Here is a 58,953-nt window from a genome sequence, read left to right as displayed (position 1 = left end):
TACCACCTTAATTTAAACTTCACGCCGACCTCTTGCCGATCACAATGCCTCCAAAAGCGAAACCAACTATACAACCACAGCGGCCTACTTCCTATGCCACATCTCCGCCTCGTGCTGATTTCCATACGGTTAGTGGGAATTCCTGAGGATTTTGCTACCTCTTCTACTGCTACAGCTATGTCATCTCTCCTCAAGGAGGACTTTAAACTTGAGAAGGAGCCTCTCGTTGACCGTGCTCATCGTACCCTTCAGCCGAAGCCAAAACTCGGAGAGCGCCCTCGGCCCATAATTGCTCGTCTACATTATCATACAGACTGTGTGGACAAATTGCGCCGTGCCAGGGCCCAGCAACGGATCAAACTTGGAGACGTGAGTTTCTCTGTCTTCCCCAACCATACTCCGAAGACGGCTCGTGCCCGATCCGCCTTTAATGATGTCCGATGCCAGCTCCTTCACACGTAGGCCTACATCACTGAAAATTTATGTAAGACCAGAAAACCTGTATGCTGCTGAAGTTGTTTTTGTATGTTTATTGAGTGTCCTGTTTGTTTGAATTTATACATTGGGGTGCGGGAATTGTCAGATTTTTGATCCTTCTTCTTGTTGTAATTGTTCTCCTTGCTGTTTTGTGTGCCTGTCACAGAGTGGAGATGTGCTGCACAAGAGCTGCCGGTGTGGTGACGCAGGCCCCTAAATTTTCGACTCGGGATGCAGGTACTTCTGCTCTTGATGCACAGGTTGACCCTCCTGAGCTGTTTGGGGACTGGATGCAGCTTTACTGTAGCTATGTATGACGATGAGGCTGCTGATGGCACCGAGGTACGCTCTGACACTCTGATTTAGGCATGGCAGGAGAGAGCAGCAGTAACAAAGTTATCAGAATGAATTTACTTATTTGATACACTACATATACTATATTCTCATTTAATTACACTTAAGTTCAAATCATTATAAAGTAAAAGAGTAGTTCAAATTATTTATACTTTCTTCTCATTAGAATCAGAATCAGCTTTAATGGCCAAGTATGTACACATACAAGGAATTTGACTCCGGCAACTTTTGGACAAATATCCTTGCGATCGTTACAATGTGTGTTGTTATTGTTTTTTCAAGTCCTCATCACTCATTGAGGTAATAAATCATTGATACATGTGTGTACTTGACATAAGAGGAGAAGTTGAAGATCAAAGAGATGGATTCCATACCACCATGCATCGTATGTGCTAGTAACCTCTCCATGGTGGTGGCCCTCTACTGTGCACTCAGCACATGGGTTGAAGATCATTCGTAGGTCTGACTCCATGGTTAGAATAGTTAGCGCAGGGGTCTTTTTATCTCATCTCGTTGGGGGGGGGGGGTTGGCTTCCTATAAGTAGGCTATAGTGGCTGTGATTTCCAATGTCAGCCCTTCTAACACTTGTTCATGGGTTCTTTACCCCATTGAGGGTTAGGGTTAGGGTCCTTGTTGACGTGAAGGTGGGATTCATGAGTCACATTATAACGAGCTAAAAAAAATAAATAAATAATAATATTTTTTTGCGATCCCCAGAAAGTGGCACATACCGAAGTGTGAGGTGTTTTTTTTCTCCTTTTGGAGTTCCAAGAAGTTCTGCTGGCAACAACTATCTATTGGTTTTTGTCGACTACTACTCCCCCCTAAACATTAGACGTCTGATGGACGGGCAGAGCATGTCTACATTGCGTCCGTTGGTCCATGACCAATTCTGGACGTCTACATGACGGGGTGGGGGGAGGTGGCTTCCTGTAAGTAGGCTCATGTGGCTGTGATTTCCAACATGAGCCCTTCTAACACTTGTTCAGGGGTTCTTTACCCCATTGAGGGTTAGGGTTAGGGTCCTTGTTGACGTGAAGGTGGGATTCATGAGTCACATTATAACGAGCTAAAAAATAAAATAAAAATAAAAATAAAATAAAAAACATTTTGCGATGACGTGTAACAATAGGATTGTTTATTTAAGTACTGTTGTACGGGGGACTGATTTAGAGGTTACACCGCGCATGCGGACCAGTTCAGATAACGTTACCTAGTCAGAGGGTTGTGAGTTGAGTTGATGACTGCACACAATAAAGTTCAAGTAAGGAGGGGGGGGGGTTGGCTTCCTGTAAGTAGGCTCATGTGGCTGTGATTTCCAACGTGAGCCCTTCTAACACTTGTTCAGGGGTTCTTTACCCCATTGAGGGTTAGGGTTAGGGTCCTTGTTGACGTGAAGGTGGGATTCATGAGTCACATTATAACGGGCTAAAAAAAAAGAATTTTTGCGATCACCAGAAAGTGGCACATACCGAAGTGTGAGGTGTTTTTTTTCTCCTTTTGGAGTTCCAAGAAGTTCTGCTGGCAACAACTATCTGTTGGTTTTTGTCGACTACTACTCCCCCCTAAACATTAGACGTCTGATGGACGGGCAGATCATGTCTATATTGCGTCCGTTGGTCCATGACCAATTCTGGACGTCTACATGACGGGGGGGGGGAGGTGGCTTCCTGTAAGTAGGCTCATGTGGCTGTGATTTCCAACGTGAGCCCTTCTAACACTTGTTCAGGGGTTCTTTACCCCATTGAGGGTTAGGGTTAGGGTCCTTGTTGACGTGAAGGTGGGATTCATGAGTCACATTATAACGAGCTAAAAAAAATAAATAAATAAATTAAAAAAAAAAAAAACATTTTGCGATGACGTGTAACAATAGGATTGTTTATTTAAGTACTGTTGTACGGGGGACTGATTTAGAGGTTGCACCGCGCATGCGGACCAGTTCAGATAACGTTACCTAGTCAGAGGGTTGTGAGTTGAGTTGATGACTGCACACAATAAAGTTCAAGTAAGGGGGGGGGTTGGCTTCCTGTAAGTAGGCTCATGTGGATGTGATTTCCAACGTGAGCCCTTCTAACACTTGTTCAGGGGTTCTTTACCCCATTGAGGGTTAGGGTTAGGGTCCTTGTTGACGTGAAGGTGGGATTCATGAGTCACATAACGAGCTAAAAAATAAAAAAATAAATAAAAAAAAATTTGCGATCCCCAGAAAGTGGCACATACCGAAGTGTGAGGTGTTTTTTTTCTCCTTTTGGAGTTCCAAGAAGTTCTGCTGGCAACAACTATCTATTGGTTTTTGTCGACTACTACTCCCCCCTAAACATTAGACGTCTGATGGACGGGCAGATTATGTCTATATTGCGTCCGTTGGTCCATGACCAATTCTGGACGTCTACATGACGGGGGGGGGGGGGGGGGTTGGCTTCCTGTAAGTAGGCTCATGTGGCTGTGATTTCCAACTTGAGCCCTTCTAACACTTGTTCAGGGGTTCTTTACCCCATTGAGGGTTAGGGTTAGGGTCCTTGTTGACGTGAAGGTGGGATTCATGAGTCACATTATAACGAGCTAAAAAATAAAAAAAAAAATAAAAAAAAAAACATTTTGCGATGACGTGTAACAATAGGATTGTTTATTTAAGTACTGTTGTACGGGGGACTGATTTAGAGGTTAACCGCGCATGCGGACCAGTTCAGATAACGTTACCTAGTCAGAGGGTTGTGAGTTGAGTTGATGACTGCACACAATAAAGTTCAAGTGGGGGGGGGGGTTGGCTTCCTGTAAGTAGGCTCATGTGGCTGTGATTTCCAACGTGAGCCCTTCTAACACTTGTTCAGGGGTTCTTTACCCCATTGAGGGTTAGGGTTAGGGTCCTTGTTGACGTGAAGGTGGGATTCATGAGTCACATTATAACGAGCTAAAAAAATAAAAATAAAAAAAAAAAATTTTTGCGATACTCAGAAAGTGGCACATACCGAAGTGTGAGGTGTTTTTTTTCTCCTTTTGGAGTTCCAAGAAGTTCTGCTGGCAACAACTATCTATTGGTTTTTGTCAACTACTACTCCCCCCTAAACATTAGACGTCTGATGGACGGGCAGAGCATGTCTACATTGCGTCCGTTGGTCCATGACCAATTCTGGACGTCTACATGAGGGGGGGGAGGTGGCTTCCTGTAAGTAGGCTCATGTGGCTGTGATTTCCAACATGAGCCCTTCTAACACTTGTTCAGGGGTTCTTTACCCCATTGAGGGTTAGGGTTAGGGTCCTTGTTGACGTGAAGGTGGGATTCATGAGTCACATTATAACGAGCTAAAAAAAAAATAAAAATAAAAATGAAAAAAAAAACATTTTGCGATGACGTGTAACAATAGGATTGTTTAGTTAAGTACTGTTGTATGGGGGACTGATTTAGAGGTTACACCGCGCATGCGGACCAGTTCAGATAACGTTACCTAGTCAGAGGGTTGTGAGTTGAGTTGATGACTGCACACAATAAAGTTCAAGTAAGCAAGACTGCTTTAATCGTCCATTATGTATAGTCCAGATAGAGACAGAACGTAATGAAACATGACGGACTGGCAGAGCGACGTTAAAGTTCGGCGTTGTAGTCCGCAAACTGCGGCAGCATAGAAAATCGTTAAAAATAGAGGTAGTTAATCCCTCGTTTCTTTATTTTTTTTTTTCTTCGCGATCGTCTGTTTAAGGGAAGTGAATCGGAACCGGACCACAGGTTCACCGGCAAGTTCGCTGAAGTTGTGGATGATTTACGGGGGGCAAGGGTGAGCTGGATTACCAGTATATATATATATATATATATATATATATATATATATATATATATATATATATATATATATATATTTTTTTTTTTTTCTTTTTCTCTTTTTGTTTTTTGATTGACGGGTTTTGGAGGATTATTTTTTTTTTCCCGTTTTGGGTGTGGAAAATAAAACACTAAAGACTAACTGATTTTGCATTGGGAAAACCACTCGAGGAATAATTGTTTTGTGTTTTGTGAGAGACTGAATTAAACTTGAAAAGTGGACATTGTTTTGTTTTGTTTTTTGTTTTGTTGTGTAGGCCTAACTACATTTAAAAGAAAAAGACAAAGTGGTGTTTTGGTTTGTGTTAATTTTATTTAAGGTTGTATGAGTTGGTGTTGAATTTATGCATTCTTTGTGTTGGTTTGACTAAGAAAAAAAACAACAACTTATATTTAAATTGTCAGGCTGAGTCCTGACTGGCACCCCAAAAAGAAAATAAATAGAATAAGTTGCCCTAAAAAACCGTTACAACATGTTAGATAAGCTGATATGCTATATAAGAGGGGTGTGAATATTACATCATGATATTATTTGACTCGTGATTCTGTTTATTAATTGTTTATTACATTTTACATTTGATCTCACTGGATTCTTGTACTGCGTGATGGTCTTTGATTCTGATGGCTTGGCATTAACTCACCCTTAAGGTGCTAAATATTGATCTTATGATCAATAAGATGGGATTGCTAGAGAATAATTTCTCTTCCCTATGGATAGTTTGTGTAGTTAATGTTAGATTACTGCTGGCGTCTCTCTGAGGAATATGCCAAGGCTATGGTCCCTCTTTGGTGTCTTCAATCTCACTCTCTGGAGGACACTTTGCATTACAGACATAGCTGTAGAGTTAGATGACACTTTGTATTTCCTAGCTGGGGTGAATGCTTATCTTCATGTTTATGTACTATAGTCAATTGGATGTTAACACATCTCCCCTTTGCTGCCTCGGCCTTGCTTGCTGGTATAAGAATCTGAGCTTCACTGTTTGTCCCTTAGAATTGAGGTGGACTCATGCACTTGTGTTGTGATGACAAATCTTCTGTTCTCCTCGATCGAGCCTGAATAAACTCCTTCAGCATAAGACATACAGGACTCTGGTACTTCTTCTTCATCGGCCTCACCACAAATTCCTCCCTAGCAACCACGACCCACTTCAGAAGTCACTCATTTCTAAAGTTTACAGTGAAATTCTGTCTTTTGATTGCTCACCAGTTACTAAAGTCAAGGCTGCATGGGAACAAGAACTAGGTCTGAATTTGGAAGATGACTGGTGGGGCACTGCTCTTAAGAAAATGCCTGCCTAAGCTCAGCCTGTGCTCGCCTCACACTTATACAGTTTAAAGTACTGTTTAGAGTCCATTTTTCTAAAACTCGACTGTCACAAATCTATCCCAGTGTTACAGACTGTTGCGGCGAATGTCATGCCTCACTCTGTAATTTAACCCATATGTTCTATTCTTGCTTGCTACTTTTTCGCCTTTGGCAGAATTATTTTGATACCATGTCAAAAATACATTCAATAGACATAAAAGTTTTTTATTTATTTGTTTGTTTTTCTCTCTTTCTTCTGTCTTTTGGTTATTTATTCATTTATTATTCTTTTTCAAATGGTGTATTGTCTATTGTTCCTGAGGGCTGCAAACTACAAAAAAATAAAATAAAAATGTCTTAGGAGGTAGATTTTTTCCCTCCTCTTCATTCGTCAGGATGCACAATATTTCTGTGGTATCAATATGTCTATACATTTTTTGTGATACAGATGTGATGTGATACTCAATGTAAATTTGACATCAGTTCATGTTCTGATATGCCTTACCTCCTAATAAACATATTAATAAAAACAAACAAAAAAAAAAACAGCAGTGCACATTAAAGATCAGGCAGAAAGCACCGTGACGAAGATCAAGGACAGTAGAGCCACATTAGATGATGAGCTGATGTATAAAGAGATGCTCAGTGGAGACTCTGGACACTTTAGGAGCTGTGGAGTCGTGGTTAGAGGCGCAGCTTGGGACCGAGGGGTCAAATGGATGGGTCAAACAGCAGGAACTGAAAAACTGAAATTTTCCTGTTGCGGGACAATTAACCACTTGAAAGTTTCCCAGTGATTTCACAGAAGACATATTTGGATTAAACCATTAGGAGGCTAATCAACGTAAGAGAGCTTAGTATGCAGTGTTAGCAGCAGACGCGGAGCAAAACGGCTGGAGGGTTTATCTCCGCCCGGTAGAAGTGGGCTGCCGTGGATTTGTGGCAAAATCGGCGATTGCTCTTCTGAGCGAGCTGGGCATACGGGGAAAAAGCCAGAGGACTGCGGTATCTAGCATGTCTCGGGCAGCAGAGAGAGCGAGTGAGTTGCTCTGGACACGTAGGAATCATGCTAGCTGGAGAGCTAGCTAAAGGTAAGGGTGGCTGCGTGACTTCAGTGTGTTTACAAATTATTATAGATATTTACAAATCATTATAGATGTCGATTGGGTCGTGGTTCAGCCCGCATTAACGGGGCGAAACGCGATTGTTTGTTGGTTGCGTGGTTCAGTCCGCTGTTTGGTCCGGTGTTGTCAGTTGTCTAATATTAATGGTGAGAATAGTGAGGAAAACAGGGTTGTGCAGTGGCAGCGTGGAGGGGAGTGACTCCAGGACGCTGGAATTCACTGTTAAGACTTCTCGAGGTGTTGTGGGCCTAACTTAACGAAACATCGGTGAAGGGAGGTGCCCACTTGAAAACCCCAATGACATGCTGCATACTGCTGTTGTTTAGGCCAGGTTCCTGATGTCTTCATGTTGCTTGGGAGCTATGGTTAGCTGCTGAGCGGGCCATACAAGCCAGCAGCGTTAGATTAGCTCATATTTCACAAGGTACGAACTATCCTCTGCTGCTCTGTGGGCCTACAAGCCAGCAGCATTTACTTAGTTTATTTAGATTGTAGGCTAAGCTAGCCAGCAGCATTTGGTTAGCTTATTTTTCACAAGGTTTGAGTTGGCGTCTGCTGCTGAGCGGGCCATACAAGCCAGCAGCATTTACTTAGTTTATTTAGATTGTAGGTTAAGCTTCATATCACATGACTGTACTGTAGGTTTATTAGAGTTTCTCAGTTGGACAGGGCCTCTAAATGTGTTTTGCCTTGGATTTTGGCACAAGGGATTGTAACATCTAATCCTGTGTATTAATGAATATGGTCTGTACTTAATCCCCAAAATATTATTACTTTATATTATATATAAAAATCATTTTGATTCAGTTTAATTAGTAATTTCAACAGTATAAAGTATTTTGCACATATTTCAAAATAAGGTAATAATAAAATATAATGAATAATACTGTATGTACAAAATGATGTGATTTTAGATGTACATTTATTTTATTTTATCCTAAATGTTTATATTATTAATAAAATTATTTCATTTAATTTCATTTTATGCAACTTATTTTTATCACCTTTAGTACCTTTCTTTCTATTAATAACTAAAGAAGCATCAGATAAACATTGGATTGAAAAGACACAAAGAAGTGGAACATGATCGATCCAGAACAGGTTAAAGAAGTTTATTGTGTCAAATGTGAAACGAATATTCGTCTGGTGAAGGTTAAACAGAGTCTGCTGTTTAGCACTGAGTTTAAAAACTGATTGCATTTTTTTTTTCACTTCCCCTTCTTCCACATAAAAAGCCTGACTAAGCTTTGTCCTTGGAATGAATCAGGAAGCAAAGTTATTAGTCTAGTGAGACGACAGACACTCGGCAAGTGGGAGACGACGGTCTCAACTTTCAGACCAAATTCTCTGACTTTCCTTTGAAGAAGGACTCAAACGTTACCGCAGGGAATACTGTTGGGAATGCTGCTGGTGGTAAAGTACTGTAGCTGCTGTTGATGGTAGAAATAAGAGCTTAAGAAGAAAAAACTGAAGTGAAAGTATCTGAGTTTAGAGAGGAAGTAAACATGGCTACCGAACAAGAGGAAAATCTCTGCTGTACTCTCTGTGAAAACATTTTTAAAGATCCAGTCCTCCTCTCGTGCAGCCACAGCTTCTGTAACGAATGTCTGAAGAAACACTGGACAGAAAGAGAAACACATGAGTGTCCACTCTGTAAGAGAAGATCCTCAAAGGAACTACCTCATCCTGACTTTGAACTTAAAAGCCGATGTGATGCCTTTTTAAAGGAGGAAGCCTCTGTTCCAGTCTGCACTGTGCACTCTGAGAAACTCAGCTTCTTCTGTCTGGACGACCAGCAGCTGGTGTGCAGCGTCTGCAGAGATTCAGAAACCCACAGCAACCACAGAGTCAAAGCTACTGAGGAAGCAGCTGAGGAACGTAAGAAAGAAGTTGAGGATTCCTTAAAACCTTTAAAAACTAAACTGAGGCTCATTCATCAAGTGAAGGGAGACTGTGATCAAACAGCAGAGAACATTAAAGATCAGGCAGAAAGCACCATGTGGAAGATCAAGGAGGAGTTCAGGAAACTTCGTCAGTTTCTAGACAAGGAAGAGGAGGCCAGGATGGCTGCACTGAAGGAGGAGGAGGAGCAGAAGAGTGAGATGATGAAGGAGAAGATTAAGGCTCTGAGCAGAGAGATTACTGCTCTTTCCAGCACAATCAAAGCCACAGAGAAGGAGCTGAGAGCTGGAGACGTCTGGTTCCTTCAGAACTACAAGGCTGCAGAGGAAAGAGTCCAGCAGCAACCTCTGCCTGAAGATCCAGAGCTGCCCTCAGGAGCCCTGATAGACGTGGCCAAACATCTGGGCAACCTGAGCTTCAACATCTGGACCAAGATGAAGGAGATGGTGTCTTACAGTCCTGTGATTCTGGATCCAAACACTGCTCATCCACAAGTCGTCCTGTCTGACGATCTGACCAGTCTGAGGAAGGTAGAGATGAAGCAGCAGCTTCCTGACAACCCAGAGAGGGTGGACCGCTTCTTCTCAGTCGTGGGCTCTGAGGGTTTTGACTCAGGCTGCCACAGCTGGGAGGTGGAGGTTGGAGACAACAAGGCCTTCGTCCTGGGCGTGGTTACAGAGTCAGACCCGAGGAAAGGAGTCATATCAGACAATCTGTGGAGGCTGAGGTTTGACAAAGGTGAATACAAATCCCTTTCACCGTTTGACACAGGATCTGATGTGACGGTCGCAACAAACCCGAAGAAGATCAGAGTGAAGCTGGACCAAGATGGAGGACGACTGACGTTCTCTGATTCTGACACAGACGAACACATACACACCTTCACACACACCTTCACTGACAGACTGTTTCCATACATCAGCACCTGGGATGACGTCCCGATAAAGATCGTACCTCTGCAGGTCTCTGTAACAGTAGAGCCACATTAGATGATGTGTAAAAAAAGATTGTTTACTGTTGCATCATTTTAATTGCTGAGATATTTGAACATGTAACTAAAATGAAAACCTACATCTAAGTCTATATTAATGCTGTTCTGCCTAAACACTATAATCATGTACTGTATGTGTAATAATGAAAGTATAACATCCTGGGTGAGTCCCAGGTTGACACTGTGGAGTCCTTCCTCTTTCTGAGAGCCACTCTGACCCAGGACCTTAAGTTGTGTATTGTTCACTCTGCTGAGAGGGCGATTGGCTGTAATCTACCCTGTCTTCAGGACCTCTACGCCACCGGGACACTGAGGCGGGCAGGAAAGATTGCAGCCGACCCCTCTCAGCCTGGACACAAACTTTTTGAGCCGCTCCCCTCTGGCAGGAAACTGGGGTCCATCAGGACCTGAACCACCCATCACGTCACAAGAACAGTTTCTTTCCATCTGGAACTGAACTTGTAAATAAAAACATACATTAACTTTCTTAATCCAAAATATGTAAATTTCATCCTCAATTTATACTTTGCATTCATTAATTTATTAATTTTATTCAGTTTAAGGACAGCATGCACTGACATTAATCATTTCAAAGAAAAAAGATAAGATGAGAGATGTATATTTACTGACTGGATTTTCCTGACTTATGTTTATATTTGATGGACTAACCTCCACAACAAATCCCTTGTATGTGTGAACTTATGTGATATTAAAGATAATTCTGATTCTGATTCTGATATAATACTGTTCGTACATAAGGGACCAATTAGAAGTAATTTTATGTTTTTTTAAATGTTATTTCTGTTTTAACATTCTGAGCTATTTTATGTTATTTAGTTATTTCTTTTGTGCCTCTTAAGTTTGCCTTACGTTACGCTAAGATAACATTTCATTTTTTTCATGTAACTTTAACATTAAAATCTCTATTTTTTTCTCATTTTGACGAGTAATGATGAGTTGAATTAAGCTGAATACATTTTTTTTAAAGGAAAATATGTTTAAACTGAACCACTGTCTTATCACCCTGTGAATAAAGCTGAATTAATTTATTTATTTTATAGAGATTAAATAATATGAGCCAGATCATGATGAGAGATATACAATTGCTTATAAAATTATATATGGAAGTAAGTTGTAGTAGTATTCTGTGAGTGTAATTAAAGAAACAGTTGTTTGTTCATATTAATGTTTTTTCATGATTTATGTAATCATTTAATGTAAACTAATGAAAACTAGACTCTGACCTACATATATTGGTTCACTGAGATTTAATTAATAATGTGCTTTATGTGTAACAGTGAAAATACAGAATTGGGTTTGTGTATAAATATTTTGTTGCTGCAGTTGAAAAATAAAAATCATACTTATTGTGTTTAAAAGTTTCCCAGTGATTTCACAGAAGACATATTTGGATTAAACCATTAGGAAGCTAATGAACGTAAGAGAGCTAAGTATGCAGAGTTAGCAGCAGACGTGGAGCAAAGCAGCTGGAGGGCTTTTCTCCGCCCGGCAGAAGTGGGCTGCCGTGGATTTGTGGCAAAATTGGCGATTGCCCTTCTGAGCGAGCTTGGCATACGGGGAAAAAGCCAGAGGACTGCGGTATCTAACATGTCTCGGGCAGCAGAGAGAGCGAGTGAGTGGCTCTGGACACGTAGAAAGCATGCTAGCTGGGGAGTTAGCTAAAGGTAAGGGTGGCTGCGTGACTTTAGTGTGTTTACAAATTATTATAGATGTCGATTGGGTCGTGGTTCAGCCCACATTAACGGGGCGAAACGCAATTGTTTGTTGGTTGCATGGTTCAGTCCGAGGTTTGGTCCGCTGTTGTCTGTTTCCTAATATTAATGCTGAGAATGGTGAGGAAAACAGGGTTGTGCAGTGACAGCGTGGAGGGGGGTGACTCCAGGACGCTGGAATTCACTGTTAAGCCTTCTCAAGGTGTTGTGGGCGTAACTTAAGAAACATCGGTGAAGGGAGGTGCCCACTTGAAAACCCCAATGACATGCTGCATACTGCTGTTGTTTAGGCCAGGCTCCTGATGTCTTCATGTTGCTTGGTAGCTATGGTTAGCTGCTGAGCGGGCCATACAAGCCAGCAGCGTTTAGTTAGCTCATATTTCACAAGGTTCGAACTATCCTCTGCTGCTGAGCGGGTCATACAAGCCAGCAGCATTTACTTAGTTGATTTAGATTGTAGGTTAAGCTAGCCAGCAGCATTTGGTTAGCTTATTTTTCACAAGGTTTGAGTTAGCGTCTTCTGCTGAGCGGGCCATACAAGCCAGCAGCATTTACTTAGTTCATTTAGATTGTAGGTTAAGCTTCATATCACATGACTGTAGGTTTATTAGAGTTTCTCAGTTGGACAGGGCCTCTAAATGTGTTTTGCCTGGGATTTTGGCACAAGGGATTATAACATCTAATCCTGTGTATTAATGAATATGGTCTGTACTTAATCCCCAAAATATTATTACTTTATATTATATATAAAAATAATTTTTATTCAGTTTAATTAGTAATTTCATCAGTATAAAGTATTTTGCACATGTTTCAAAATAAGGTTATAACAAAATATAATGAATAATACTGTATGTACAAAATTATGTGATTTTAGATGTACATTTATTTTATCCTAAATTTTTTATTTATATTATTTATAAAATTATTTCATTTCATGTTATTCTACTTATTTTTGTTGGGATCTGAAGCTGGTGGTGAGCTATGGAAGCTCACCATGCATAATCAAGTTAACCACATGGCTGTCTTTGTCTTGGAGACAAAGGGAAGCCCTGGAAACTATAAGTCCCACAATCCTCCAGGTGTGAAAAACTGACCAAGCAGTTCACTGGCTGACAGTGGCATGTGACCTCTGAGGTCATCAGGTCATATAAAATGCACCGTTTGGCCTTTGTTCTCTCTCTTATTCTCTTATCCTCTTACCCTCTACAACTCCACACCTCCACGTGGAGACCCCCATCCGCTCGGCTGCAGCTGGGTGCCAGGCCTGTTCTCCCTACAGCAGCGAAGCGAGATCCTGCTGAGGAATCTACACCAGGTCTTTTAGCCAACAAACAGAAGGTTTGCAGGCTAAACTCCCAAACAACAGGAGCCACACGGCTAGTTAGCACCGAGCTGCTAACAAGCCACTTCAAAGGACTCAAGGAGCGGCCAGTTTCCCTCCAACGTCTGCCATCAGGAAAACACAGCAAGGACTACAACTTTTCCCAGTTTGGCCTTCCATCAGGAACTGCCAGCTAAAGGAGCAACACACCAGAAATTGACTTTTCACCACATCTGGTAGTATGACCTGGGCCTAGTTAAGCTAAGCAAAGCATAGAACTTAAACTTTGATTGAATGTGATATTTGTTTATATTGAGTTGTTTATAGTATAGTGGTTTGATGTTAGTTTAAATTATGCTACACATAGACTCAGGGTCTTGCATGCTTAACTAACCACTCTTCCTCTAACCTGGCACCTCATAAAACCCTTATCACATTCCACATATCTACTGGCCAGCACATGGTCTGAGTGTCCCCACTCAGCAGCCATTGTTTCCTTTGTGTTCAAGACCTCAAGGCCCAGCGGCCATCTTGGCACACCCACAACCAGCGGCCATTTTGGCTCACACACACACACACACACACACACACCTGTATTGAGTACACTGTAGTTAGCTTGTATGTTTAATTTTATTCTTGTTAATAAATGTCTTTAAAACATACCTGTCTGTTTAATGTTGCACAAGAGTGAATATTGCCAACCTCTACACTGCCAAGAACTCCAAATTCCTTCAACTTTAACTAGGTGTTAACGTGGTAATTTTGGTTATAGTTATTAAGTTAATTATTAATCCGAACTCCAAATTGACAATTTAGTATAATTTATGAGACTGTTTTGATTAATTGGCTATCTTTTCCCTACCTAGAAAGGTGGTGCCCCGAGGTGATCTAGTAATTCAGATCCAATTATTTAATAATAAATAATTATTTTTGATAATTATTAATTATTCATGATAGCCAAACCCCAATACTGAGTGCCTTAGTACCAGGCCCAACATTTTTATCACCTTTAGTACCTTTCTTTCTTTTAATAACTAAAGAAGCATCAGATAAACATTGGATTGAAAAGACACAAAGAAGTGGAACATGATCGATCCAGAACGGGTTAAAGAAGTTTGTGTCAAATGTGAAACGAATATTCGTCTGGTGAAGGTTAAACAGAGTCTGCTGTTTAGCACTGAGTTTCAAAAGTGATTGCATTTTTTTTTTTCACTTCCCCTTCTTCCACATAAAAAGCCTGACTAAGCTTTGCCCTTGGAATGAATCAGGAAGCAAAGTTATTAGTCGAGTGAGACGACAGACACTCGGCAAGTGGGATACGACAGTCTCAACTTTCAGACCAAATTCTCGGACTTTCCTTCGAAGAAGGACTCAAACGTTACTGCAGGGAATACTGTTGGGAATGCTGCTGGTGGTAAAGTACTGTAGCTGCTGTTGATGGTAGAAATAAGAGCTTAAGAAGAAAAAACTGAAGTGAAAGTATCTGAGTTTAGAGAGGACTTTGTAAACTTTGTAAACCCTGTTTTTAAACCCTGTTTTTAAAAGTGCTATATAAATAAAGTTATTATTATTATTATTATTATTAACATGGCGACCAGATTAGAGGAAGATCTCTGCTGTACTCTCTGTGAAAACATTTTTAAAGATCCAGTCATTCTGTCGTGCAGTCACAGCTTCTGTAAAGAATGTCTGAAGAAACACTGGAAAGAGAAACGCGTGAGTGTCCAATCTGTAAGAGAAGATCCTCAATGGAAGAACCTCCTCCTTACTTTGAGCTGAAGATCCGATGCGAGGCCTTTTTAAAGGAGGAAGCCTCTGTTCCAGTCTGCAGTGTGCACTCTGAGAAACTCAGCTTCTTCTGTCTGGACGACCAGCAGCTGGTGTGCTGCGTCTGCAGAGATTCAGAAACCCACAGCAACCACAGAGTCAAAGCTACTGAAGAAGCAGCTGAGGAACGTAAGAAAGAACTTGAGGATTCCTTAAAACCTTTAAAAACTAAACTGAGGCTCATTCATCAAGTGAAGGGAGACTGTGATCAAACAGCAGAGAACATTAAAGATCAGGCAGAAAGCACAATGTGGAAGATCAGGCAGGAGTTCAGGAAGATTCGTCAGTTTCTAGATGAGGAAGAGGAGGCCAGGATGGCTGCACTGAAGGAGGAGGAGGAGCAGAAGAGTCAGATGATGAAGGAGAAGATTGAGGCTCTGAGCAGAGAGATTACTGCTCTTTCCAGCACAATCAAAGCCACAGAAAAGGAGCTGAGAGCTGGAGACGCCTCCTTCCTGCAGAACTACAAGGCTGCAGAGGAAAGAGTCCAGCAGCAACCTCTGCCTGAAGATCCAGAGCTGCCCTCAGGAGCGCTGATAGACGTGGCCAAACATCTGGGCAACCTGAGCTTCAACATCTGGACCAAGATGAAGGAGATGGTGTCTTACAGTCCTGTGATTCTGGATCCAAACACTGCTCATCCACAAGTCGTCCTGTCTGACGATCTGACCAGTCTGAGGAAGGTGAAGGAAGAGATGAAGCAGCAGCTTCCTGACAACCCAGAGAGGATGGACCACTTCTTTGGAATCGTGGGCTCTGAGGGTTTTGACTCATGCTGTCACAGCTGGGACGTGGAGGTTGGAGACAACAAGGGCTTTGACATGGGTGTGATAACAAAGTCAAAGCCGCGGAAAGGAGTCATATCGGACAGTCCGTGGAGGCTGATATTCGAAAATGGCGAATACAAATCCCTTTCACCGTCTGATACAGGATCTGACGTGAAAGTGGCGACGAACCCAAAGAAGATCAGAGTGAAGCTGGACCAGGACGGAGGACGACTGACGTTCTCTGATTCTGACACAGACGAACACCTTCACACCATCACACACACCTTCACCGACAGACTGTTTCCGTACATCAGCACCTGGGATGACGTCCCGATAAAGATCGTACCTCTGCAGGTCTCTGTAACAGTAGAGCCACATTAGATGATGAGCTGATGTAGAAAGTAGGGGTAGGACTTTAATGCGTAATTAATTCTGTTTAATTAAGTCCAAAAACATGAATGTGTCAAAAGATTTTACGCATTTAATGTTTGCATTCCAAAGAACGTAGAACATTTGTCAGAGCACAATTTCCTGGTATACTGATTACACTGATGCATACGTTAGTGCTCGAAAGTGCGTTGCTAGGACTGATGGAAGGCAAATTTGATTTTAAAAAATTACCTGATGGAAGCCTTGATGAAAGCGGGGTTTTGTGCGAATTGTGCAAAAAAAAGAGTTTGCATACATGCATTTAAAGTCAATACTGTTCAGAAAAAATACTTAAAGTACTTACAGTGGCACTTTCACTTAAGGTCTGTTCAGTTTTGGCCTGGGATATTTTCTTTCTTTTTCTACTGTTTTCAGTTGAAATGGAATTAAATGCATTTTTCCAGACTTTAGAAGAGCTTGAGTTTACAATATTCATGTCTGTGTCTATTATTTGATTCAGTCGTCCGATAAAATCCATATGAATTAAAAAATGTTGCTTTTTGGGTCAAATATTGTTATGTGACTAAAATGTGATTAATCGAGATTAATTAATTACACAGGCTGTAATTAATTAGATTTTTTTTTTTTTTTTTTAATCAGTCCCACCCCAAGTATAAAGAGATGCTCATTATATACAGTCGTATGAAAAAGTTTGGGCACCCCTTAGGAAAATCATTGCATCAGTTTGTCACTTGCTGAGCTTTTGAAGCAGCAACTTTATTTTAACATATGTTATACCTTATGGAAACAGAAACATCTCAGTAGTGAAATAATTTTCATTGGTCCAACAGAAACATTTTTATGTGTATTTAAACAAAAATAGGCATGTGCATAAATTTGGGTACCCCAAAGAAATAATTCCATTAATATTTAGTAGAGCCTCCTTTTGCTGCAAGAACAGCCTTTAGACGCCTCCTATAGCCACAGACAAGTCCCTGAAGTCTGGCAGGTGGTAGTTTGGCCCATTCTTCCATACAAAACACCTCCAGTTCAGTCAGGTTTTTTGGCTTCCGTGCGTAAACAGCCTGCTTCAAATCAATCCATACATTTTCAATGATGTTAAGGTCTGGGGACTGGGATGGCCATTCCAGAAGATTGTACTTGTGCTTCTGCATGAATTCCTTGGTGGATTTTGAACAGTGCTTAGGATCATTGTCCTGCTGAAGATTCCAACCCCGGCGTAGCTTCAACTTTGTGACAGATTCTTGAACATTCTTGTCAAGAATCTGCTGATACTGAGAGGAATTCATGTGGCCCTCAGCTTTAACAAGGTTTCCAGTCCCTGTACTAGCCACACAGCCCCATAACATGATGGACCCTCCACCAAATTTCATAGTAGGCACTAAGTTCTTCTCATGGAATTCAGTGTGTTTTTTTTGCCATGCATACCTCCTCTTGTTCTGACCAAATAACTCCATCTTAGACCACAGTATTTTTTTCCAAAATGCTTCTGGCTTGTCCAGAAGTGCTTTTGCATACGTCATGGGGCTCTTGTTGTGACGAACACTCAGGAAAGGCTTTTTGCGCATCAGTATTCCAAAGAGCTTTCCCTGGTGCAAGGTACGCTGGATTGTGGAACAATGAACAACTACACCATCAGTAGCCAGATGTTCTTGTAGTTCTCTGGAGGTGGTCTGTGGCTTATCTGTGACCATTCTAACCATCCTTCACCTGTGCCTTTCCAGTATTTTTTTTGGCCAACCACATCTTTCCTTCACAAGTACTGTTCTTGTGGCCTTCCATTTCTGCACCACATTTCTGACTGTGGAGACAGACAGTCCAAACCTTCTTGATAATTTCTTGTACCCTTCTCCTAATTCATGATAATGAATTATCTTAGTTTTTTGGTCAGTGGAGGGTTGTTTTGATGCCCCCATGTTGCCACACTCTAAAAAAGAACCTAGGACAAGCACAGCCAGCAATTGCCTCTGTTAAATAGCCTTTTTCATGATTGGTTCCACCTGTTTTTGTAATTGAAGGTCTCACAAGCTAGTCAAAGCAATTTTGTGCTGCAACCTGCCAGCTATAAATCCCTACAGGTCTTGAAATCAATGTGATTAAAAGGGTGCCCAAACTTTTGCACGTACCATTTTTTCCATTTTAATTCATCAAAATAAAACTATGTAATGCTACTCTGAGAATTTTGGTCTGGAAAACACTCAAACGTCTACATCTCAGTAGGAAATCAAATCTTGTTGCTGTGATCTTCTTTTATAAAGTTAGAGCAAATTATCTTGAAATCTTAGAGGGGTGCCCAAACTTTTTCATACGACTGTAATATAAAGGAATCTCTGAAACTCTGACACTGATTCATTCACTGAGATTTGATTAATAATTAATTTACTTTATGTGTAACAGTGGAAAAAGTAAGATTTGGGTTGATTTAAAAATATTTTGTCGCTGCAGGTGAAAAATAAAAATCATACTTATTGTGTTTAAAAGTTTCTCAATAATTTCACAAATTTCTCCACAGAAGACATATTTGAATTAAACCATTTTATATGGTCTGCAAGCGCTGAGGATTTAGATATAAAATTATTGTATTTTATTTCATTTTATTCTACTTATTTTTATTACCTTTAGTACAAAGTATTTTGCTCATATTTCAAGTTACAGGTGTTTTTGTTGTATTTGTCTTACGTCTCTTACGTTTATCTTACGTTACGCTACGTGTCATTTACGTCACCATACCCGGAAGCGACAGTCCGGAAGCATTGACTGTGACTGTGTCTCAAATGGCGTACTTTCGTCAGTACACTTCGATATCATGCACTATGAGCACTATGCACTTACGTCCGTAGAGCGTAATTTTCAAAAAGGTAGTATCGTCTCAAATCGGGTACTACGCCTATACTTACCGGAAATGACGAATGACTAACGCCGTATTTTGATTTTGACCGCGAGCGTATATCGGGCAGCAATTTAATAGTACTACGTGTAAAACAGCAATATAGATCATTTTCATTAAATGTCATATTGTAACTTACATCTGTATGGACCTGTAAAACTGCTCCACCACCGCTTCCAAATCACTGCCGCCGATATCAGCCGCCACTATCGCAAGTTTGAATTGGGTTGATAGTCCCTCCCCTTCCGCTACGTAGCCAATATGGCTACCGTTAAGGGTGGAAAGTGTGCAGCGTTCCACACTCAGCTTTTTGACCGTCATGAGTACACCATCCGGGTACTTGCAGTGCACTTCGTCGCGTTGGAATTTTCAGTGTGAACGCCCTCACGTACTCAAATTAGGTATTGTAAGTGCAGAAGTACGCGATTTGAGACACAGCCTGTATGTCCGGAAGGTGAAGCCAGAGAATGTCTATTAAGGGGAGAAGTTCCACTCTCAGTGAACTTCCGGCTTCTGAACTGGTTGCAGTTCCACTCTGGTTCCATATGAGGGCGCTCTCAGGACGAGTGCAGAATGAATGGAGGTCTATGGAGCAATACCCCTCAAAATCCACTTTTCTCAGGATATAATTTTTTGTGCAGTAATTTGAATATTGTATTTGAAAGGAGATGCAAAGAAATTACACATTGCTGGGTGTTAGATTTTTTTAGAGTCACTTATTTGCTTTAAAAAGTATTTTAAAATGTCAATGACGTCATACACATCGTACGACCAGAGATACTGCTTTACGGCAATCCTTCAGTCACTGCTTTGGTGCTTTCGCGCTCTGCACTTTCTTTTCTCTTGAGGCATGGACAACACAGCTGACACAGGTAAATAAATATCACAGTACATAGATAACCATAGGCAGATAAAAGTGCCAGCAACCAAAAAAAAAGTTGTTACGTTGAAAAATAAAAACTTGGGCGAAAAAGTCCGCCTTAACATTCTGGTCCCGCTTCGGATGCCACGATGCCGTCAAACGGTATCTCTGGTCGTAATCAGTCCTTCACTGACCAATCAGTGTTCATTAGCACAATGCTAGCGTGTTATGGGCAACAACAACTCAACCTGTAAGAAAACGAAAGGACATAAGTTCTCGTTCATTCAACTTTTGACCTATAACCCATGCTGAACTTGCAAAACCTACAATCAAATCTGAGATTTCTCAACGACAATCGGGTGAAAGAGACACATTTAGCCATTTAGCTCCATAGAGTCCCATTCATGTTGCACTCATGGCGATCGCCCCCAGTGGAAATCTGGTGGAACTGCAACCAAAATTCGTTACGATGGGACTTAATAGAGAGTGGGAAGGCTCTCCGTAGACGGGCTCTGGGATAAACAAACCACAACATGGCTCGTAGTTTCCTCTGCAGAGGTGTTACAGGTGTATTTCAGCTCAGCAGGAGAACAACTCTTCTGTCCGGGACTCGTTTTTACTCTCAGACCGAAGCGGAGCCGCTGACAGTGAAACAACAAAACAACGGAATAAGGTGCAGAGTTCAAACACGTCCGCCTTCTCAGTAACTGACATTCGCACGAAGCCTCGTGTAGAAAAGGCATATTTATAGAGAAAATAAAGACTTTTACGACAGCAGCAGGTAACAGTGATAAATATAGTCATTTAATGTATATGGTAGCGTCTTATGGTTAATTCGGCATACATATTAACCCTGTGAAAGCACGTGTTGGGAATAAAATGAACTTTTCTCGGGTCCGTATGGAAAACTAGTCGCATATTAACTGCATGACAATAAATCTGTGTGAAATATGTTTAACTGAACAAGTTACTCAAGTACTGTATTATTTCCATTTCATTCCGCTTCATATGATATAACATTTTTCAAATAAACCCTAGTCTGGAAGTTAATAATATGAATTCATAATTTTTTTCTGCATATTAAGTACTTTTACATGTTCATACTCAAGATAATGAATTAAGGTTTTACTTCAGTGGAGCATTTTTACATTGTGGTATTGCAGTTTTTACGTATTTAAAGATTCTTGGATTATTTATGAGTTTATTTGTTGATTGAAAATGAGAAATGGTATGTACTGTAACAAAAACTGACAAGAATGCAGTGTTCCAAAATAAAACTACTCAAGTGTTCACTATAAAATATTTGTATAAAAGTTATACACGTTGATCCCAAGAGAAAAAGCTAAAGACAAATCTGAATTATTTTAGTCTTAATTTACACAACATGTGTGTCGCTTATACTTTGAATAGTGGATGAAATCTGATTCAGACACAGCTGCCTGGTGACAGGAAGTCTTTTATGAAAAGCCCCTTGTGACCCCACGGACACTGCCTTCCAGGTTACACACGCACAGGTCCTGAAGGCTCTGAAGAAGGTGAACCCCCACAAGGCGGTGGGACCCGATGGAGTGCCGCCCAGAGTCCTGAAGGCCTGTGGGGAACAGCTAGCCGGTGTGTATGCTGACATCTTCAACATGTCATTATCCCAGGCTGTAGTCCCCCGTATCTTCAAAACCTCCACCATCATACCGGTCCCCAAAAGACCAGACACACCCACCCTAAACGACTTCAGGCCAGTGGCACTCACACCAGTCGCCATGAAGTGCCTAGAAAAAATAGTCCTCACCCACATCAATGACACGGTCCCGGACACGGTCGACCCCCTCCAGTTTGCATACCGCCCCAATCAATCAGTGGACGACGCGGTAGCAATAGCCCTTCACCACACCCTGCAACACCTGGAGAGCAGCAGAACGTAGTCCAGGATGCGCCTCCTGGACTACAGTTCTGCATTCAACACCATCCGCCCAGGCAGACTGATCATGAAGCTGACAGACCTCGGAGTCCCCACTCCAACCTGCAACTGGATCTTGGATTTCCTGACCGAAAGACCACAGGTGGTGAAGATGGGAGGACGGGTGTCTGCTGAGCTCAGGGTCAGCACAGGATCACCACAGGGCTGCTGCCTCAGCCCCAAACTCTTCACCCTGTACACACATGACTGCGTCTCCACCCAGGACGGCACCATCATCATCAAATATGCTGATGACACCACCATCCTGGGGCTCATCAAGGGGGGAGACGAGTCAGGATACAGGGCCCTGGTCAACAATATCCTTGTCTACGGAGAGGAGAACGACCTCATCCTCAACACAGACAAGACCAAGGAAATCATTCTGGACTTCAGGAAGAATCCTCCCCCTCTACAGCCTCTTTTCATCAGAGGGACTGAGGTGGAGAGGGCAGACAGCTACAGATTCCTGGGACTGCAGGTCACATCTGACCTGAGCTGGACTCTCAACACCACAGTCACAGTGAAAAAAGCCCAGCAAAGGCTCTATTTCATCAGGCTGCTCAGGAAAGCTGGTCTGAACCACCGCCCCCTCACCTAGGCCTACAGAGGGCTGATAGAGAGCATCCTCACCGCAGGCATCATTGTCTGGTACGGCAACACCACACAGGCAGAGAGGAAGGCTCTGCAAAGAGTCATAAAGACCACGGAGAAGATTATAGGGACAGAACTTCCTTCCATGGACTGTATGTACGTGCAGCGCTGTAGGAAACAAGCAGAGGGAATCATCAGAGACTCACTCCACCCAGCTCACTCTCTGCTCAGACACAAACACTGAACGTACAACCTGAGACACAGCAGAGCAGACGGTATCATCACTGCCACAGTCAGACTGATGGAAAACCAAAACAAAACAATAACTACTGAACTTGTGCAAAAAATAACCAAACACTACCTCACTTTAATTACATGTGCAATAGTTGACTTGATATTATTTCTGTACAATGTGCAATCTGTTCTGTAGTTCCCTGATAAATGTGCAATAGTCCATCAGTGCAATATTCCCAATGCTTTCTCTCTCCCCCTCTCTCCCCCTCACCCCCACCTCACGTTCCTAGAACCAGTCTAACCAGTTTATCTATTTACTATTATTTATTACTCTGTCACCAACATTGCCCTCTCACCTTCATGCTTTTTTATTGTAATATTACAGTTGCATAGTGCTTCTACATTTTGTATTTATATTTTTTGTTGTATAGTGATTTATATATTTATACTTCTCTTTTTAACTAAACTGTTGACTCTGTGAGAGCCCTGCACAAGAATTCCAATGTGCCTGGACTGGTTTATGCACAAATGGCCTAATAAAGAACCTTGAACCTTGAAAGGCTTTAGCTTGTACTGTTACTGTTGAATGTGAGTTAGCTGCTAAATGTTCTAAGATGAAAGACATCTTTATAGCTGTGATTACATTAAAGTTATGTTTTAGCTGTCGTACACTGTAAAACATATGGGAGTTTAGTTGAATCAAGTGATAACTTTTCTTTTTTTCATGTTACTTTAACTTTAAAATCTCTATTTTTTTTTTATTATTATTACTTTAATAATGAGCTGAATTAATGATGTATTGTTTGAGCATTAACACTTTAACACATATGAAGTCCTGGTGGATTGTTTTTAATAATGAAAACTATTCAAAAACTAACTTTGAATGTTTTACGTAACATAAGCGAACGTTTTAATGCAATATATGTTTAAACTGGACCACTTTAAAGCTACACTATTGAACATGTATTTGGCGACAAGTTCTACAATGTAAATACTGTACACTTTTAAAAATGTAATAACTGCACATTCACTTTATGCATGTTTTCATGTATTTATAAGTTTAGCACTTTAAGTATTAAGACTTCTTATATTGTGTTTAACTTACCTTTTTACGGGGATCAAATAATATGAACAAAATAACAGTGAAGGAACTAAAATAGTTGTAGCCAATTTGAATGTTTTTTTTTTTTTTTTTTTTTATTGAAATGTATTAAGTACTGTAATTTGTGAGGTTGCTATGACTACCAAGGTGTAGGCGGGGTTCAGTCAGGAAATCACAGGTTACTTCAGGGTGACTGGGGGCACAGGTGTGCAGGGTTGGCAATCACCAGGGAAGCCACACAGTTTTTCAACCGTGAGGTGGTTTTTGTTTGAGCACAGTCATTTGCGTTATTTATTGTTTATTTTCAGCCACTTTAGTATTTTGAGTAACAGCTAATTACCTGGCCTTTGTTAGGCACCCTGCAAAGTAAAATAAACATTTTAAAACGTACTCAAGGACCTGTTTGCTTTCAACTCTACTACACCACGCGTATGGAAAGAGCTTCACTGCCACATCCTTCACAGGCAAGTTTTTCGGAGGTTCGATTGCCTTTACATCAAGTTGAAAAACTACGCTTCCAAGCATCGATGTGGACACAGGACAACGCATCGTTCAAGACCTGGTCCTGGACTCCTGACTGCCTCGTCACGTCATGGCCCAGTCCGCAGTGGGACGCAGACCAAGCAACATCAAAGTCACGGTCACGGTAGGACTATATTGTGAACGAATGAAAGTTGCAGAAGAGAGTAGCCTTCACGCAACGGGATACAGGGAAATCCCACACATCAATATAGCCTCCTTGAAACGCTAAATGAATGGACATGAGTGAAGAGGAAAATTAGGAAATGGATGAAAAAATGAATGATGCTGTCACGGACAATGAAATGGACAATGAGCCTGGTAAACGGCCGTCTAAACTCACGTTTAAAGCAATGGAAGCCAAAATACTGTTAATGCAAAAGGAGAGGAATTCTGGAGTAAGGCAACTACTGAAAATGGCAAAGGAAATTGAACAAATGATGATTTCAAATGAAAGTGTTTCTGATGTGCAAATCAAACATGAAGTGATGTGGAAAATGTATGGGGAAACTGTAAAGTTGCAAGAGTCAATAAAATTATTGGTGCCTGAGGATGAAATGTTAAATCAAAATGAATGGTTTACAAATCAAATGTACAAAGTGAATGGAGTGATAAGCAAAATGGAAAAATGGATGCTTGCAAGCAAGGAGCAAGACAAAACAAAGGAGCATGATGATGAAACCGGTGTTGATGTTTCAAATGATGCAAATGAGGTTCTGAAAAATAATGGTTCAAATGACATGACAAATGGAAATGAGGATGTGGATAACATTGGCCCAAATGACAGTGTTTCTAATACTGGTGGCAGAACAAATGTGTCACGTGGGAGCTCAAGGGCTTCAAGGTCCACTACAGCTTCTGCCCGGATTCAGGCTGAGGCCGAAAGAGCTGCACTTCTAGCCATGGAGGCTGCTCTCAAGGAAAAACATGAGCTAGAGGCTGAAGAGGAACAAGCAAAGGCTCAACAAGAACGAATAAGGAAAAGAAAGGAACTGCTTGAACTACAGAGTCGGATTGCTGCTCAGACAGCTAAGGTTTCAGTGCTCAGAAACAGAGGGTCTGACATAGGAAGCACAGTCTCAAATGCAATGAAATCATATGTGTCAAGACAAAGGTCTGCTCTCAAACCCTCTGCTGTGCCATTTGTTCCACAAACATCAAGTTGTCATGTCACTCATCCACCAGCAGGAGGCATCAACCCACCAACAGGACCTGTCAGATTTGCAATGCCATCACAGCCTCAGCAGTTAAAGGAACAAGACAACCAATTCAGACCTACAGCAACTATGTCGGACAGAACAGGAACAAAGGCTAAGGAAATCAATTCACAAGGAACCAGACCAAAACTTTGTGCTTCAAATCCTAACCCAAGCATGCCCCAAAGAACTGTGCAGTCATATCCCATTGCATATAGGCCACAGCAATGGCAGCAAGTGAATGAGGAGGGCCAAGGCAGCATGTCACAACAGTCTCATCACTCATACCCCACTGCACAACCAGCACAACAATCCAATCAATATGGCCCAGGTAATATTTTCACCATCATGCAAAAGCAAAACGACATCACAGCATTATTGGTGCAACAGCAGTCGTCACTTTCACTACCCCCAAGAAACATACCAACTTTTGATGGAAACCCTCTCGAATATGTCACCTTTATCAGAGCTTTTGAACACGGAGTTGAAGCTAAGGCTGACAGTGCTGTTGATTGCTTATACTACCTGGAGCAGTACACCAAAGGGCAACCTCAAGAACTGGTCAAGAGCTGTCAACACATGCCACCTGACAGGGGGTACCAAAGAGCAAGGATGCTTTTGCAGGAACGCTTTGGCAATGAGCAAAAAATGGCCACTGCGTACATGGAGAAAGCCCTTGGATGGGCAACACTGAAATCTGAGGATATTAAAGCTTTACAAGCATTCTCATTATTCCTGCGCATATGCTGTAATGCTATGGAGAATATAAGTTACATGTCAGAGATGAATATGCCCTCAAATATCCGTGCAATAATCATGAAGTTGCCATACAAACTGAGGGAGAAATGGAGAAATGTTGCTTTTGAGCATCAGGAGAGACGTCATCATCAACCAGTTTTCGGTGATGTGGTCAATTTCATTGAGAGACAAGTGTCTATTGCCTCTGATCCACTGTATGGAGACATTCAAGATACAGCTGTCTCATTTTCCAAGTTAAAGGTTGAAAATAAACTGTCACAGGGACGCACAAAGGAAAAGGGAAGCAGCTTCGCTACATCTGTTGCACCTGTTAATTCTGAAAATGAAAAAGATAAATACTCACCTGGCAAACTTACCAGGGCATCTTGTCTGCTGTGTGAAGAGGGCCACAAACTGGAAGTGTGCCCTAAGATGGAGAAGAAGCACCACAGAGACAAAATTGACTTTCTAAAAAAGAAAGGTGCTTGTTTTGGATGTTTATCTGTAGGACATATGAGTAAAGAGTGTCACAGTCGGCTGTCCTGCAAGGTGTGTAACCTGAAACATCCTAGTATCCTCCACATTAATGACAAAGAATGGAAAGAAATTAAATCAAAAGGCTCACAGCAAGAAACAACAGGGGTGAGTGAAGCCACCACTTCCAAGACTTGTGGCCATATAGGGGCCGGAGCGCAGGACTGCGTTTTGTCAATTGTGCCTGTAAAGGTCAAAGCAAAGAAAGGCAGCACTATTCTGACAACCTATGCTTTTCTAGACCCCGGCAGCTCATCCACTTTCTGCTCTGAGCAACTAATGAGGAAGCTGAAAGTGACAGGAAGGAACACTAAATTCCTAATGAAAACAATGAATAAAGAAAGCTTTGTAAACAGTCACGTCATCTCAGGACTTGAGGTAGCCGCATTCAATGACAACAACTATGTTGAGCTGCCTGATGTGTACACCCAATTCAAGATGCCTGTGACACGTGATAACATCCCACGACAGGAAGACCTGCATGCTTGGCCATACTTAAACTCTGTTGAAATCCCTGTTATTGATGCAGACGTGGAGCTGTTAATAGGAACTAACGCCCCAGAAGTAATGGAGCCATGGGAAGTGATACACAGCAGAGGAAAAGGACCTTATGCTGTTAAAACACTATTGGGCTGGGTTGTCAATGGACCATTGAGAGGAGGCAATGACAGTGGGGGCAGCTGCCCCACAATGACAGCCAACCGCATCTCCATTGCTCACATAGAGGAACTGCTGGTGAAGCAGTACAACCATGACTTCACTGAGAAATCAACAGAGGACAAGCCAGAGATGTCTATAGAGGATCTGAAATTCATGAACATTGTCAACACATCAGCTGAAATACAAGATGGACACTACTGCTTGAAGTTACCTTTCAGAGAGGACAATGTTGTCATGCCCAATAACCGACATCTTGCTGAGCAAAGGGTCCTCTGCCTGAAAAGGAAATTGGAGAGAAATCCTACGTTCAAGGAGGAATATTCAAACTTCCTCAGTGATGTCATAAACAATGGCTATGCAGAGTGTGTGCCAAAGCATCAATTGGAAGGAAAAGAAGGAAAAAAGTGGTACATCCCACATCATGGGGTGCACCATCCTAAAAAGAGAACCCTGAGAGTCGTTTTTGACTGTGCAGCAAGCTACAAAGGCGTGTCACTCAACACCAAGTTACTCCAGGGACCTGACTTGACAAATTCCTTGCTCGGAGTTCTCATAAGGTTTCGTATGAATTCTGTTGCAGTTATGGCTGACATAAAAGCTATGTACCATCAGGTCAGAGTGGCAAAGCAGGATGTGGACTTTCTGCGCTTCTTATGGTGGCCAGGAGGAGACCTGACACAGCCACTCACTGAGTACAGGATGACTGTTCATCTGTTTGGTGCAATATCATCGCCCAGCTGTGCCAGTTTTGCCCTTAGGAAGACAGCTGAAGACCACAGAGCAGACTTCCCAGTCCATGTCACTGATACCATCATGCACAACTTTTATGTGGATGACTGCTTGAAGTCTGTGTCTTCAGAGGAGGAAGCCATGTCTTTGGTAACAGACCTGACTGCTCTGTGTCAATTAGGAGGATTCCAGTTGCTTAAATGGATGAGCAACAGCAGGTCGGTGTTGGAAGCCATTGATGTGGAGAAAAGAGCCAAAGAAGTGAAAGAGCTGGACTTCGAAAGAGACAGCCTTTCTGTCGAAAGAACCCTGGGCCTGCAGTGGTGTGTAGAAACTGACACTTTCAGGTTCAGGATGTCAGTCCAAGAAAGACCATTCACAAGACGAGGCATTTTGTCTGTAGTGAGCTCGGTCTATGACCCGATTGGATTTTTAGCACCCTTTACCTTACCTGTTAAAACACTGCTGCAAAACCTTTGCAAGATGAGCTACAGTTGGGATGAGGACATTCCCCCAAACTACCAGCTGCAGTGGGTGGGGTGGCTAGAAGACTTAAAAAGACTCTGCACTTTCAGTGTGCCAAGATGCTTTAAACCCAAAGGCTTTGGACAGCTCGTAAGTGCACAACTCCACCACTTCTCTGATGCCAGCGAGAACGGCTATGGCACAGTTTCTTATTTGAGGCTGCAGAGTGAGGATGAGAAAATCCATCTAGCTTTTGTGCTAGGAAAAGCACGAGTTGCTCCTTTAAAGAATGTCACAATCCCAAGAATGGAACTAACAGCTGCTGTGCTGGCGGTGAGAGTTGACAGACTCCTGAAAGCAGAGTTAAAACTAGAGCTGGAAAACTCACTCTTCTGGACAGACAGCACAACAGTGTTAAGGTACATCAAGAACGAAACAAAGCGTTTCCACACCTTTGTTGCCAACAGGGTCTCTGCTATAAGAGAAGCCACAAGTGTCTCACAGTGGAGGTATGTTGACACAAAACGGAACCCAGCTGACGAGGCCTCTCGTGGGGTGAAAGTTGACTACCTTCTCACTAGCAGCAGATGGATCCATGGCCCAGACTTTCTGTCCAAGAGTGAAGAGGAGTGGCCTCCTAATATGCTGGATTCAACCTCCATCAGCAGTGATGACCCAGAGGTCAAAGGAGAGGTGTCAGTGAATGCTGTCATCATCACAGACCAACCAAATGCAGTAAACAAACTGATAACCTACTTCTCCTCCTGGAAAAGGCTGAAGACCTCTGTGGCATGGTTTCTTCAGCTAAGAAAGATGTTGAAGTTGCTGAGTCTAAAGAGAAAAGAAATTCAAGCTTCTCTGCCCAGCAGCGGCCTAGACCCAACTCAACAAAAGAAAAAGGTGGAAGAGGACATGAATAGATTCAGAGCCACGTTGAGTGGTCACATACTATGTCCTGAAGATCTCAACATGGCTGAAAGAGTCATCATTCAGTACAGTCAAATGGACAAGTTCAGTGATGAAATTGCTGCTTTGAAAAAAGGAACAGCTGGAGTGACGAAAAGCAGTCACATTTACAAGCTTGATCCAGTGCTGAAGGAAGGACTCTTGAGAGTCGGTGGTAGGCTCAGCAAACGAGCGATGCCTGATGACACAAAACCACCTGTCATTCTTGCAAAGGACCAACATATCTCCACTCTCATCTTACGCCACATACACGAACAGAACGGACACTGTGGAAGAAATCACCTACTTTCCATACTTCGTCGACAATATTGGATCACCAAAGCAAATGCTGCTGCCAGAAACATCCTGTCATCCTGTGTTGCCTGCCGACGATACAGAGGAAAGCTGGGTGAACAAAAAATGGCAGATTTGCCTAAAGAAAGACTGCAAGCAGATCTCCCACCATTCACAAATGTGGGCATTGACTATTTTGGACCATTCGAGGTGAAAAGAGGCCGCAGCCTCATTAAACGCTATGGAGTTATTTTCACCTGCATGGCCAGTCGAGCAGTTCACCTGGAAATGGCCTATTCATTGGACACCAGTTCATGCATAAATGCAATACGGAGGTTTATTTCAAGACGAGGCCAAGTATCCCACATCAAATCTGACAATGGAACGAACTTTATTGGAGCAGAACGTGAGCTAAGAGAAGCTCTCTCTGAACTGAACCATGAGAAAATCCAAAATGCTCTACTTCATTCTGGAGTGACATGGACCTTTAACACTCCAGCCGCATCACATCACGGAGGAGTATGGGAGAGAGTCATTCGCATGATCAGGAAAGTATTGACTTCTGTTCTTCATCAGCAACATCTGGATGATGAAGGGTTACAAACACTCCTGTGCGAAGTGGAGGCCATATTGAATGACCGACCCATTACAAAAGCTTCAGAGGATCCAAATGATCTCGAACCACTGACTCCAAATCACATTCTCCTGTTGAAAAGCAAACCTTCACTACCACCTGGCCTTTTCAACAAAACTGACTCTTATTCCAAACGACGATGGAAACAAGTTCAATTCCTCGCCAATCTCTTCTGGCATAGATGGCTGAGGGAGTACGTCCACTGCTGCAGGAAAGACAGCGGTGGCCACAGGACAAGAGGAACTTTGTCGCAGGAGACGTCGTCATTGTAGCGGACTTTAATGCCCCTCGAGGATCGTGGCTGTTGGGCAGGGTACTGCAGACCTTTCCTGACAGGCAGGGCCTTGTGCGCTCTGTTAAAGTCCGGACCAAGTACAACGTCCTGGAGCGACCGATCACCAAGATTTGTCTTCTATTGGAAGCTGACTAAAGACTGAACCCAACTTCTATTATTGGGGTTACCTAACCCTATTGGATACCTACATGACCTATGAACATTGCGGTATGAGAAACTGCTATGGACAATGCACTTATTTGGCTACAGTATTGAATGTTGTTTGAATTGTTATGTTTTTATACAGTAACAATTAGGGGCCGGAGTGTTGTAGCCAATTTGAATGTTTTTTTTTTTTTTTTTTTTTATTGAAATGTATTAAGTACTGTAATTTGTGAGGTTGCTATGACTACCAAGGTGTAGGCGGGGTTCAGTCAGGAAATCACAGGTTACTTCAGGGTGACTGGGGGCACAGGTGTGCAGGGTTGGCAATCACCAGGGAAGCCACACAGTTTTTCAACCGTGAGGTGGTTTTTGTTTGAGCACAGTCATTTGCGTTATTTATTGTTTATTTTCAGCCACTTTAGTATTTTGAGTAACAGCTAATTACCTGGCCTTTGTTAGGCACCCTGCAAAGTAAAATAAACATTTTAAAACGTACTCAAGGACCTGTTTGCTTTCAACTCTACTACACCACGCGTATGGAAAGAGCTTCACTGCCACATCCTTCACAGGCAAGTTTTTTGGAGGTTCGATTGCCTTTACAATAGTTATTAATCCACGCATTTAAACATATGTGAAATATTGTAATTTAAGAATCAAGGATTATTATATTTTTTGTAAGACTCATGTTCTGTTGAATTTCTGGGATCATAAATACAGCTGCTGCTCATCCTCCATTGTGTCTAATGATGTAATTTAAAGGAATGAAAACCTGTTGTCGCCAACTCTAAAATCTTTGATTCACTGATATTTTATTGATAATGTTGTTCTGATTAAACTCTGTCATCATGTGCTGTATGTGTAACAGTGGAAAAGGTAGAGTTGGGTTGGTGTAAAACTATTTTGTTTCTGCAGGTAAAAAATAAAAAATCATATTTCTGATGTTTGAAAGTTTCCCAGTAATTTCACAAAGGTTGCCTGCATTTCTCCATGGTGCATGATATGAAGAGGAATTAACAGATTAGAAATGAAGCAAAAACTCAGAGGAAAACATTATTATTCTGCAAATTCTCTGCAGCAGACGGTTCAGTTCATATCTGCAAACGGCACGTTGCTCCTGAGACAAAAAGCTGCAGACAAATCTGAATTATTTTAATCTTAATTTACAAAAGATGTGTGTCGCTTATACTTTGAATAGTGGATGAAATCTCTGAGTCAGACACAGCTGCCTGGTGACAGGAAGTCTTTATGAAGTGCGCAATAACAGCACTGGACCTAAGCTCCACCCCTGTAATGAATCAGGAAGCAAGCGTGTTGCAGTGAAAGCAAACACTCTGCAAGAGGGAGACGACAGTCTCAACTTTTAAACCAAATTCTCGGACTTTCCTTTGAAGAAGGACTCAAACGTTACCGCAGGGAATACTGGTGGGAATGCTGCTGGTGGTAAAGTACTGTAGCTGCTGTTGATGGTAGAAATAAGAGATTAAAAAGAAAGAACTGAAGTGAAAGTATCTGAGTTTAGAGAGGAAGTAAACATGGCGACCAGATTAGATAAAGATCTCTGCTGTACTCTCTGTGAAAACATTTTTAAAGATCCAGTCATTCTCTCGTGCAACCACAGCTTCTGTAGCGAATGTCTGAAGAAACACTGGACAGAAAGAGAAACGCACGAGTGTCCAATATGTAAGAGAAGATCCTCGATGGAACTACCTCCTCCTAACTTTGAGCTAAAGAGACGATGCGAGGCCTTTTTAAAGGAGGAAGCCTCAGAGTCTGTTCCAGTCTGCAGTGTGCACTCTGAGAAACTCAGCTTCTTCTGTCTGGACGACCAGCAGCTGGTGTGCAGCGTCTGCAGAGATTCAGAAACCCACAGCAACCACAGAGTCAAAGCTACTGAAGAAGCAGCTGAGGAACGTAAGAAAGAACTTGAGGATTCCTTAAAACCTTTAAAAACTAAACTGAGGCTCATTCATCAAGTGAAGGGAGACTGTGATGAAACAGCAGAGCACATTAAAGATCAGGCAGAAAGCACCGTGTGGAAGATCAGGGAGGAGTTCAGGAAGCTTCGTCAGTTTCTAGATGAGGAAGAGGAGGCCAGGATGGCTGCACTGAAGGAGGAGGAGGAGCAGAAGAGTCAGGTGATGAAGGAGAAGATTAAGGCTCTGAGCAGAGAGATTACTGCTCTTTCCAGTACAATCAAAGCTACAGAGGAGGAGCTGAGAGCTGGAGACGTCTGGTTCCTGCAGAACTACAAGGCTGCAGAGGAAAGAGTCCAGCAGCAACCTCTGCTTGAAGATCCAGAGTGGCCCTCAGGAGCGCTGATAGACGTGGCCAAACATCTGGGCAACCTGAGCTTCAACATCTGGACCAAGATGAAGGAGATGGTGTCTTACAGTCCTGTGATTCTGGATCCAAACACTGCTCATCCTCAAGTCGTCCTGTCTGACGATCTGACCAGTCTGAGGAAGGTAGAGATGAAGCAGCAGCTTCCTGACAACCCAGAGAGGGTGGACCCCTTCATCTCAGTCGTGGGCTCTGAGGGTTTTGACTCAGGCTGTCACAGCTGGGAGGTGGAGGTTGGAGACAACAAGGCCTTCGTCCTGGGCGTGGCAACAGAGTCAGACTCAAGGAAAGGAGTCATATCGGACAATCTGTGGAGGTTGAGGTTCGATAAAGGTGAATACAAAACCCTTTCACCGTCTGACACAGGATCTGACGTGACGGTGGCGAAGAACCCAAAGAAGATCAGGGTGAAGCTGGACCAGGACGGAGGACGACTGATGTTCTCTGATTCTGACACAGACGAACACATACACACCTTCACACACACCTTCACTGACAGACTGTTTCCATACATCAGCACCTGGGGTGACGTCCCGATAAAGATTGTACCTCTGCAGGTCTCTGTAACAGTAGAGCCACATTAGATGATGAGCTGATGTAGAAAGAGATGCTCAGTGGAGACTCTGGACACTTTAATGTTTTAAGGTGAAAGGCTTTAGCTTGTACTGTTACTGTTGAATGTGAGTTAACTGCTAAATGTTCTGCTGTAAAAATGATAAAGTTATTGAGATAAAACAGGAAAGTTGTGGCCTGTAAAACTAAAACAATAAGATGAAAGACATCTTTATAATCTGTGATAATATTAAAGTTATGTTTTAGCTGTCATACACTGTAAAACATCATATGGGACTTTAGTTGAATAAAGTGATAACTTTTCTTTTTTTCATGTTACTTTAACTTTAAAGTCTTTTTGTTACTTCAGATATTCTGGTGTTTCACTTTTTTAAAATGTGTAATAACTGTATATTAACGTCATACATGTTTTCATGTGTTTTGCTTTTTACGGATTAAGAGTCTGGTTTTTATCAAGTCAATTATCAACATTAACAGCTTTTAGTGTCAGAGTATTTTTAAGACTTATATAATTCTTCTTTCTGTTGTTATTACGGTGTGAATTAAGATGAATTTATTTACTTATTTTATAGAGATTAAATAATTTGAACCAAATCATGGTGAGGGAAATAAAATTGATTATAAAATTAGAAATGGAAGTAAGTTGTAGTAGTATTCAGTGAGTGTAATTAATTAATTAACAGTTATTTGTTCATTATTAATATTTTTTCATGATTTATGTAATTATCTAATGTAATGTGCTTTACGTGTAACAGTGGAAAAAGTAGAGTTGGGTTTGTGTAAAAATATTTTCTTGCTGCAGGTGAAAAATAAAAATCTTATTTCTTGTGTTTGAAAGTTTCCCAGTAATTTCACAAATTTTTCCACAGAAGTCATATTTGAATTAAACCATTTTTTATGGTCGGTACTTAATCCCCAAAATTTTATTAATTAAACTTTTTATTAAACTTAATTTTATTAGTATAAAGTATTTTGCACATATTTCACAAGACCATTTTTAACCTCCACTCCTTGTTTGAAATATAATAATAATAATAATAATAATAATAATAGTGTAAAAGAATAATTTCTATTCCTTATAAATGATTTAATTTTATTCTACTTATTTTTATTACCTTTGCTACAACGTATTTTTCTCATATTTCAAGTTAAAGGTTTTTTGTTGTATTTTTCTTACGTCTCTTACGTTTACCTTACGTTACGCCACGTGTCGTAGACGTCACCATACCCGGAAGTGACAGTTGAAAGGTGAAGAGCTGAGGATAAACAAAGCACAACATGGCTCGTCGTTTCCTCTGCAGAGGTGTTACAGGTGTATTTCAGCTCAGCAGGAGAACAACTCTTCTGTCCGGGACTCGTTTTTACTCTGAGACCGAAGCGGAGCCGCTGACAGTGAAACAACAAAACAACGGAATAAGGTGCAGAGTTCAAACACGTCCGCCTTCTCAGTAACTGACATTCGCACGAAGCCTCGTATAGAAAAGACACATTTATAGAGAAAATAAAGACTTTTACGACAGGAGCAGGTAACAGTGATAAATATAGTCATTTAATGTATATGCTAGCGTCTTATGGTTAATTCGGCATACATATTAACCCTGTGAAAAGCACGTGTTTGGAATAAAATGAACTTTTCTCGGGTCAGTATGAAAAACTAGTCGCATATTAATCTGTATGAACTGATCAAGTTACTCGAGTACTGTATTATTTCCATTTCATTCCGCTTCATATGATATCAAAAAAGTTATTAAAAACAATTACATGTCACAGATGCCACCGGTGAGTGTTTGATTCATTTACAGTAAGTGAATTACATTATCAAATGCAGTTTTTCAAATAAACCCTACTCTGGAAGTTAATAATATGAATTAATATTTTTGTTCCTGCATATTAAGTACTTTTACATGTTCATATTCAAGATAATGAATTAAGGTTTTACTTCCATGGAGCATCTTTACATTGTGGTATTGCAGTTTTTACTTATTTAAAGATTCTTGGATTATTTATGAGTTTATTTGTTAATTGAAAATGAGAAATGTTATGTACTGTAACAAAAACTGACAAGAATGCAGTGTTCCAAAATAAAACTACTCAAGTGTTTACTATAAAATACTTGTATAAAAGTTCTACACGTTGCTCCCAAGAGAAAAAGCTAAAGACAAATCTGAATTATTTTAGTCTTAATTTACACAACATGTGTGTCGCTTATACTTTGAATAGTGGATGAAATCTCAGAGTCAGACACAGCTGCCTGGTGACAAGAAGCCTTTTATGAAAAGCCCCCTGTGACCCCACGGACACTGCCTCCCAGGTTACACACGTACAGGTCCTGAAGGCTCTGAAGAAGGTGAACCCCCACAAGGTGGTGGGACCCGATGGAGTGCCGCCCAGAGTCCTGAAGGCCTGTGGGGAACAGCTAGCCGGTGTGTATGCTGACATCTTCAACATGTCATTATCCCAGGCTGTAGTCCCCCGTATCTTCAAAACCTCCACCATCATACCAGTCCCCAAAAGACCAGACACACCCACCCTAAACGACTTCAGGCCAGTGGCACTCACACCAGTCGCCATGAAGTGCCTCGAAAAAATAGTCCTCACCCACATCAACAACACGGTCCCGGACACGGTCGACCCCCTCCAGTTTGCATACCGCCCCAATCGATCAGTGGACGACGTGGTAGCAATAGCCCTTCACCACACCCTGCAACACCTGGAGAGCAGCAGAACGTAGTCCAGGATGCTCCTCCTGGACTACAGTTCTGCATTCAACACCATCCGCCCAGGCAGACTGATCGTGAAGCTGACAGACCTTGGAGTCCTCACTCCCACCTGCAACTGGATCTTGGATTTCCTGACCGAAAGACCACAGGTGGTGAAGATGGGAGGACGGGTGTCTGCTGAGCTCAGGGTCAGCACAGGATCACCACAGGGCTGCTGCCTCAGCCCCAAACTCTTCACCCTGTACACACACGACTGCGTCTCCACCCAGGACGGCACCATCATCATCAAATATGCTGATGACACCACCATCCTGGGGCTCATCAAGGGGGGAGACGAGTCAGGATACAGGGCCCTGGTCAACAACATCCTGGTCTACGGAGAGGAGAACGACCTCGTCCTCAACACAGACAAGACCAAGGAAATCATTCTGGACTTCAGGAAGAATCCTCCCCCTCTACAGCCTCTTTTCATCAGAGGGACTGAGGTGGAGAGGGCAGACAGCTACAGATTCCCGGGACTGCAGGTCACATCTGACCTGAGCTGGACTCTCAACACCACAGTCACAGTGAAAAAAGCCCAGCAAAGGCTCTATTTCATCAGGCTGCTCAGGAAAGCTGGTCTGAACCACCGCCCCCTCACCCAGGCCTACAGAGGGCTGATAGAGAGCATCCTCACCACAGGCATCACTGTCTGGTACGGCAACACCACACAGGCAGAGAGGAAGGCTCTGCAAAGAGTCATAAAGACCACGGAGAGGATTATAGGGACAAAACTTCCTTCCATGGACTGTATGTACGTGCAGCGCTGTAGGAAACAAGCAGAGGGAATCATCAGAGACTCACTCCACCCAGCTCATTCTCTGCTCAGACACAAACACTGAACGTACAACCTGAGACACAGCAGAGCAGACGGTATCATCACTGCCACAGTCAGACTGATGGAAAACCAAAACAAAACAATAACTACTGAACTTGTGCAAAAAATAACCAAACACTACCTCACTTTAATTACATGTGCAATAGTTGACTTGATATTATTTCTGTACAATGTGCAATCTGTTCTGTAGTTCCCTGATAAATGTGCAATAGTCCATCAGTGCAATATTCCCAATGCTTTCTCTCTCCCTCTCTCTCCCCCTCACCCCCACACCTCACATTCCTAGAACCAGTCTAACCAGTTTATCTATTTACTATTATTTATTACTCTGTCACCAACATTGCCCTCTCACCATTACAGTTGCATAGTGCTTCTACATTTTGTATTTATATTTTTTGTCGTATAGTGATTTCTATATTTATACTTCTCTTTTTGACTAAACTGTTGACTCTGTGAGAGCCCTGCACAAGAATTCCAATGTGCCTGGACTGGTTTATGCACAAATGGCCTAATAAAGAACCTTGAACCTTGAAAGGCTTTAGCTTGTACTGTTACTGTTGAGTGTGAGTTAGCTGCTAAATGTTCTAAGATGAGAGATATCTTTATATCTGTGATAACATTAAAGTTATGTTTTAGCTGTCGTACACTGTAAAACATATGGGAGTTTAGTTGAATCAAGTGATAACTTTTCTTTTTTTCATGTTACTTTAACTTTAAAATCTCTATTTTTTTTATTATTATTACTTTAATAATGAGCTGAATTAATGATGTATTGTTTGAGCATTAACACTTTAACACATATGAAGTCCTGGTGGATTGTTTTTAATAATGAAAACTATTCAAAAACTAACTTTGAATGTTTTACGTAACATAAGTGAACGTTTTAATGCAATATATGTTTAAACTGGACCACCTTAAAGCTGCACTATTGAACATGTATTTGGCGACAAGTTCTACAGTTTAAATACTGTACACTTTTAAAAATGTAATAACTGCACATTCACTTTATGCAAGTATTCATGTATTTATATGTTTAGCACTTTAAGTATTAAGACTTCTTATATTGTGTTTAACTTAACTTTTTACGGGGATCAAATAATATGAACAAAATAATAGTGAAGGAACTAAAATAGTTATTAATCCACGCATTTAAACATATGTGAAATATTGTAATTTAAGAATCAAGGATTATTATATTTTTTTCATGATTCATGTTCTGTTGAATATCTGAGATCATAAATACAGCTGCTGCTCATCCTCCATCGTGTGTAATGATGTAATTTAAAGGAATGAACACCTGTTGTGGCCAACTCTAAAATCTTTGATTCAATTCAATTCAATTCAATTTTATTTATATAGCGTCAATAACAATACAAATCGTCTCAAGACGCTTTACAAAAACCCGGCCTGAAACCCCCAGAGCAGCCTGAAGGCAACGGTGGCAGGAAAAACTCCCTTTTAACAGGAAGAAACCTTGAGCAGAACCCAGCTCATATGGAGGGACCTAAGGCCAGCCGGGTACAGACAGAAGAAAGAGAGAAGAGAAGAGAACAGCAAGATAAACATACATCTGTCATAGATACACATATCTGACTAAAGTGTACATGTGGAATCTTATGATACAAACTGATGATGTTACATGACAGTTTGAAAATGTAAGAGGAATCATAGGCAGGTTGGAGAATTGTTCATTCAGGTAGGAGTGGATAACTGCAGGATTCCATGAAGACTGGGCAGGCTGATGAGACCACGACAACAGATGTAGTATAGAGCTCCACAGGAAACACACCACTCCAGGCCAGAGATACTCACTGAGATTTTATTGATAATGTTGTTCTGATTAAACTCTGTCATCATGTGCTGTATGTGTAACAGTGGAAAAGGTAGAGTTGGATTGGTGTAAAATTATTTTGTTTCTGCAGGTGGAAAAATAAAAATCATATTTCTGATGTTTGAAAGTTTCCCAGTAATTTCACAAAGGTTGCCTGCATTTCTCTATGGTGCATGATATGAAGAGGAATTAACAGATTAGAAATGGAGCAAAAACTCAGAGGAAAACATTATTATTCTGCAAAGTCTCTGCAGCAGACGGTTCAGTTAATATCTGCAAACGGCACGTTGCTCCTGAGACAAAAAGCTGCAGACAAATCTGAATTATTTTAATCTTAATTTACAAAAGATGTGTGTCGCTTCTACTTTGAATAGTGGATGAAATCTCTGAGTCAGACACAGCTGCCTGGTGACAGGAAGCCTTTTATGAAGTGCGCAATAACAGCACTGGACCTAAGCTCCACCCCTGTAATGAATCAGGAAGCAAGCGTGTTGCAGTGAAAGCAAACACTCTGCAAGAGGGAGACGACAGTCTCAACTTTTAGACCAAATTCTCGGACTTTCCTTTGAAGAAGGACTCAAACGTTACCGCAGGGAATACTGGTGGGAATGCTGCTGGTGGTAAAGTACTGTAGCTGCTGTTGATGGTAGAAATAAGAGATTAAAAAGAAAGAACTGAAGTGAAAGTATCTGAGTTTAGAGAGGAAGTAAACATGGCTACCGTACCAGATAAAGATCTCTGCTGTACTCTCTGTGAAAACATTTTTAAAGATCCAGTCATTCTGTCGTGCAACCACAGCTTCTGTAAAGAATGTCTGAAGAAACACTGGACAGAAAGAGAAACGCACGAGTGTCCACTCTGTAAGAGAAGATCCTCAAAGGAAGAACCTTTTGACTTTGCAGTTAAAAGCCCACACAAAGTCTTTTTAAAGGAGGAAGCCTCTGTTCCAGTCTGCAGTGTGCACTCTGAGAAACTCAGTTTCTTCTGTCTGGACGACCAGCAGCTGGTGTGCAGCGTCTGCAGAGATTCAGAAACCCACAGCAACCACAGAGTCAAAGCTACTGAAGAAGCAGCTGAGGAACGTAAGAAAGAACTTAAGGATTCCTTAAAACCTTTAAAAACTAAACTGAGGCTCATTCATCAAGTGAAGGGAGACTGTGATCAATCAGCAGAGCACATTAAAGATCAGGCAGAAAGCACCATGTCAAAGATCAAGGAGGAGTTCAGGAAGCTTCGTCAGTTTCTAGACGAGGAAGAGGAGGCCAGGATGGCTGCACTGAAGGAGGAGGAGGAGCAGAAGAGTCAGATGATGAAGGAGAAGATTGAGGCTCTGAGCAGAGAGATTACTGCTCTTTCCAGCACAATCAAAGCCACAGAGAAGGAGCTGAGAGCTGGAGACGTCTGGTTCCTGCAGAACTACAAGGCTGCAGAGGAAAGAGTCCAGCAGCAACCTCTGCCTGTAGATCCAGAGCGGCCCTCAGGAGCTCTGATAGACGTGGCCAAACATCTGGGCAACCTGAGCTTCAACATCTGGACCAAGATGAAGGAGATGGTGTCTTACAGTCCTGTCATTCTGGATCCAAACACTGCTAATCCACAAGTCGTCCTGTCTGATGATCTGACCAGTCTGAGGAAGGTAGAGATGAAGCAGCAGCTTCCTGACAACCCAGAGAGGATGGACCGCTTCTTCTCAGTCGTGGGCTCTGAGGGTTTTGACTCAGGCTGTCACAGCTGGGAGGTGGAGGTTGGAGACAACAAGGCCTTCTGCCTGGGCGTGGCAACAGAGTCAGACTCAAGGAAAGGAGTCATATCGGACAATCTGTGGAGGTTGAGGTTCGATAAAGGTGAATACAAAACCCTTTCACCATCAGACAAAGGATCTGACGTGACGGTGATGAAGAACCCGAAGAAGATCAGGGTGAAGCTGGACCAGGACAGAGGACGACTGACGTTCTCTGATTCTGACACAGACGAACACATACACACCTTCACACACACCTTCACCGACAGACTGTTTCCATACATCAGCACCTGGGGTGACGTCCCGATAAAGATTGTACCTCTGAAGGTCTCTGTAACAGTAGAGCCACATTAGATGATGAGCTGATGTATCAAGAGATGCTCAGTGGAGACTCTGGACACTTTAATGTTTTAAGGTGAAAGGCTTTAGCTTGTACTGTTACTGTTGAATGTGAGTTAACTGCTAAATGTTCTGCTGTAAAATGATAAAGTTACTGCGATAAAACAGGAAAGTTGTGGCCTGTAAAACTAAAATAAGATGAAAGACATCTTTCTAATCTGTGATAACATTAAAGTTATGTTTTAGCTGTCATACAATGTAAAACATCATATGGGACTTTAGTTGAATAAAGTGATAACTTTTCTTTTTTTCATGTTACTTTAACTTTAAAATCTTTTTGTCACTTCAAAAATTCTGGTGTTTCACTTTTTTAAAATGTGTAATAACTGTATATTAACGTCATACATGTTTTTATGAGTTTCGCTTTTTATGGATTAAGACTCTATGTAGGGTTTTTATCAGGTCATTTATCAACATTAACAGCTTTGATTGTCAGAGTATTTTTAAGACTCATATAATTCTTCTCCCTGTTGTTATTACGGTGTGAATTAAGATGAATTTATTTACTTATTTTATAGAGATTAAATAATTTGAACGAAATCATGGTGAGGGAAATAAAATTGATTATAAAATTAGAAATGGAAGTAAGTTGTAGTAGTATTCTGTGAGTGTAATTAATTAATTAACAGTTATTTGTTCATTATTAATGTTTTTTCATGATTTATGTAATTATCTAATGTAATGTGCTTTACGTGTAACAGTGGAAACAGTAGAGTTGGGTTTGTGTAAAAATATTTTCTTGCAGCAGGTGAAAAATAAAAATCTTATTTCTTGTGTTTGAAAGTTTCTCAGTAATTTCACAAATTTTTCCACAGAAAACATATTTGAATTAAACCACTTTATATGGTCGGTACTCAATCCCCAAAATATTATTAATTAAACTTTTTATTAAACTTAATTTTATTAGTATAAAGTATTTTGCACATATTTCTCAATAAGATCATTTTTAACCTCCACTCCTTGTTTGAAATATAATAATAATAATAATAATAGTGTAAAAGAATAATTTCTATTCCTTATAAATGATTTAATTTTATTCTACTTATTTTTATTACCTTTGCTACAACGTATTTTTCTCATATTTCAAGTTAAAGGTTTTTTGTTGTATTTTTCTTACGTCTCTTACGTTTACCTTACGTTACGCCACGTGTCGTACACGTCACCATACCCGGAAGTGACAGTTGAAAGGTGAAGCGCTGAGGATAAGCAAACCACAACATGGCTCGTAGTTTCCTCTGCAGAGGTGTTCCAGGTGTATTTCAGCTCAGCAGGAGAACAACTCTTCTGTCCGGGACTCGTTTTTACTCTCAGACCGAAGCGGAGCCGCTGACAGTGAAACAACAAAACAACGGAATAAGGTGCAGAGTTCAAACACGTCCGCCTTCTCACTAACTGACATTCGCACGAAGCCTCGTGTAGAAAAGACATATTTATAGAGAAAATAAAGACTTTTACGAAAGTAGCAGGTAACAGTAATAAATATAGTCATTAAATGTATATGCTAGCGTCTTATGGTTAATTCGGCATACATATTAACCCTGTGAAAAGCACGTGTTTGGAATAAAATGAACTTTTCTCGGGTCCGTATGGAGTCGCATATTAACTGCGTGACAATAAATCTGTAGGAAATATGTTAAACTGAACAAGTTACTCAAGTACTGTATTATTTCCATTTCATTCCGCTTCATATGATATAACATCTTTCAAATAAACCCTAGTCTGGAAGTTAATAATATGAATTAATATTTTTGTTCCTGCATATTAAGTACTTTTACATGTTCATACTCAAGATAATGAATTAAGGTTTTACTTCCATGGAGCATTTTTACATTGTGGTATTGCAGTTTTTACTTATTTAAAGATTCTTGGATTATTTATGAGTTTATTTGTTGATTGAAAATGAGAAATGTTATGTACTGTAACAAAAACTGACAAGAATGCAGTGTTCCAAAATAAAACTACTTAAGTGTTTACTATAAAATATTTGTATAAAAGTTATACACGTTGCTCCCAAGAGAAAAAGCTAAAGACAGATCTGAATTATTTTAATCTTAATTTACACAACATGTGTGTCGCTTATACTTTGAATAGTGGATGAAATCTCAGAGTCAGACACAGCTGCCTGGTGACAGGAAGTCTTTTATGAAAAGCCCCCTGTGACCCCACGGACACTGCCTCCCAGGTTACACACGCACAGGTCCTGAAGGCTCTGAAGAAGGTGAACCCCCACAAGGCGGTGGGACCCGATGGAGTGCCGCCCAGAGTCCTGAAGGCCTGTGGGGAACAGCTAGCCGGTGTGTATGCTGACATCTTCAACATGTCATTATCCCAGGCTGTAGTCCCCCGTATCTTCAAAACCTCCACCATCATACCAGTCCCCAAACGACCAGACACACCCACCCTAAACGACTTCAGGCCAGTGGCACTCACACCAGTCGCCATGAAGTGCCTCGAAAAAATAGTCTCACCCACATCAACAACACGGTCCCAGACACGGTCGACCCCCTCCAGTTTGCATACCGCCCCAATCAATCAGTGGACGACGCTGTAGCAATAGCCCTTCACCACACCCTGCAACACCTGGAGAGCAGCAGAACGTAGTCCAGGATGCTCCTCCTGGACTACAGTTCTGCATTCAACACCATCCGCCCAGACAGACTGATTGTGAAGCTGACAGACCTCGGAGTCCCCACTCCCACCTGCAACTGGATCTTGGTTTTCCTGACCGAAAGACCACAGGTGGTGAAGATGGGAGGACGGGTGTCTGCTGAGCTCAGGGTCAGCACAGGATCACCACAGGGCTGCTGCCTCAGCCCCAAACTCTTCACCCTGTACACACACGACTGCGTCTCCACCCAGGACGGCACCATCATCATCAAAATATGCTGATGACACCACCATCCTGGGGCTCATCAAGGGGGGAGACGAGTCAGGATACAGGGTCCTGGTCAACAGCATACTGGTCTACGGAGAGGAGAACGACCTCGTCCTCAACACAGACAAGACCAAGGAAATAATTCTGGACTTCAGGAGGAATCTTCCCCCTCTACAGCATCTTTTCATCAGAGGGACTGAGGTGGAGAGGGCAGACAGCTACAGATTCCCGGGACTGCAGGTCACATCTGACCTGAGCTGGACTCTCAACACCACAGCCACAGTGAAAAAAGCCCAGCAAAGGCTCTATTTCATCAGGCTGCTCAGGAAAGCTGGTCTGAACCACCGCCCCCTCACCCAGGCCTACAGAGGGCTGATAGAGAGCATCCTCACCGCAGGCATCACTGTCTGGTATGGCAACACCACACAGGCAGAGAGGAAGGCTCTGCAAAGAGTCATAAAGACAGCGGAGAGGATTATAGGGACAGAACTTCCTTCCATGGACTGTATGTACGTGCAGCGCTGTAGGAAACAAGCAGAGGGAATCATCAGAGACTCACTCCACCCAGCTCACTCTCTGCTCAGACACAAACACTGAACGTACAACCTGAGACACAGCAGAGCAGACAGTATCATCACTGCCACAGTCAGACTGATGGAAAACCAAAACAAAACAATAACTACTGAACTTGTGCAAAAAATAACCAAACACTACCTCACTTTAATTACATGTGCAATAGTTGACTTGATATTATTTCTGTACAATGTGCAATCTGTTCTGTAGTTCCCTGATAAATGTGCAATAGTCCATCAGTGCAATATTCCCAATGCTTTCTCTCTCCCTCTCTCCCCCCTCACCCCCACCTCACATTCCTAGAACCAGTCTAACCAGTTTATCTATTTACTATTATTTATTACTCTGTCACCAACATTGCCCTCTCACCTTCATGCTTTTTTATTGTAATATTACAGTTGCATAGTGCTTCTACATTTTGTATTTATATTTTTTGTTGTATAGTGATTTCTATATTTATACTTCTCTTTTTAACTAAACTGTTGACTCTGTGAGAGCCCTGCACAAGAATTCCAATGTGCCTGGACTGGTTTATGCACAAATGGCCTAATAAAGAACCTTGAACCTTGAAAGGCTTTAGCTTGTACTGTTACTGTTGAATGTGAGTTAGCTGCTAAATGTTCTAAGATGAAAGACATCTTTATATCTGTGATAACATTAAAGTTATGTTTTAGCTGTCGTACACTGTAAAACATATGGGAGTTTAGTTGAATCAAGTCATAACTTTTCTTTTTTTCATGTTACTTTAACTTTAAAATCTCTATTTTTTTTATTATTATTACTATAATAATGAGTTGAATTAATCATGTATTGTTTGAGCATTAACACTTTAACACATATGAAGTCCTGGTGGATTGTTTTTAATAATGAAAACTATTCAGAAACTAACTTTGAATGTTTTACGTAACATAAGTGAACGTTTTAATGCAATATATGTTTAAACTGGACCACTTTAAAGCTGCACTGTTGAACATGTATTTGGTGACAAGTTCTACAGTTTAAATACTGTACACTTTTAAAAATGTAATAACTGCACATTCACTTTATGCATGTTTTCATGTATTTATATGTTTAGCACTTTAAGTATTAAGACTTCTTATACTGTGTTTAACTTACCTTTTTACGGGGATCAAATAATATGAACAAAATAACAGTGAAGGAACTAAAATAGTTATTAATCCACGCATTTAAACATACGTGAAATATTGTAATTTAAGAATCAAAGATTATTATATTTTTTTCATGATTCATATTCTGTTGAATTTCAGAGATCATAAATACAGCTGCTGCTCATCCTCCATCGTGTCTAATGATGTAATTTAAAGGAATGAACACCTGTTGTGGCCAACTCTAAAATCTTTGATTCACTGAGATTTTATTGATAATGTTGTTCTGATTAAACACTTTCTTCATGTGCTTTATGTGTAACAGTGGAAAAGGTAGAGTTGGGTTTGTGTAAAACTATTTTGTTTCTGCAGGTGGAAAAATAAAAATCATGTTTCTGATGTTTGAAAGTTTCCCAGTAATTTCACAAAGGTTGCCTGCATTTCTCTATGGTGCATGATATGAAGAGGAATTAACAGATTAGAAATGGAGCAAAAACTCAGAGGAAAACATTATTATTCTGCAAAGTCTCTGCAGCAGACGGTTCAGTTCATATCTGCTCCTGAGACCAAAAGCTGAAGACAAATCTGAATAATTTTAATCTTAATTTACAAAAGATGTGTGTCGCTTATACTTTGAATAGTGGATGAAATCTCTGAGTCAGACGCAGCTGCCTGGTGACAGGAAGTCTTTTATGAAGTGCGCAATAACAGCACTGGACCTAAGCTCCACCCCCTGTAATGACTCAGGAAGCAAGCGTGTTGCAGTGAAAGTAAACACTCTGCAAGAGGGAGACGACAGTCTCAACTTTTAAACCAAATTCTCGGACTTTCCTTTGAAGAAGGACTCAAACGTTACTGCAGGGAATACTGGTGGGAATGCTGCTGGTGGTAAAGTACTGTAGCTGCTGTTGATGGTAGAAATAAGAGATTAAGAAGAAAAAAACGTGAAGTGAAAGTATCAGAGTTTAGAGAGGAAGTAAACATGGCGACAAGATTAGAGGAGGATCTCTGCTGCACTCTATGTAAAAACATTTTTAAAGATCCAGTCATTCTGTCGTGCAGCCACAGCTTCTGTAAAGAATGTCTGAAGAAACACTGGACAGAAAGAGAAACGCGTGATTGTCCACTCTGTAAGAGAAGATCCTCAATGGATAGCCCTTCTCCAAACTTTGAGCAGAAGAGCCCATACGAGGCCTTTTTAAAGGAGGAAGCCTCAGAGTCTGTTCCAGTCTGCAGTGTGCACTCTGAGAAACTCAGCTTCTTCTGTCTGGACGACCAGCAGCTGGTGTGCAGCGTCTGCAGAGATTCAGAAACCCACAGCAACCACAGATTCAAAGCTACTGAAGAAGCAGCTGAGGAACGTAAGAAAGAACTTGAGGATTCCTTAAAACCTTTAAAAACTAAACTGAGGCTCATTCATCAAGTGAAGGGAGACTGTGATGAAACAGCAGAGCACATTAAAGATCAGGCAGAAAGCACCATGTGGAAGATCAATGAGGAGTTCAGGAAGCTTCGTCAGTTTCTAGATGAGGAAGAGGAGGCCAGGATGGCTGCACTGAAGGAGGAGGAGGAGCATAAGAGTCAGCTGATGAAGGAGAAGATTAAGGCTCTGAGCAGAGAGATTACTGCTCTTTCCAGCACAATCAAAGCCACAGAGAAGGAGCTGAGAGCTGGAGACGTCTGGTTCCTGCAGAACTACAAGGCTGCAGAGGAAAGAGTCCAGCAGCAACCTCTGCCTGAAGATCTAGAGCTGCCCTCAGGAGCGCTGATAGATGTGGCCAAACATCTGGGCAACCTGAGCTTCAACATCTGGACCAAGATGAAGGAGATGGTGTCTTACAGTCCTGTCATTCTGGATCCAAACACTGCTCATCCAGAAGTCGTCCTGTCTGACGATCTGACCAGTCTGAGCAAGGTAGAGATGAAGCAGCAGCTTCCTGACAACCCAGAGAGGGTGGACCGCTTCTTTGGAGTCGTGGGCTCTGAGGGTTTTAACTCAGGCTGCCACAGCTGGGAGGTGGAGGTTGGAGACAACAAGGCCTTCGTCCTGGCCGTGATAACAGAGTCAGACTCGAGGAAAGGAGTCATATCGGACAATCTGTGGAGGCTGATGTTCAGCAACGGTGAATACAAATCCCTTTCACCATTTGACAACGGATCTGATGTGACGGTGGTGAAGAACCCAAAGAAGATCAGAGTGAAGCTGGACCAGGACGGAGGACGACTGACGTTCTCTGATTCTGACACAGACGAAAACATACACACCTTCACACACACCTTCACTGACAGACTGTTTCCATACATCAGCACCTGGGATGACGTCCCGATAAAGGTCGTACCTCTGCAGGTCTCTGTAACAGTAGAGCCACATTAGATGATGAGCTGATGTATAAAGAGATGCTCAGTGGAGACTCTGAACACTTTAATGTTTTAAGGTGAAAGGCTTTAGCTTGTAATGTTACTGTTGAATGTGAGTTAGCTGCTAAATGTTCTGCTGTAAAAATGATAAAGTTACTGAGATAAAACAGGAAAGTTGTGGCCTGTAAAACTAAAATAAGATGAAAGACATCTTTCTAATCTGGGATGACATTAAAGTTATATTTTAGCTGTCATACACTGTAAAACATCATAGGGGAGTTTAGTTGAATCAAGTGATAATTTTTCTTTTTTTCACGTTACTTTAACTTCAAAATCTTTTTGTTACTTCAAATATTTTGGTGTTTTACGTTTTTAAAATGTGTAATAACTGTATATTAATGTCATACATGTTTTCATGTGTTTAGCTTTTTAAGCATTAAGATTCTATGTAGGGTTTTTATCCAGTCATTTATCAACATTAACAGCTTTTAGTGTCTCATATTAATCTTCTTCCTGTTCTTATTATGGTGTGAATTAAGATGAATTTATTTACTTATTTTATAGAGATTAAATAAAATGAATCAAATCATGGTGAGGGAAATACAATTGATTGTAAAATTATAAATGGAAGTAAGTTATAACAGTATGCCGTGAGTGTAATTAAAGAAACTGAGATTTGTTCATTATTAATGTTTTTTCATGATTTATGTAATTATATAATGTGAAGGAATGAAAACCTTAGAGTCTGACCTACATTTATTGATTCACTGAGATTTGATTAATAATGTGCTTTATGTGTAACAGTGAAAAAGTAGAGTTGGGTTTGTGTAAAAATATTTTGTTGCTGCAGGTGGAAAAAAAAAATCATATTTCTTGTGTTTGAAAGTTTCCCAGTGATTTCACAAATTTCTCCACAGAAGACATATTTGAATTAAACCACTTTATGTGGTCTGTGCTTAATCCCCAAAATATTATTAATTTATATTATATATAAAAATAACTTTATTAAATTGAATTAGTAAATTTAGTATAAAATATTTTGCACATATTTCAAAATAAGCTTATAATAATGAAACATAATGAATGATACTGTATGTACAAAACAATGTGATTTTAGATGTACATTTTATTTTATCCTAAATTTTTAATTATATTATTCATAAAGTTATTTTATTTCATTTAATTTCATTCTAATTATTTTTATTACTGTCATTTTTCTCATATTTCAAGTTAAATGTTTTTTGTTGTATTTTTCTTACGTCTCTTATGTTTACCTTACGTTACGCAACAGTGATAAATATAATCATTTCAGAATCAGAATCAGAATCAGAAAAGACTTTATTGCCAAGCATGATCGTACATACAAGGAATTTGCTTTGGTGGTGTTACGCCTAAAATAAAATAAAATAAAATATAGAAACTATATTATAGAATAAATATAGAAACTTGCTCTCAGATATATAAAATATAAAAATACAACAAAATACAAAAATATATACACAGTATATATACCGTATTTTGTTTGTCATGCAGACCGGACGCTCGGCTGCATGTCTCTGTATCGGCCAGCAGGCTCTGCCCGTTCGTCTCGCATGTTTTTGTTTTTTTTTTTTCCTCGCGGAAGTGAATGAGTCTCTGGGGTGTCTTGGTCCACGATCAGGAAATGTAGTTTTTGACTCGAGACATGTCAAGTCATTACAAGTCAAAGAGGCCAAGTCCGATTCAAGTCTCGAGTGAATAGCATTCAAGTCCAAGTCGAGTCGCAAGTTATGGCGAATTTTATCAAGTCGAGTCTGAAGTCATTAAAATCATGACTCTAGTCTGACTCGAGTCCAAGTCATGTGACTCGAGTCCACATGTCTGGGACAGTCCCAACAGCAGACTCATTCAGGTTCCTCGGGTCCACAATTTCACGGGACCTGAAGTGGACCTCCCTTCCATAAGGAAGAAGGCCCAGCAGAGGCTGTACTTTCTGCGTCAGCTCAGGAAGTTCAACCTGCCTCAGGAGCTGCTGACCATCTTCTACACAGCAATAGTCCAGTCTGTCCAGACCACATCCATCACTGTCTGGTTTGGATCCGCCACCAGGCAAGACAGGGACAGACTGCAGAGAACAGTCAGGTCTGCAGAGAGGATCATAGGTACTGATCTTCCCTCCATTCAGGACCTGTACCGGTCCAGGGTCAGGGAGCGGGCCAGGAAAATCACCACAGACCCCTCACACCCTGGCCACAATCTGTTTAGACTCCTCCCCTCAGGCCGGCGTTACAGACCACTGTACGCCAAAACCAGCCGACACAAGGACGGTTTCTTCCCCCGGGCTGTCGCTCTGATGAACTCTGAGTAGTCACAGAGTGAGTCCATACACATGAACAATAAACTATAACTCTGCACTGTTGTATATACTCACTGTACGATAACCCCAGTTTGGTGTATATATTATCCTGTATTTTGTGTGTACAAATTGAGATTTATTTTATTTTTATCTTATTTTATTTTATTTTTATTTCACTTATTTAAGATGCTTCTGTACTAGAGTGAAAAGTTGCCGGAGTCAAATTCCTTGTATGTGTCATACTTGGCCATTAAAGCTGATTCTGATTCTGATTCTGATTCTGATTCTTTTGTCAGAGCACATTGTCCTGGTACACCGATTACACTGATGCACACGTTAGTGCTCGAAAGTGCGTTGCTAGGACTGACGGAAGGCAAATTTGATTTTAAAAAAACTACCTGATGGAAGCCTTGATGAAAGCGGGGTTTTGTGCAAATTGTGCAAAAAAAAAAAGAGTTTGCATACATGCATTTAAAGTCAATACTGTTCAGAAAAAGTACTTAAAGTACTTACAGTGGCACTTTCACTTAAGGTCTTTTCAGTTTTGGCCTGGGATATTTTCTTTCTTTTTCTACTGTTTTCAATTGAAATGGAATTAAATGCATTTTTCCAGACTTTAGAAGAGCTTGAGTTTACAATATTCATGTCTGTGTCTATTATTTGATTCAGCAGTCCGATAAAATCCATATGAATTAAAAAATGTTGCTTTTTGGGGCAAATATTGTTATGTGACTAAAGTGTGATTAATGGACATTAATTAATTACACAGGCTGTAATTAATTAGATTATTTTGGTACAACGTATTTTTCTCATATTTCAAGTTAAAGGTTTTTTTGTTGTATTTTTCTTACGTCTCTTACGTTTACCTTACGTTACGCTACGTGTCGTTTGCGTCACCATACCCGGAAGTGACAGTTGAAAGGTGAAGCGCTGAGGATAAACAAAGCACAACATGGCTCGTAGTTTCCTCTGCAGAGGTGTTCCAGGTGTATTTCAGCTCAGCAGGAGAACAACTCTTCTGTCCGGGACTCGTTTTTACTCTCAGACCGAAGCGGAGCCGCTGACAGTGAAACAACAAAACAACGGAATAAGGTGCAGAGTTCAAACACGTCCGCCTTCTCAGTAACTGACATTCGCACGAAGCCTCGTGTAGAAAAGGCACATTTAGAGAGAATAGAGTCTTATGGTTAATTCGGCATACATATTAACCCTGTGAAAAGCACGTGTTTGGAATAAAAGGAACTTTTCTCGGGGTCAGTATGAAAAACTAGTCCCATATTGACTGCATGACAATAAATCTGTATGAGAAATATGTTAAACTGAACAAGTTACTTAAGGACTGTACAATTATAACTTTTTTATTTCCATTTCATTCCGCTTTATATGATATCAAAAAGTTATTAAAAATAATTACATGTCATAGAAGCCACCTGTGAGTGTTTGATGCATTTACCATAGGTGAATTAAATTATCAAATGCAATAATTTTTTTCCTGCATATTAAGGACTTTTACATGTTCATACTCAAGATAATGAATTAAGGTTTTACTTCAATGGAGCATTTGTACATTGTGGTATTGTAGTTTTTACTTATTTAAAGATTCTTGGGTCATTCAGTTAACTGAAAATGGTAAATGGTATGTACTGTAACAAAAACTGACAGAATGCAGTGTTCCAAAATAAAAATACTGAAGTATTTAGTATAAAAGATTTGTATAAAAGTTATACACGTTGCTCCCAAGAGAAAAAGCTGAAGACAAATCTGAATTATTTTAATCTTAATTTACAAAAGATGTGCATCGCTTATACTTTCAATAGTGGATGAAATCTCTGAGTCAGACAGCTGCCTGGTGACAGGAAGTCTTCTATGAAGTGCGCAATAAGAACACCTGAGACAAGCTCCACCCCTGGAAAGATGCAAACCTGTACTTCCAGTGAGAGCAGAGACTCGACAAGATGAAGACGACAGTCTAAACTTTTAGAACAAATTCTTGGACTTTCCTTCGAAGAAGACCCGAGGAAAGGAGTCATATGGCCCGGTCTGTGGAGGCTGATGTTCAGCAACAGTGAATACAAATCCCTTTCACCATTTGACACAGGATCTGACGTGATGGTGGCGATGAACTCAAAGAAGATCAGAGTGAAGCTGGACCAGGACGGAGGACGACTGACGTTCTCTGATTCTGACACAGATGAACACATACACACCTTCACACACACCTTCACTGACAGACTGTTTCCATACATCAGCACCTGGGGTGACGTCCCGATAAAGATCGTACCTCTGAAGGTCTCTGTAACAGTAGAGCCACATTAGATGATGAGCTGATGTATAAAGAGATGCTCAGTGGAGACTCTGGACTCTTTAATGTTTTAAGGTGAAAGGGTTTTGCTTGTACTGTTACTGTTGAATGTGAGTTAGCTGCTAAATGTTCTGCTGTAAAAATGATAAAGTTACTGAGATAAAACAGGAAAGCTGTGGCCTGTAAAACTAAAAGAATAAGATGAAAGATAAAACATAACTTTAATGTTATCTGTGATAACATTAAAGTTATGTTTTAGCTGTCATACACTGTAAAACATCATATGGGAGTTTAGTTAATCAAGTGATAACTTTTTTTCATGTTACTTTAACTTTAAAATCTCTATTTTTTAATTATTATCACTATAATAATGAGTTGAATTAATCATGTATTGTTTGAGCATTAACACTTTAACACATATGAAGTCCTGGTGGACTGTTTTATTTATTTATTTTTTTTAATAAAACTATTCTAAAACTAACTTTGAATGTTTTACGTAACATAAGCGAACAATATATGTTTAAACTAGACCACTTTAAAGCTGCACTATTGAACATGTATTTGGTGACAAGTTCTACAGTGTAAATACTGTACACTTTTAAATATGTTGTAATAACTGCACATTCACTTTATGCATGTTTTCAACTATTTACATGTTTAGCACTTTAAGTATTAAGACTTCTTATATTGTATTTAACTTACCTGTTTTATGGGGGATCAAATAATATGAACAAAATTTACAGTGAAGGAACTAAAATAGTAATTGATCCAAGTATTTAAATATTTGTGAACTATTGCGATTAAAGAATCAAGGATTATTATATTTTTTTCATGATTCATATTCTGTTGAATTTCAGAGATCATAAATACAGCTGCTGCTCATCCTCCATCGTGTCTAATGATGTAATTTAAAGGAATGAACACCTGTTGTGGCCAACTCTAAAATCTTTGATTCACTGAGATTTTATTGATAATGTTGTTCTGATTAAACACTTTCTTCATGTGCTTTATGTGTAACAGTGGAAAAGGTAGAGTTGGGTTTGTGTAAAACTATTTTGTTTCTGCAGGTGGAAAAATAAAAATCATGTTTCTGATGTTTGAAAGTTTCCCAGTAATTTCACAAAGGTTGCCTGCATTTCTCTATGGTGCATGATATGAAGAGGAATTAACAGATTAGAAATGGAGCAAAAACTCAGAGGAAAACATTATTATTCTGCAAAGTCTCTGCAGCAGACGGTTCAGTTCATATCTGCTCCTGAGACCAAAAGCTGAAGACAAATCTGAATAATTTTAATCTTAATTTACAAAAGATGTGTGTCCCTTATACTTTGAATTGTGGAGGAAATCTCTGAGTAAGACACAGCTGCCTGGTGACAGGAAGTCTTTTATGAAGTGCGCAATAAGAACACCGGGCCTAAGCTCCACCACCGTAGTGAGTCAGGAAGCAAACGTGTTTCAGTGAAAGCAAACACTCAAGAGGGAGACGACAGTCTCAACTTTCAGACCAAATTCTCAGACTTTCCTTTGAAGAAGGACTCAAACGTTACCGCAGGGAATATTGGTGGGAATGCTGCTGGTGGTAAAGTACTGTAGCTGCTGTTGATGATAGAAATAAGAGCTTAAGAAGAAAGAACTAAAGTGAAAGTATCTGAGTTTAGAGAGGACGTAAACATGGCGACCGTACAAGAGGAAGATCTCTGCTGTACTCTCTGTGAAAACATTTCTGAAGATCCAGTCCTCCTCTCGTGCAGCCACAGCTTCTGTAAAGAATGTCTGAAGAAATACTGGACAGAAAGAGAAACGCGTGAGTGTCCACTCCGTAAGAGAAGATCCTCAATGGAACTACCTAGTCCTACCTTTGAGCAGAGCCCATACGGGGCCTTTTTTAAGGATGAAGCCACAGAGTCAAATCTACTGAAGAAGCAGCTGAGGAACGCATGAAAGAACTTAAGGATTCCTTAAAACCTTTAAAAACTAAACTGAGGCTCATTCATCAAGTGAAGGGAGACTGTGATCAAACAGCAGAGCACGGAGCTTCCGGTGTAGCGACTAATGGAGTAGGACACGTCTTTCTGAGCTCCTGCAACAACCTTTAAAAATTCTATTTTAGGCAAATATTTTGTATCTTTTTTCGGTCTTCATTTTCTCTACCACCTGAAAGACACAGTAGGTGAAATGGAAATATCGCTTTCCTCCTGCACCGATGACATTACTACATTGCAGGCTAAAGTGGAGCATCTGTCAGCAGAACTGATAAGATTGGACAATAAATGCGAGGATTTGGAGGCGAGGTCTCGGCGCAGTAACATACGGTTAGTGGGAATTCCTGAGGATTTTGCTACCTCTTCTACTGCTACAGCTATGTCATCTCTCCTCAAGGAGGACTTTAAACTTGAGAAGGAGCCTCTCGTTGGCCGTGCTCATCGTACCCTTCAGCCGAAGCCGAAACCCGGAGAGCGCCCTCGCCCCATAATTGCTCGTCTACATTATCATACGGACTGCGTGGACAAATTGCGCCATGCCAGGGCCCAGCAACGGATCAAACTTGGAGACATGAGTTTCTCTGTCTTCCCCAACCATACTCCGAAGACCGCTCGTTCCCGATCCGCCCTTAATGATGTCCGATGCCAGCTCCTTCACACGTAGGCCTACATCACTGAAAATTTATGTAAGACCAGAAAACCTGTATGCTGCTGAAGTTGTTTTTGTATGTTTATTGAGTGTCCTGTTTGTTTGAATTTATACATTGGGGTGCGGGAATTGTCAGATTGTTGATCCTTCTTGTTGTTGTTACTGTTCTCCGAGCTGTTTTGTGTGCCTGTCACAGAGTGGTGCTTAAGATGTGCTGCACAAAAGCTGCCGGTGTGGTGACGCAGGCCCCTAAATTTTCGACTTGGGATGCAGGTACTTCTGCTCTTGACGCACAGGTTGACCCTCCTGAGCTGTTTGGGGACTGGATGCAGCTTTACTGTATGTAGCCGACAATGAGGCTGCTGATGGCACCGAGGTACGCTCTGACACTCTGATTTAGGGATGGCAGGAGAGAGCAGCAGTAAGAAAGTTATCAGAATGAATTTAATTATTTGATACACTACATACACTATATTCTCATTTAATTACACTAAAGTTCAAATCACATAGTAATTATGAAGTAAAAGAGTAGTTCAAATTGTTTATCAAACCATTGATACATGTGTCTACTTGACATAAGAGGAGAAGTTGAAGATCAAAGAGATGGATTCCATACCACCATGCATCGTATGTGCTAGTAACCTCTCCATGGTGGTGGCCCTCTACTGTGCGCTCAGCACATGGGTTGAAGATAATTCATAGGTCTGACTCCATGGTTAGAATAGTTAGCACAGGGGTCTTTTTATCTCCTCTCGTCAAGAAGGGGGGGGGGGGGGTCGCTTCCTGTAAGTTGGTTCACACTTATGTGTTTCAGGGGTTCTTTGTCCCGTTGAGGGTTTGCCTCCAGCAGTCCTTGTAAACAAAGGTGGGATTCATGGGTCACATTGTAACGAGCTAAAAGAAAAATAGAAAAAAAGGCCTCTTTGATCTGGCATCACCGACAATATAAAAAGACTTTACGCTGCCGCTTCCGGCGCTCCTGCGATGACGGACTGGCAGAATGACGTTACAGTTCGGCGTTGTAGTCCGCAAACTGCGGCAGCATAGAAAAAAGTTAAAAATAGAGGTCGAGATTGAAAGTTTCCTGTTTACCTTTATAGGTTTAGTCTGATTCTGATTGCCTATAATTGTCACAGTGAATTGTTATGAAATGTTCATGTATTGCTGTTGTTGATTGATTCATGTGTTGTACCAGGTGATTACACACCCTTATAACATCATCTGGATGAGACTAGACTTGGGGTTATCCATAGGTCTCATAGGTCTGACTCCATGGTTAGAATAGTTAGCACAGGGGTCTTTTTATCTCCTCTCGTCAAGAGGGGGGGGGGGGGGGGGGGTCGCTTCCTGTAAGTTGGTTCACACTTATGTGTTTCAGGGGTTCTTTGTCCCGTTGAGGGTTTGCCTCCAGCCGCCCTTGTACACGAAGGTGGGATTCATGGGTCACATTGTAACGAGCTTAAAAAAAAAAGAAAAAAAAAAAGGCCTCTTTGATCTGGCATCACCGACAATATAAAAAGACTTTACGCTGCCGCTTCCGGCGCTCCTGCGATGACGGACTGGCAGAACGACGTTACAGTTCGGCGTTGTAGTCTGCAAACTGCGGCAGCATAGAAAAAAGTTAAAAATAGAGGTCGAGATTGAAAGTTTCCTATTTACCTTTATAGGTTTAGTCTGATTCTGATTGCCTATAATTGTCACAGTGAATTGTTATGAAATGTTCATGTATTGCTGTTGTTGATTGATTCATGTTTTGTACCAGGTGATTACACACCCTTATAACATCATCTGGATGAGACTAGACTTGGGGTTATCCATAGGTCTCATAGGTCTGACTCCATGGTTAGAATAGTTAGCACAGGGGTCTTTTTATCTCCTCTCGTCAAGAAGGGGGGGGGGGGGGTCGCTTCCTGTAAGTTGGTTCACACTTATGTGTTTCAGGGGTTCTTTGTCCCGTTGAGGGTTTGCCTCCAGCCGTCCTTGTACACAAAGGTGGGATTCATGGGTCACATTGTAACGAGCTTAAAGAAAAAAAGGCCTCTTTGATCTGGCATCACCGACAATATAAAAAGACTTTACGCTGCCGCTTCCGGCGCTCCTGCGATGACGGACTGGCAGAATGACGTTACAGTTCGGCGTTGTAGTCCGCAAACTGCGGCAGCATAGAAAAAAGTTAAAAATAGAGGTCGAGATTGAAAGTTTCCTGTTTACCTTTATAGGTTTAGTCTGATTCTGATTGCCTATAATTGTCACAGTGAATTGTTATGAAATGTTCATGTATTGCTGTTGTTGATTGATTCATGTGTTGTACCAGGTGATTACACACCCTTATAACATCATCTGGATGAGACTAGACTTGGGGTTATCCATAGGTCTCATAGGTCTGACTCCATGGTTAGAATAGTTAGCACAGGGGTCTTTTTATCTCCTCTCGTCAAGAGGGGGGAGGGGGGGGGGGGGGGGGGTCGCTTCCTGTAAGTTGGTTCACACTTATGTGTTTCAGGGGTTCTTTGTCCCGTTGAGGGTTTGCCTCCAGCAGTCCTTGTACACAAAGGTGGGATTCATGGGTCACATTGTAACGAGCTTAAAGAAAAATAGAAAAAAAGGCCTCTTTGATCTGGCATCACCGACAATATAAAAAGACTTTACGCTGCCGCTTCCGGCGCTCCTGCGATGACGGACTGGCAGAACGACGTTACAGTTCGGCGTTGTAGTCCGCAAACTGCGGCAGCATAGAAAAAAGTTAAAAATAGAGGTCGAGATTGAAAGTTTCCTATTTACCTTTATAGGTTTAGTCTGATTCTGATTGCCTATAATTGTCACAGTGAATTGTGATGAAATGTTCATGTATTGCTGTTGTTGATTGATTCATGTGTTGTACCAGGTGATTACACACCCTTATAACATCATCTGGATGAGACTAGACTTGGGGTTATCCATAGGTCTCATAGGTCTGACTCCATGGTTAGAATAGTTAGCACAGGGGTCTTTTTATCTCCTCTCGTCAAGAGGGGGGAGGGGGGGGGGGGGGTCGCTTCCTGTAAGTTGGTTCACACTTATGTGTTTCAGGGGTTCTTTGTCCCGTTGAGGGTTTGCCTCCAGCAGTCCTTGTACACAAAGGTGGGATTCATGGGTCACATTGTAACGAGCTTAAAGAAAAATAGAAAAAAAGGCCTCTTTGATCTGGGATCACCGACAATATAAAAAGACTTTACGCTGCCGCTTCCGCCGCTCCTGCGATGACGGACTGGCAGAACGATGTTACAGTTCGGCGTTGTAGTCTGCAAACTGCGGCAGCATAGAAAAAAGTTAAAAATAGAGGTCGAGATTGAAAGTTTCCTATTTACCTTTATAGGTTTAGTCTGATTCTGATTGCCTATAATTGTCACAGTGAATTGTTATGAAATGTTCATGTATTGCTGTTGTTGATTGATTCATGTGTTGTACCAGGTGATTACACACCCTTATAACATCATCTGGATGAGACTAGACTTGG

The 58,953-nt window shown here is 41.1% G+C and overlaps 4 protein-coding genes and 1 pseudogene across 5 annotated transcripts; all 5 read left to right on the top strand.

The window, feature by feature from the left end:
- Positions 1-8,419: 8,419 nt before the first annotated feature.
- On the top strand, positions 8,420-10,075 carry LOC311508307 (nuclear factor 7, ovary-like). Its single transcript, XM_084573018.1, has one exon. It carries the CDS (start codon positions 8,588-8,590, stop codon positions 9,971-9,973), a length of 1,386 nt encoding a protein of 461 aa, XP_084429144.1. The 5' UTR covers positions 8,420-8,587; the 3' UTR covers positions 9,974-10,075.
- Positions 10,076-14,616: 4,541 nt separating this feature from the next.
- LOC311508296 (zinc-binding protein A33-like) lies at positions 14,617-16,004 on the top strand (annotated as a pseudogene). Its single transcript has one exon. The product of its transcript is annotated as a zinc-binding protein A33-like (transcript).
- Positions 16,005-32,107: 16,103 nt separating this feature from the next.
- LOC311508295 (nuclear factor 7, ovary-like) lies at positions 32,108-34,539 on the top strand. Its single transcript, XM_084573007.1, has one exon. It carries the CDS (start codon positions 32,329-32,331, stop codon positions 33,718-33,720), a length of 1,392 nt encoding a protein of 463 aa, XP_084429133.1. The 5' UTR covers positions 32,108-32,328; the 3' UTR covers positions 33,721-34,539.
- A 5,087-nt stretch (positions 34,540-39,626) lies between these two features.
- Positions 39,627-42,060, top strand: LOC311508972 (zinc-binding protein A33-like). Its single transcript, XM_084573979.1, has one exon. The coding sequence runs from the start codon at positions 39,850-39,852 to the stop codon at positions 41,230-41,232; it is 1,383 nt and encodes a 460-aa protein (XP_084430105.1). The 5' UTR covers positions 39,627-39,849; the 3' UTR covers positions 41,233-42,060.
- A 4,523-nt stretch (positions 42,061-46,583) lies between these two features.
- On the top strand, positions 46,584-48,875 carry LOC311508757 (zinc-binding protein A33-like). The gene has a single exon (XM_084573707.1). It carries the CDS (start codon positions 46,814-46,816, stop codon positions 48,203-48,205), a length of 1,392 nt encoding a protein of 463 aa, XP_084429833.1. The 5' UTR covers positions 46,584-46,813; the 3' UTR covers positions 48,206-48,875.
- Positions 48,876-58,953: the final 10,078 nt, after the last annotated feature.

Source organism: Chelon labrosus, assembly GCF_963514085.1.
Source record: "Chelon labrosus genome assembly, chromosome: 23".
NCBI classification, from domain to species: Eukaryota; Metazoa; Chordata; class Actinopteri; order Mugiliformes; family Mugilidae; genus Chelon; species Chelon labrosus.
This window is presented reverse-complemented; position numbering and strand designations above follow the sequence as displayed.

Bases quoted from the DNA above. Each gene is read 5' to 3' on its own strand.
- LOC311508972 (XM_084573979.1), top strand. From the start codon at position 39,850: ATGGCTACCGTACCAGATAAAGATCTCTGCTGTACTCTCTGTGAAAAC.
- LOC311508307 (XM_084573018.1), top strand. From the start codon at position 8,588: ATGGCTACCGAACAAGAGGAAAATCTCTGCTGTACTCTCTGTGAAAAC.
- LOC311508757 (XM_084573707.1), top strand. From the start codon at position 46,814: ATGGCGACAAGATTAGAGGAGGATCTCTGCTGCACTCTATGTAAAAAC.
- LOC311508295 (XM_084573007.1), top strand. From the start codon at position 32,329: ATGGCGACCAGATTAGATAAAGATCTCTGCTGTACTCTCTGTGAAAAC.